Below are 72,089 nucleotides of genomic sequence, written 5' to 3'. Positions count from 1 at the left end.
GACACAAGCGTGAATCCCCCGGAACAAGTGGAAGGCCCCGCGGGCCCTCGGACCCGGGCCCGAGTCGTCCAGAACAGCTGGTCTACCCACGAGCCCTCGGACCCTGGCCAGATTTGCCCGGGACAGCTGGTCGACCCTGCGGGCCTGGGACCCGACCTGGAGTCGCCCTGGAGAGATGGTCGACCCCGCAGGCCCTCGGACCTGGGCCTGAGTCACCCACGGCAGCTGGTCGACATCACGGGCCCTCAGACCTGGACCCAGGTCACCCGGCAGAGCTGGTCAACACTGCGGGCCCACCGGCACGAGCCCGATTCTGCCGGTACAGCTGGTCGACCCCGCGGGCCATCGGAGCTGGTCCCAAGTTGCCCCGGAAAGTTGGTCGACACTGCGGGCCCTCATTCAAGGGCCTGTGTCTCCCGGGAGAGCTGGTCGACCCCGCGGGCCCTCGGACTCAAGGGCGAGTCGCCCGGGAAGGCTGTTCGAAACCGCGGGCCCTCTGACATGGGTCCGATTCGCCCGGGAAGGCTGTTCGAAACTGTGGGCCCTCTGACACGGGCCCGATTTGCCCGGGACAGCTGGTCGAAACCGCGGGCCCTCCGCCATGGGCCCGATTCACCCGGGAGTGCTGGTCGACCCTGCGGGCCTTGGGATCCAGGCCCTAGTCACCCGGGACTGCTGGTCGACCCCGCGGGCCATCGGACCAAGGCCGGAGTCTTAGGGGACCGCTGGAAGACACCGCGTGCCCTCGGAAACGTGCCCAGGTCACGTGGGAAAGCTGTTCGAAACTGTGGAACCTTGGACCCGGGCAGGAGTCGCCTGGGACAGCTGGTCAACACCGCGGGCCTTCGGATCTGATCACAAGTAGTACGGGAGAGCTATTCGACCCCGCGGGAACTACAGCCCGGGTCCAAGTCGCCCGGGACAGCTGGTCGACACCGTGGGCCATGGACCCTGGCCTGAATTGCCCGGGACAGCTGGTCGACACCGTGGGGCCTCAGAAATGAGCTCAAGTCGACCGGGACAGCAAGTTGACCACGTGGGCCTCGGACCCGAGCCCGAGTTGCCCCGGAAAGTTGGTCGACACCGCAGGCCCTCGTACCCTGGGACATATCTCTAGGTAGAGCTTGCCGAGCCCACGGGACCTCGGGCATGGACCTTAGACGCCCGGGACAACTGGTCGACGTTGTGGGCCATTGGAATTGAGCCCGAGTCACTCAGGAGAGCTGGTCAACCCCACGGGCCCCTGGATAAGAGTGCGAGATGCCCTGGAGAGCTGGTCGACCCCGTGGGACCTCAGACTGGGGCCCGAGTCACCGGGGAGAGATGGTCGAAACTGCCGGCCCTCAAAACCGGGCCCGAGTCACCAGGACAGCAGATGGACTCTGCAGGGACTCGGAACAGGACTCGAGTCGACCGGGAGAGCTGGTCAACACCGCCGGCTGTCGGACCCGGGCGTGAGTCTTCTGGGACTGCTGGTCGACCCCGTGGGAACTCGGAGCTGGGCCCAGCTCGCCCGGGACATTTGGTCGATCCCGCGCAACCTGGGACACAGGCCCGAGTCTCCCGCGACAGCTGGTCGAATCTGTGGGCCTTCGGACCTGGGCCCGAATCGCCCTGGACAGCTGGTCGGCACCGCAGGCAATCAGAGCCGGGCGCGAGTGCTTTGGGAGAGCTGGTTGACGCCCTGGGACCTTGGAGCCGGGCGCGAGTCAACGGGAAAGCTGGTCGAACCCACGGGCCATCGGACCCGAGGCCGAGTTCCTGGGGAGTGCTGGGTTGACACCGCGGGCCTGAGTTGCCCAGGAGAGCTGGTCAACCCTGCAGGCATTCGGACCCTGGCCCAAGTCACCCGGGAGAGCTGGTTGACACCATGAGCCCTCAGACATGAGCGCGAGTCGCCAGGAGTGTTGGTCGACACCACGGGTCCTCAGGTAAGAGCGCGAGTCACCCGGGAGAGCTGGTCGACACAGCAGGCCTTCGGACTCGGGTGCTAGTCGTGCGGGACAGCTGGTCGACCCCGAGGGCCATCGGACCCGAGCCCAAGTCCCCCGGGAGATCTGGTCGACCCCGTGGTCCCTTGGACCCGGGCCTGAGTCGCCCAGGACAGCTGGTCAAACACGTGGGCCATCAAGCCGGGCACAAGTCATCAGGGACAGCAGGTCGACCATGTGAGCCATCGGAACCAAGCCTGAGTCACCTGGGAGTGCTGCTAAACCCCACAGGCCCTCGCATAAGAGCCTGAGTCGCCCGGGAGAGCTGGTCGACCCCGTGGGACCTCGGACCCGGGCCCGAATTGCCCGGGACAGATGACCAACACCGCAGGACCTTGGGCACAGGCGCGAGTTGTCCAAGACAGCTGGTCGACCATGCGGGCCCCTGGGCACAGACCCGAGTCACCCGGGAGAGCTGGTTGAAAACGTGGGAACACGGACCCGGGCCCGAATCGCCCGGGAGAGCTGGTCTATTCCGCGTGCCTTCGGACCCTTGCACCAGTCACCCGGGACAGCTGTTCGAGACCACGGAACCAGGGACACGGGCCCGAGTAGCCCGGGAGACCTGGTCAACTCTGCGGATCTTTGGACCCTTGCCTGAGTCACTCGGGACAGCTGGTCGACACCGAGGGCCATAGGAGCCAGGCGCGAGTCATCTGGGACAGCTGGTCAACCACGTAAGCCATCGGAACCGAGCCCAAGTAACCCGGGAGAGCTGGTCGAAACCACGGGCCCTCGGATAAGAGTGCGAGTTGCCCAGGAGAGCTGGTCGACCCCGTGGGACCTCGGACACTGGCCCGAGTCTTGCAGGACAACTGGTCGACCCCTAGGACCGTTGGAGCCGGGCACAAGTCACCAGGAAATCTGGTCGAAGCCACGGGCAAATGGACCCGAGGCTGAGGCGCCTGGGAGTGCTGGTCGATAGCATGGGCCCTCGGAACCAAGCCCGAGTCACCCGGGAGAGCTGGTTGACACCGCGGGCCCTCCTACCCGGGCCCGTGTTGCCCGGGAGTGTTGGTCATCCCTCCGTGCCCTCAGACCACGGCCCGAGACGGACGGGACTGATGGTCGACCCCGCGGACCCTCGCAACAGATTTCGAATCGTCCGGGAGAGCTGGTCGACCCCGCGTTCCCTTGGACCCGGGCCCATGTCCGCCAGGACAGCTGGTCAAGCACACGGGACCTTGGGCACGGCCCCGAGTTACCTGGGACAGCTGGTCGACGCCACGGGCCCTCAGACCCGAGCTCGAGTCGCCCAGGAAAGCTAGTCGACACCGTGGGCCCTCAGAACCGGGCACTAGTCGTCCGGGACAGCTGGTCGACTCGCAGGAAATCGGACCCGGGCCTGAGTCACCCGGGAGAGCTGGTCGACACTGCGTGCCATTGGAGCCGGGCGCGAGTCGTCCGGGACAGCTGGTTGACCACGCGGGCCATCAAAATCGATCCCGAGTCACCCAAGAGAGCTGGTCAACCCCACGGGCCCCGGGATAAGAGCGTGAGTCACCCGGGAGAGCTGGTCGACCCCGTGGGACATCGTACTCGGGCCTGAGTTGCCCGGGACAGATGGTCGACCCCGCCAGCCCTCGGACACTGGCCTGAGTTTTCCGGGACAACTGGTCAACCCACCGGGCCCTCGGACCCGGGCGCGAGTCTTCCGGGACAGCTGGTCGACCCCGCGGGAACTCGGAGCTGGGTCCAGGTCGCCCGGGACATTTGGTCTATCCCGCGCAACCTGGGACACAGGCCTGAGTCGCCCATGACAGCTGGTCAACTCCGCAGGCCTTCAGACCCGGGCTCAAGTTGCCCGGGACAGCTGGTTGACACCGTGGGACCTAGGACCTGGGCGTGAGTTGTCCGGGACAGCTGTTCAACCACGCGAGCCATCGGAATCGAGCCCGAGTCACCCAGGAGAGCTGGTCAAACCCACGGGCCCCAGATAAGAGTGCGAGACACCCGGGAGAGCTGGTCGACCCCACAGGACCTCGGACTTGGGCCCAAGTCGCTTGGGACAGATGGTCGACACCGCCAGCCCTAGGACACTGGCCCGAGTCATTCGGGAAAACTGGTCAACACCCCGTGCCCTCAGAGCCGGGCACGAATCACCGGGAAAGCTGGTTGAACCCGCGGGCCATCGGACCCGAGGCCGAGTCACCCGGGACTGCTGGTCGACACCATGGGCCCTTGCACCCGATTGCGTTATGCCCGGGAGAGTTGGTCGACCCTGCGGGCCCTCAGACCCGTGCCCATGTCGCCTGGGACATCTGGTTGAGCCTGCGGAATTCGGGACAGGATCCCGAGTCGACTGTGACAGCTGGTCGACTCCGCGGGCCTTCGGACACATGCCCAAGTCGCCCAGGACCGCTGGTCGACACCAAGGGCCATAGGAGCCAGGCGCGAGTCATCTGGGACAGCTGGTCAACCACGTAAGCCATCGGAACCAAGCCTGAGTAACCCGGGAGAGCTGGTCGAAACCACGGGCCCTCGGATAAGAGTGCGAGTTGCCCAAGAGAGCTGGTCGACCCCGTGGGACCTCGGACACTGGCCCGAGTCTTGCAGGACAACTGGTCGACCCCTAGGACCGTTGGAGCCGGGCACAACTCACCGGGAAATCTGGTCGAAGCCACGGGCAAACGGACCCGAGGCCGAGGCACCCGGGAGTGCTGGTCGATAGCACGGGCCCTTGGAACCAGGCCCGAGTCACCCAGGAGAGCTGGTTGATACCGCGGGCCCTCAGACCCGAGCTCGAGTGGCCCAGGAAAGCTAGTCGACACCGTGGGCCCTCAGAACCAGGCACTAGTCATCCGGGACAGCTGGTCAACTCATGGGAACTCGGACCCAGGCCCGAGTCACCCGGGAGAGCTGGTCAATACTGCGTGCCATTGGAGCCGGGCGCGAGTCGTCTGGGACAGCTGATCGACCACGCAGTCCATCAAAATCAATCCCGAGTCACCCAGGAGAGCTGGTCAACCCCACAGGCCCCGGGATAAGAGCATGAGACACCCAGGAGAGCTGGTCGACCCCGTGGGACATCGGACTCGGGCCTGAGTTGCCCGGGACAGATGGTCGACCCCGCCAGCCCTCAGACACTGGCCTGAGTTTTCCGGGACAACTGGTCAACCCACCAGGCCCTCGGACCCGGGCGTGAGTCTTCCGGGACAGCTGGTCGACCCCGCGGGAAATCGGACACGGGCCCGAGTGGTCCAGGACATCTGGTCGACACTGCGGGCCCTCGGACCCGGGCCCATGTTGCCCGGGACAGCTGTTTGTCCCCACGGGACCTCGGACCCATGCCCGAAGTGCCCGGGAGAGCTGGTCGAACTCAAGGATACTTGCACCCAATTGCGTATCGGCGTATCGCCCGGGAGAGTTGGTCGAGCCAGCGGTCCCTCGGACCTGGGCCCGAGTCGCCCGGGACAGCTGGTCGACCCCGTGGACACAGGAATCTGAGCCCAGGACGCCTGGGAGAGCTGGTCGAAACTGCGGGAACTCGGACCCGGGCCCGAGTCGCCGGGGAGAGCTGGTCAACACCGCGGGCCATCAGAGCCGGGTGTGAGTCATGCGGGACAGCTGGTCGACCACGCAGTCCATCAGAATCAAGCCCGAGACACCCAGGAGAGCTGGTTAACCCCACAGGCTCCGGGATAAGAGCGTGAGTCACCCGGGAGAGCTGGTCGACCCTGCGGGACATCGCACTCGGGCCTGAGTCGCCCGGGACAGATGGTCAACCCCGCCAGCCCTCGGACACTGGCCTGAGTTTTCCGGGACAACTGGTCAACCCACTGGGCCCTCAGAGCCGGGTGCAAGTCGTCCGGGACAGCTGGTTGACCCATGGGAACTCGGACACGGTCCCGAGTCACCTGGGACATCTGGTCGAAACCGCGGGCCCTTGGACCCGGGCCCAAGTTGCCTGGGACAGCTGTTCATCCCCGCAGGCCCTCGGACCCAGGACCGAACCGACCGGGACAGCTGGTTGAACGTGAGGACACTCGCACCCGATCGCGAAGCGCCCGGGAGATTTGGTCGACCCCGCGGTCCCTCGGACCCGGGCCCATATACCCCAGGACAGCTGGTCGAGCCCACGGGAACTTGGGCACGGGCCCGAGTTACCCGGGACAGCTGGTCGAAGCCGAGGGCCCTCCGACCCGAGCGCAAGTTGCCCGGGAAAGCTGGTTAATGCCGTGGGCACAGGAATCCGGGACCAGGTCTCCCGGGACTGCTGGTCGACACCACGGGCCCTTGCACCAGATCACGTTATGCCACGTGATCACTCGCGCTCTTGTCCAAGTGTCCATAGTGTCGACCAGCTGTCCCAGGCAACTCGGGCCAGGGTCCGATGGGCCTCCGTGTCGACCAGCGGTCCCGGGTGACTCGGGCAAGGGTCCGAAGGCCCGCGCAGTCGACCAGCTGTCCCAGGCGACTCGGGCCCGTGTCCCAGGTTCTGCGGGATCGACCAGATGTCCCGGGCGGACAAGAGCACGAATGGCCAGGAGAGTTGGTCGACCCCACAGGCCCTCGGACCCGGGCCCATGTTGCCCGGGACATCTGGTTGAGCCCGCGGAACCTGGGACAGGGGCCCAAGTCGCCCATGAGAGCTGGTCACCTCCGCGGGCCTTCAGACACATTCCTGAGTCGCCAGGGACAGCTGGTCGGCACCGCAGGCCATAGGACCCGAGGCTGAGTCGCCCGGGAGTTCTGATCGACACCACGGGCCTTCAGAACCTGGCCCGAGTCACCCCGGAGAGCTGGTCGACACCACAGGAACTCGGACCTGGGCCCGAGTCGCTCGGGACAGCTGGTTGAATCAGCGGGCCTTCGGACCCTTGCCCAAGTCACCCCGGATATCTGGTCGACACCCCGGGCCCTCGGAGCAGGGCGCAGGTCACAGGGAAAGCTGGTCGAAACCTCCGGGCCATCGGACCAGCGGCCGAGTCGCGCAGAGTGCTGGTCGATACTGCGGGTCTTCGGACCCCTGCCCGAGTCACCCGGGACAGCTGGTCGACACTGCGGGGACTCGAAACCGTGCCCAAGTCACCCGGGAGAGCTGGTCGACCCCGCGGACACTGGAACCTGGGCCCAGGTCGCCCGAGATATTTGATCGATCCTCCGCAACCTGGGACACAGGCCAGAGTCGCCCGCGATAGCTGGTCGACTCTGCGGGCCTTCGGACCCGGGCCCGAGTCGCCCTGGACAGCTGGTAGAACATGTGGGCCATCGGATCCGGGCGCAAATGGTTCGGGACAGCAGGTCGACCATGCAAGCCATCACAACCAAGCCAGAGTCACCCGGGAGTGCTGCTAGACCCCATGGGCCTTAGCATAAGAGCTCGAGTCACCCGGGAGAGCTGGTCGACCCCGCGGGACCTCGGACCCAGGCCAGAATCGCCTGGGACAGATGACCGACACTGCAGGTCCTCAGAAATGGGCATGAGTTGTACGGGACAGCTGGTCGACCACTCGGGCCCCCGGGCACGGGCCTGAGTCACCCGGGAGAGCTGGTCGACACCGTGGGCCCTGGGCCACGGATCCATGTTGTGCGCGTCAGCTCGTCGACTCCGCTGGCATTCGGACCAGTGCCCAAGTCGCCTGGGACAGCTGGTCGACACCAGGGGCCATCTGATCACGGCGTGAGTTGTCCGGAACAGTTGGTCGACCTCCCGGGCCCTCAGAGCCGGGCGCGAGTCACAGGGAAAGCTGGTCGAAACTGCGGGCCATCAGACCCGCAGACGAGTCGTGCGGAGTGCTGGTCGACACTGCGGGCCTTCGGACAATTGCCCGAGTCGCCCAGGACAGCTGGTCGACAACGTGGGAACTCGGAACCGTGCCTGAGTCACCCGGGACAGCTGGTCAACACCGTGGACACAGGAACCCGGGCCCAGAACACCCGGGAGAGCTGGTTGAAACTGCAGGAACTCGGACCCGGGCCAGAGTTGCCTGGGAGAGCTGGTTGACTCCACGGGCCTTCAAACATGTGCCCAAGTTGCCCAGGACCGCTGGTCGTCACCGAGGGCCATGGAGCCAGGCGCGAGCCGTCCAGGAGAGTGGTTGACCATGTGGGCCAATGGAACCGAGCCCGAGTAACCTGGGAGAGCTCCTCGACACCACGGGCCCTCGGATAAGAGTGCAAGATGCCCAGGAGAGCTGGTCGACCCCGTGGGAACTCGGACACTGGCTCGAGTGTTCCCGGACAACTGGTCGACCCCCCAGGCCCTCGGAGCCAGGCGCGAGGCACCAGGAACATGCCGTAATGATCGGCAGGTCTATATGGATGAAGGATGCACGGGCATGAAGGGCTCCCAGCCTGTGGGAGTTGCAACCCCCAGGCCAGAGGCAGAGGTCAACCTACCGCTGGATGTGCAGGCCGTGCTGGAGGAATCCATGCTTGGAGGTCCGAGAAGCGAGAAGAAGCGACAGGCTAACCAGGAGAATGCTGGCCCACTGTGCTCTCCCTGGAGACAGGGGTCTGGTAGAGGCTGAGGTGGCCATGCCCTGATGTATGGAAATCAGCGGAGCTGCTGGAAATTCCCCATGGCCCAAAACTCAAGGGCCCTCCTGAATTACGTGTAGAGCCTGCGCACAGGGGTGTCCATCACCCGGAGAGCTGGGTCGTCCCTGGCACCCAAGGGGTCATCTGGGCCAAGGACCCCGTGGACTGCACTTCACGCAAGGGCGGAGATCTAACAGTCATTTAGAATTCCCCTCAAGTTTGAGGACCTGGGAGGAAGGAGAACAACCTAAGGCCCTTTCAAATTGCAGCCCAGCTCCGAGTCTCCCAGACCTTTGGAGTGCAGGCCATATGGTCTTCACGGTAAGCCATGTAAGACTGACCCTCTGGTTCAGACCTTGCCGCATTCCAGACCTACTCTGCCGGGCTCTGTCGGATTCATGCATTTCCACATGCCAACCTGTTGTTTTCCCCGTTTTCCATATGCGGCACTACTTGTTGCACACCTGTCTGCATTCCACACCTTCTTCTGCTCTGCTTTACATTCCCTCCAGGGGTGTGATTTTCTCAAGGTTCTTTAACCCTTCTTTGGGATTGGGTTGTTTTGGGTGGCTTTGGTTTCGTCTGCTTTGCTTTGAACCGTTCAAAGACATCTTCATGTAGGGGGGCACGATGATTCCTCAGGCTCTCCTGCTCCACTGGACAACGGGTGCCTAAAGACTTTTCCCCATTGTAAACACACGTGCTAGTGTTTCCGATGTGAATATTATTACGGATCGAGGAGGACACCCAGTACATAAAGTAGCCAAAAACCCTGCGCATTGCCTGAGAGAGGACCCAAAATCGCATTTTCCACCCCGGATAAAACCACGGTCCAGGATTCCTGCTGAGTCTCCAGAAGTCCCAAAACATTCCCGATTTTCTTGACTTTCATCCCAAAAATAAACCCTGGAGAGAGAATTATCAATTGATGAGGAGGTAGAGGACATTGATGATAAGAGCTAGAGAGTGTGAAAGCTACACTGCTGTAGAGGAGATGCAGGAGGTGAGCAGCAAAGCTTGCATTGTGGAGGAGGGGTTTCTTGGGAGGAAGGTCCGGATGGAGAAAGGGGTTAAGGCGAATGGAAGACAGAAAGTGGGAAGGAAGGCAGAGAGGCAAACCAAGGGGTGGAAGCATGCCTCTCTTCACACACCACGTCTGACTTTTCAGGAGGTACATCGACATCGAGACACCGAACACCCAGTGATGTCTGCATTTTGAGAAAAGCATTGCAACGTAGCAGAGGTTCCTAGTGGCCTGCAGCAGATGGTGCACCCTGACAGGTCACTGCAGGTCAAGGACCACCAGGATTCCCAAGGACCTATGGGGGAGAGCTCAGGGATGTGTCAGCAGGGATGCTGATCCCTCGTGTCCTCAGGGCCTTGCTGGGCTGCTTCAACCATGGAGAAGGTCCCCGAGGCAAGGGCTGTCTCTGCTCAAAGGGGGTGCCAAGACATCTGTACAAGCGGAAGCCCAGCGGAATGGGGAACGTGGGGGAACCAAGGATGCCTACGAGAAGTAAAGTGAAGTCCATCTGAAGGGGCCCAATTCCCCCCAATTCCCAAGGCCATGCCGGCCAAGAAATGGATGGAAGAGCCTAGTGTGTAGGGATATCGGAGTCTTGGGAGAAACCCGACTTCCGCCTACCGGTGCTGTCGAGTGTGCTGATGGGTTGATGCACGATGTCTCTGGCAGTGTGGCCTTTCGGCAAATCACATCAGCCTCTCACTTCTAAGTCCAGGGCATATCAGCTGAAAGCATCGGTACATGAGTGGCAGAAACAAAAATGTAAATATAACCATGCAAACCACCACCAAATACTGACTGTGTTTCTGGGGGGTAGAGAAGGAAATCTTCTCGGCTTTGCCGACACCACTGCACCCGTTCGGAAGGAAGCCCTGCAGGTACGCCTCGCAATATGGCTCACCAGCTCGAGACACCCTGATTATGCTGCCTCGTGCTGTGGCTGGGTCACAGTGAGTCCAGAGGGGCCTGCCTGCACACAAAGGACCCCGGGCTGATCTGGGTTCTGGCCCTAGTTTTGGTGGACAAGAATGGAAGAAAGGGCCGCGGGTTCACACCACCCCAAGGGAAAAGTCTGTGAGGGCCAGCGGATGTGTGGATTCCTGCACATCATTGCATCCAAGAAATCCATAGCCTCCTGAGTTATGCCACGCTCTAGGCCACCAGGAGCCTCTCCTCCTGAAATGCCCATTACAAACACGTTGCCTGCTCTCAGCCACATGGCCTCAATGGGGGCTCTCCTAGTCAAGACCTGTCAAAGCACAGAGAAGCAGAGGAATCCCCCCTGGAGTGGTCTCCCTTCTTTCCGGTCGGCCCCCAGGAATACTTCCTTGGTGATTCGCATGCAACTGACTGCCCCATGGCGGGCCCCCTTGTGAAGCTCTTACCCCACAGCCCCCAAAGCAAAGGCCATCGAAGACCACTTCCTGTGTTCCTGGATGCTGTGTCTCCCAGGAATTTGCTTCCGCATACACGCAAAGCCAACTTCTCTTCAGGTGAGCTTCCAAAGTCCCAGATATTTATGATATTTCAGGACAAAGAGACATCCAGCAGATCGACTTGAATATCCAACTCAACCGGGCAAGTGTCCATCAGGACGCACCTCAGCACATGCAGTGATGACAACTTCAACACCAACCACAAGTCTGCATATTACACTGTCAAGGCCAGAGTGTACAAAGTCAAGGGTGCCATTCATGTAGACGTAAGTGGCCAAAGAGGAGAAGAAATTGAGACCATAAGGCTGAGTTGGGAGGGAACCAAGGAGTAATAGAAAGTGAGACCCACAGGCTCACAGCAGAGAAATGGAGAGAGAGAGAGAGACTGAGAGAGAGATGGAGAGACTGAGAGAGAGAAATGGAGTCGGGATTATGTGTGGGGAAACTCCAAGGGAGCTTGAAACCCTTGAAAGAGAGAAATAATCTCCACAATTTTCCGTCAGTACTGGGATCTAAATTCTTTGACGTCCCTGGGTTATACAAAGGCCAGGCGTGCAGAGTTTGGACATGCAGAAAGGCCTGTCTTTGGAGAAGAGTTCCCAGGAATGTGCTGACGACTCAAGATGACCTGGGTTTAAAAAGCTCCCAACATCCCCAAGAATCCAAAGGACACCCTCCCCAAGAACAAAAGAGAAAGAAAGAGGGGAGTAAACCCGCCGGGGTGTATCTCCATACCTGTTGTTGGGAAGCCAGGCCAAGAGACCACAATTCAATAGCTACTCGGACTCCAAATCCACAAAAGTGTCCACTGCAAGCATGAATATACATTCAGTTGGATGGAAAGGTTAGCCAGCAACAGTGGAGAGTATGGGCCCTGAGAAATCCTGTTAGGACCTTTGGTCCGGTGATGTGTGATCTGCGTGGGCACCTCTCTTGGAAGAGACAACATCAACTCCCACCCCAGAGCGAAAATCCCATGGGTATGGAGAAAGGGTGTCATTCTGAGGCGAGTCTGCTTCCTTGAGGCCCAATGAGCGCCGGCACAAGGCCAGCACAATCTCTGAACATGCCCTAATGAACGGCATGGCCCTATCGATGCAGGATGCACAGGTATGAAGGGCTCCCAGCCTGTGGGATTTGCAACCCCTAGCCCAGAAGCAGAGGTCAACCTACTGCTGGATGTGCAAGACGTGCTGGAGGAATCCATGCTTCGAGGTCTGAGAAGCGAGAAGAAGCGAACGGCTGGCCGGGAGAATGCTGGCCACTGTGCTCTCCCTGGAGACAGGGGTCTGGTAGAGGCTGAGGTGGCCACGCCCTGATTTCTGGAAATCAGCGGAGCTGCTGGAAACTCCCCACGCCCCAAAACTCAAGGGCCCTCCTGAAGTATGTGTAGAGCCTGCCCACAGGGGTGTCCATTACCTGGACGGCTGGGTCGACCCTGGCACCCAAGGGGTCATCTATGCCAAGGACAACACGGACCGCACTTCACGCAAGGCCGGAGATCTAACAGTCATTTAGAATTCCCCTCAACTTTGAGGATCTGGGAGGAATGAGGACAACCTAAGGCCCTTTCAAGTGGCAGCCCAGCTCCGAGTCTCCCAGACCTTTGGAGTGCAGGCCATATGGTCTTCACGGCAAGCCATGTAAGACTGACCCTCTGGTTCAGACCTGGCCACATTCCAGACCTACTCTGCCCGGCTCTGTCGGATTCATGCATTTCCACATGCCAACCTGTTGTTTTCCCCGTTTTCCAAATGCGGCACTAATTGTTCCACCCCTGTCTGCATTCCACACATTCCTCTGCTCTGCTTTACATTCCTTCCAGGGGTGTGGTTTTCGCATGCATTTCCACATGCCAACCTGTTGTTTTCCCCGTTTTCCATATGGGGCAGTAATTGTTTCACCCCTGTCTGCATTCCACACCTTCTTCTGCTCTGCTTTACATTCCCTCCAGGGGTGTGATTTTCTCAAGGTTCTTTAACCCTTCTTTGGGATTGGGTTGTTTTGGGTGGCTATGATTTCATCTGCTTTGCTTTGAACCGTTCAAAGACATCTTCATGTAGGGGGGCACGATGATTCCTCAGGCTCTCCTGCTCCACTGGACAATGGATACCTAAATACTTTTCCCCTTTGTCAATACACGTGCTAGTGTTTCCGATGTGAATATTATTACGGATCGAGGAGGACACCCGGTAAAAAAAGTAGCCAACAACCCTGTGCATTTCCTGAGAGAGGACCCAAAATCGCATTTTCCACCCCGGAAAAATCCACGGTCCAGGATTCCTGCTGAGTCTCCAGAAGTCACAAAAACGTTCCCGATTTTCTTGACTTTCATCCCAAATATAAACCCTGGAGAGAATTATCAATTGATGAGGAGGTAGAGGACATTGATGATAAGAGCTAGAGAGTGTGAAAGCTACACTGCTGTAGAGGAGATGCAGGAGGTGAGCAGCAAAGCTTGCATTGTGGAGGAGGGATTTCTTGGGAGGAAGGTACGGGTGGAGAAATGTTTAAGGCGAATGGAAGACAGAAATTGGGAAGGAAGGCAGAGTTGCAAACCAAGGGGTGGAAGCATGGCTCTCTTCAAACACCACGTCTGACTTTCAGGAGTCTATATTGAAATCGAGTCACTAAACACCCAGTGATATATGCACATTGAGAAAAGCATTGCAATGTGGCAGAGGTTGCTAATGTCATGCAATGCATGGTGACCCTGACAGGTCACCGCAGGTCAAGGACCACCATGATTCCCAAGGACCTATGGGGGAGAGCTCAGGGATGCATCAGCAGGGATGCTGCTCCCTGGTGTCCTCAGGGCCTTGCTGGGCTGCTTCAACCATGGAGAAGGTCCCCGAGGCAAGGGCTGTCTCTGCACAAAGGGGGTGCCAAGACATCTGTACAAGCGGAAGCCCAGCGGAATGGGGAACGTGGGGGCACCAAGGATGCCTATGAGAGGGGACGTGAAGTCCATCTCCTGGGGACCAATTCCCTCCACTTCCCAAGGCCATGCTGCCAAAGGAAATGGATGGAAGACCCTAATGTGAAGGGACATTGGAGTCTTGGTTGAAACCCGCCATCCGCCTACCGGTGCTGTAGAGTGAACTGATGGGTTTATGCATGATGTCTCTGGCAGTTGGCCTTTCAGCAAATCACCTCAACCTCTCTCTCCTACGTCCAGGGCATATCAGCTCAAAGCCTCGGCATATGAGTGGCAGGAACCCAAACACAAATAGAACCATGCAAACTACCACCAAACACTGACTGCGCGTCTGGGGGGTAGAGAAGGAAAGCTTCTCGGTGGTGCCGACACCACCGCACCCGTTCGGAAAGAAGCCCTGCAGGTACGCCTCGCAATATGGCTCACCAGCTCGAGACACCCTGATTATGCTGCCTCGTGCTGTGCCTGGGCCACAGTGAGTCCAGGGGGGCCTGCCTGCACACAAAGGACCCCGGGCCGATCTGGGTTCTGGCCCTAGTTTTGGTGGACAAGAATGGAAGAAAGGGCCGCGGGTTCACACCACCCCAAGGGAAAAGTCTGTGAGGTCCAGCGGATGTGTGGATTCCAGCACATCGTTGCATCCACGAAATCCAAAGCTTCCTGAGTTAAGCCACGCTCTATGCAACCAGGAGCCTCTCCTCCCGAAATGCCCACTAGCAACACGTTGCCTGTTCTCAGCCACATGGCCTCAGTGTGGGCTCTCCTGATCGAGACCGGTCAAAGCACACAGAAGCAGAGGAATTCCCCCTGGAGTGGTCTCCCTTCTGTCCGGCCGGCACCCAGGAATACTTCCTTGGTGATTCGCATGCAACTGATTGCCCCATGGCGGGTCCACTTGCGAAGCTCTTACCCCACAGCCCCCAAAGCAAAGGATGTCAAAGACCATTTCCAGTGTTCCTGGATGCTGGAAAATATATTTTACCTACAGTGATACAAACTTTTATATGTGTAGATGTGTGTGTGTGTTTGTGTGTGTGTCTGTGTGTGTGTGTGTGAGAGTGTTAATGTGTTGAAGAAAAATGATTTTGGAAATGTTGTTAGTAAAATTCAGATCCTACATTTTGTTTTTCAGTCTGTGATTCTTTACTTCCATCACTCATTTTACAAATATTTATTGAGCTCTTACTATACACCTGGCTCCTTCTTTTGTTTTCTTTGCTTCGGTGGGCTTTTGTTTTCTTTTGTTTCTTTGCAAGGGATTTCTGTGACCGAGGCAATTTGGAAACAATGAGATGGTTGCAGAATGCTGGGGTTAGAATAACCTTCAATTTTTCTTTTCTTCTGTCTCCAGACAGAACATCCAATGCATTCAAGTTAATCCAAAATCTGTTGTAGTTTAAAAGATTTCCAGTGAAATACTTCAGTGCCCTTTTTGCTATCACCTGCTCATCTCTGTTATTTGAAGGAGATGATCTTTATAACAGATAATAAATGATGCAGGATAGTGGACCTGGGTCATGGGAATAAAACATGGCTACATGTTGAATTCAAGAGATGTGTTAGGACAAAAATGTCTGGTCCCAATAGTAGCTGAATCCTCTTTGGAAGACTTGTAACTTTGCTATAGGGGACATTTAGCTCCTTTGAAGCTTCATTTTCAAAAGAGTTAGTTCTAACATCTAGTGTGTAGAGGGGAAAAAAATCAAGTATGATCAAAAATTACCCTAGAACATGCTTCTGTTATCCTGATGGTAAAGACAGGAACCAGACAGGGACCAGGCACATCTCAGCACCAGGGAACAAATGCCCACTTCATCTCTTCCCTGAAATAGCGTACATGATTTTCTTGGTAACTTTAATCTCTCTCTCTCCCTTCCTCCTTCCTTTCTTCCCACACACATATATAGTAGAATTCATGAAGGTTAAATGAGAGATGACTGCACTCACTAATAGTAACTACCCTGTTTGGTTTTCTGATGATTAAAAATATAATTAATGTAAGGAGTTCCTGTTGTGGTACAGTGATATCAAATCTGTCTAGGAACCATGAGCTTGTGGGTTTGGTCCCTGGCCTCACTCCATCAGTTAAGGATCTGGTGTTGCCATGATCTGTGGTGTAGGTTGCAGATGCAGCTTGGATCCTGCATTGCTGTAGCCATGGCATAAGTTGGCAGCTGCAGCTCTGATTCGATCCCTAGCCTGAGAACTTCCACGTGCTGCTAGAGTGGCCCAAAAAGAAAAGAAGAAACAAACAATATAATTCATGTAAAGCAACTTGTTCAGGGCCTGGCACATGGTAAACATTAAACAAATTTTACCTCTCATCATTATTCCCACTATTACTTCTCTACTGAAAAAATACTATCCTTTTTGGGGGGGCACTCTTACAGCACAGGCAATTTCTTGGGCCAGGAATCAAACCCATGCCACTGCAGTGTAATATCAGAACTTTAACCTGCCATCCCCAAAGGAACTCCAAATTGTCCTTCCTTTGAAGGACAGGATACAAATATATATCAAGCCAGATTTTACGTTTCATTTATTGAAGCCAGGTTTTCTTTTCTTGAAGTTTCATTTCTTGAAGCCAGACTTTACATTTCATTCTGTCTTAGTCATGCAAGCCCACTGCCAGCAAAATAACAGACAAATAATATGGTCTTCATCTCATGAGTGGTTTCATGGCACAGTCACTGGTGAATAAGTGATTGGTAAACCCTTGTTGAATGAATTACAGAATCTGTGGTTCAAAAGTAATAAGGGGAGTTCCCATAGTGGCCCAGCTGTTTAAGAACCCAACATAGTGTCCTTGAGGATGTGAGTTCAATCCCTGGCCTCACTCAGTGGGGTAGAGGCCTGGCATTACTACAAGCTGCATGACAGTTTGTGGATGAAGCTTGGATCTGGTGCTGCTTTTGTTTTGGTGTAGGCTGGCAGCTGCAGCTCTGATTCAAGCCCTTGCCTGGGAAATTCCATATGCTACAGGTGAACCTCCATATGCCTAAAAAGAAAAGGTGATAAAGGCAAAATAAAGGAGGAAGATGATCTTATAACTGCACTTGCCTAATATCATCAGGATTTTTAAAAAATAAGTCCAACATTTAGTAAATATCTAAATTGGATTTGGCTTTTAAAAAAGCAATCTACTCTTTCCTTTATTCTCTAAGTACATTTTGCATTCCTATTCTGTGCCAGGCTCTGAGCCAGGCCCAGGGATCTGGTGATGACAGATTAAGAGTCCTTGTAAACCCATGGAGGAAAATCCATGAAACGGAAAGTCCAAAATTTGTTTCAGATTCCAGTCCTTCATGCAGGAAATAACGGAGTGATGGGATATATAGTGACTGATGAGGAAACCACACTCTACAGGGATTCAGGGAAGGCTTCCCAGGGGAGGGGGTGGATCATGTGAGCTGAGATCTAGAGTGATAACAGTGTCAAAATCTAGAAACAGTGTAAAAAAAAAGTTGGAAGATGTGGTATACTCTAAAGTGGAAACGCCATCTGTACTCTCCGCTTGAAAGAGAAATCATGGAGTTCCTGTATGATTCAATGGGCTAGGAACTCAACTACATCCATGAGAATGTGAATTTAATCCCTGGCTGCACTCAATGGGTCAAGGAACTGGCACTGCCAGGTGCTTCAGTGTGGGTAGTGAATGTGGCTCAGACCTTGTGTTTCCATGGGTGTAGACCAGCAGCTCCATCTCCAGTTTTACCCCTAGCCTGGGCACTTCTATGTTCTGCTGTGGGCATGGCCCTAAAAAGACAAAAAAATAAAATTAAATAATTTTAAAATAAAGAGAAACCACGGCAAGCATTTAAAGACTGATAGGGCTCTCAAGTCTCTTGGGATATACTTTATTCTGCCAATAGAATGTGTATCTGTTTCAATAAATCTATTTCTTGTCTATCAAAAATAAATATGAGTTCCCTGGTGGCTCAGTGGATTAAGGATCCAGCATTATTACTGCTGCGGCTATGGTTGCAGGTGTGGCATGTGTTCAATTCCTGGCCTAGGAACTTCTGCATACCATGTGTGTGGCCAAAACAAAGAATAGATCTAGGACCATATATACATACTGCCTTGAAATTTAAAAATAAATAAGTAAGTAAATAAATAAATAAATAAATAAATAAATAAATAAATAAAATAAAAGACTGGTTGTCCCTAGTTCTAGAAAAAATGCAGACAAAGGGGACCTCTTATAAACTGCTATTTGGGAGTGAAAATTGCTACAAATGCAAGCAATTGATGACATCTAGTTAAAGCTGAAGACAAAAATTCCCTATGACCTAAAAATTCAATAACTAGTTATTTTCTTTTGATTAAACCCTTAAAAGTCTGTCCTCTTAGAGAAGCAAGGGAATTTTCTTTTAAAGTCATTCTCTAAGGCAAAATCATTAACTCAACAAATACTTATAGACTACCTGTATGTGCCAGGTACTAGTCAAGGCTGTAAGAAAACAACATGGTGAAGGAACTCATCAAAGACTGTGGTCTCATGGACAGTAGGTGGAAGACACACCAGAAACAAATAAAAAGCCCCAGTCCTCACTGCATCTTTAATGCATATACCCAGTTTGGGAGGATCATGTTACTCAAGAGGAAACTGAGCCCCAGAGAAATTGGCATTTGCCAGGAGGGTGTCCTCGCCCAGCACCATAGCCCCTGGACTCCCCTTGGGTGTCTACCCTCCCCACTGGACCCCCTGGGAAGACAGGGGTGAATTTTCATTTATTACACTGGGTGCCCATTGCCTGGCTCATAAATAAATATGAAGGCTGGGGGTGAGAGTAGGAAGATGGGAGAACTGTCCAGAACCAACACCTGCAGAAAAACCTGGGAGAAGTGGTTTCAGAATGAGCTACTCAGACATGGAATCAGAATCCATAGAGATGGTAAAAAGGAGGATCCTTTTCTCCATGCCTCTCTCTGCTTGAGCACCTTACCTGCCTTCTCACCTTTCATTCTGGAAGAAAATCCCACTGCTAGTCCTTGGCAGCACCAGATTTGGAAACCCAGCTGTCTCCAGAATGTGCTCCACACTGAAATAACAAAATCAGACAAAACTTCTGACAGATGCCTTCCCTAATGGGGCAGTGGGAAGAGAAGTCAAGGCAGGAGGAGGAAAACCACCCTCAGGTGCTCCCTGGTTAATTTTTATTCTCTGAAGAGGAAGCCCTCTTTGGAAGGCAGCAGCCCACAGGAGAGAGAAAGGAGCTGAGGTTATGCCTCCTGCTGCTGGAAGTGAAGGACCCTCATGAGGAAACTGTACTGAGCTTGTCTTTTCATATATTGTTTTCCTAACAAGAAAGTTTACAAATAAGAATGGAGTTCCCTGGTGGTGCAGCAGGCTAAGGATCCAGTGATGTTGTTGCTATGGCTCAGGTCACAGCTATGGCTCAGGTTCAATTCATGGCCTGGGAAGAGCTGCAGGCAGTGGGGGTGGCCAGCAATGTAAAGAGAGAAAAAATAAAAATACAGAAAAGTAGAAGAAATAATATAGTGAGCGTTCCATTATCCTTCACCCACAAGAAACTACAGTTAACATCACATATAAGCTTTAAGATATTTCTAATTTTAAAAATTGCAGATAGAGTGATTTCCTTTTATTCCATCTTTCTTTGCATTTACCTTGTTTTTCTTTCTTCTAAATTCCTAATTTAAACATTGCCTTATGTATTCTGAACCTTTGTTTCCTTAAAAAATACATTGAAATATCTATATTTTTCTTCCATCACATTAGGTGAATTTCCCATTAAAAAAAAAGCATTTCTTGGCCTGGGAATATCTGCATGCAATGGGGGTGGCCAGAAATTTTATATACATGCATTCATAATTATGCTTCATAAATATGATTTTTACTATTACAGTTATCTTATTTTCTTCACTTTATTTCTTGATTTCTCCCAACATTCTGTCTCTTTCCCCTAAGGCTCTTGCATCCCACTCAGCCCCCACACAGAACCAGTCTTCACAGTGAAGTTCTTTTTTCCTATTTTAATCCAGGATCAAGTAATCCTAAACAGTGATAGTTTATCATCATTTGTTTTACTGAAATGGAGTACTATTTGCACTTTCCTTCATCTTATTCTTGTCACTCAACAATACTTCATGGAAATTCATCTGACACAATTCTTAACAGATTTATTTCTTTATACTTACAGATTGTTTTACTTTATTATCTGCACAGCCATTGCTCAGTAACCCCTGGAGAATTGGTTCCAGGACTCCCACCCGCAATGCCCAAATCCATGTCCCTTCTGTCAAATAACAATAGAGTCAGCCTCCATCACTGTGTGTTCCCTGTGCACATATCCAAAAAGCCGATGGTATAATATTCCACAATATGGATGTGCCAGTATTTATTCCTTTTGTTTCCAGGTTTTTGGTAACACAAACAAAGCTACAATGCACATCTTTCAGTATTAAAAAAAAAAAACATGGCTAAGCAATTAAGTCCTACCATACAGCACAGGGAACTATATCCAGTCTCTTGGGATAAACCATGATGGAAGATAATAAAAGGAATGTGTATATATGTATGATGAGGTCACTTTGCTGTACAGCAGAAATTGGCACAACACTGTAAATCAACTATAATTTAAAAAGACAAAAGCAAAAACAATAATGCCACATGTCCTAGGAATAGAAAGTGGCTTCAGCAGACCTGAGCTGAGAGGCTCAACTGTGAGAAACTGTCTCAGGTCTGCCTTCCAGCGTCTGTACAATAAGGAGGTCAAAGTGGAAGAGGACTGGGGTGCGTCCCTTCTTTCTGATAGTATTTATAGTCAAATCATGCCATCACCCACCACAAACTAATTGAGTCCCCAAGACGGGCAGGCACCAACCAGGGCACTGTGGCTTGACCAGGAAGACGGCAGAGCTACCATCCTTGCTGGGGAAAAACATATAATAAACATGAAAGTAAATACCACCAGCTTTATGCATTGAAAACAGCTGGGGGTTTCAGGATGATGGAGGTGGCTTCTCTGTAATGCAGTGGTATTTACATAGATGTGACTTGGTCAGTAATCCAAGTGATTCTAAAGACATTAAATCCATGTGTATCTTGATGTGTCCACAACTCTTTTTGATCCTCAACACTCAAATGAGAGTCCTCTTAGGATTAGTCTAGTTTCTAGAGCTTCAGCGTCTTGTCTTGTAGGTTGGAAGCAAAGCCTGAGAAAGCCTCATTTTTGGAACACTAAGCAGGTGACTCAATATACAGTCAAATTTAGGAACAACTTCATCAGAGAATTGTCAGGAAGCAGGTTTGAGCCCCAAACATCCAGTGAAAAGACTAGGGAGTAAGGAAAGTTGAGATTTGAATTGAAAGGGTGGCTCAGAGACTTTACTCTCCCCACTCCAGAAAGTTTTGCCTTTCAAAATCTTAAACTGCAAAGAGAAATCCCAAAGGGACCTCCACCCCACCCCCTTCCCCAGGATACATCCTAGGACCGTTTCTAGGTCTTGGTTCATTTGATGTGCAATTAGAGATATTAATAATAATAATAATAATAATAATAATAATAATAACCTGCAGTGGGCTGCCAGAAACCCAGCCAAAAGAAAATTCTAGAATTGCAAATGTAAAACGTTCACCCTCTGATAAAGATTATGCTGTTGGGACTGAAAGTCAAAAATAGAAGCAGAAATGACCTGATACTGGAACATCTGAGAAATGAAAGTCCAGGGGGCAAGTCTTGATATCATTCCTAACCCCATTTTTTTTCTGGGAATAAGAACACCCTCTCAAAGGGATGTCATGAGGATTTAAAAATAAGACCTTCATCATGTCAATCATTGAACAGCCCTGAGTTCTTCATACAGGCTTGACCTACACTGGGATCATTCCTGGCAGCATCACTTCCTCCAGTGATTCCAGTGTGTCCAAGAAATTCCTGTGGTTACTGTGGCCAGTTTTGGGACTTAGCCAGTGGGTTACCCAGGTGGCACATTGTGCATTTACTCCATCAATTTGGAAGAGCAAACAGATATTCTGATGTTTTGATTTCTTTGGCTTCTGTATCCCCCCAACCTCCCCACCAAGCCTGCATGTTGGTTATGATCTTATTAAATATGTTGAAGATGCTCCATAACACACATGCACAAATGAGGAAGGGCTCCAATCAACATGTTCTTTTTGTTTTTCTGCCTTCATTTCCCAACTATGCTGACAAAAGATGTAGGTGGGCCCTCTTTTGTTAGTGTACTGCTGATTTTCTCCTGTCTTTGGGCTAAAATTCACTGTGAAAATTTCTTTCTTTTTTTTTATTTTCCCACTGTACAGCAAGGCGATCATGTTATCCTTATGTGTATATATTATAATTACATTTTTCCCCCACCCTTTGTTCTGTTGCAACATCAGTATCTAGACAAAGTTCTCAATGCTATTCAGCAGGATCTCCTTGTAAATCCATTCTAAGTTGTGTCTGATAAGCCCAAGCTGCCGATCCCTCCCACTCCCTCCCCTTCCCATCAGGCAGCCACAAGTCTTTTCTCCAAGTCCATGAGTTTCTCTTCTGAGGAGATGTTCATTTGTGCTGGATATTAGATTCCAGTTATAAGTGATATCATATGGTATTTGTCTTTGTCTTTCTGGCTCATTTCACTCAGTATGAGAGTCTCTAGTTCCATCCATGTTGCTGCAAATGGCATTATGTCATTCTTTTTTATGGATGAGTAGTATTCCATTGTGTATATAGACCACATCTTCCGAATCCAATCATCTGTCGATGGACATTTGGGTTGTTTCCATGTCCTGGCTATTGTGAATAGTGCTGCAATGAACATGCGGGTGCATGTGTCTCTTTTAAGTAGAGTTTTGTCTGGATAGGACAAGAGTAGGATTGTGGGGTCATATGGAAGTTCTATGTACAGATTTCTAAGGTATCTCCAAACTGTTCTCCATAGTGGCTGTACCGGTTTCCATTCCCACCAGCAGTGCAGGAGGGTTCCCTTTTCTCCACAGCCCCTCCCACACTTGTTATTTGTGGATTTATTAATGATGGCCATTTTGACTGGTGTGAGATGGTATCTCATGGTAGTTTTGATTTGCATTTCTCTTATGATCAGCGATGTTGAGCATTTTTTCATGTGTTTGCTGGCCATCTGTATATGTTCCTTGGAGAAATGTATATTCAGGTCTTTTGCCCATTTTTCCATTGATTGATTGGCTTTTTTGCTGTTGGGTTGTATAAGTTGCTTATATATTCTAGAGATTAAGCCCTTGTCAGTTGCTTCATTTGAAACTATTTTCTCCCATTCTGTAAGTTGTCTTTTTGTTTTCTTTTCGATTTCCTTTGCTGTGCAAAAGCTTTTCAGTTTGATGAGGTCCCATGGGTTTATTTTTGCTCTAATTTCTATTGCTTTGGGAGACTGACCTGAGAAAATATTCATGAGGTTGATGTCAGAGAGTGTTTTGCCTATGTTTTCTTCTAGGAATTTGATGGTGTCCTGTCATATATTTAAGTCTTTCAGCCATTTGGAGTTTATTTGTGTGCATGGTGTGAGGGTGCGTTCTCGTTTCATTGCTTTGCATGCAGCTGTCCAGGTTTCCCAGCCATGCTTGCTGAATAGATTTTCTTTTTCCCATTTTATATTCTTGCCTCCCTTGTCAAAGATTAATTAACCATAGGTGTCAGGGTTTATTTCCGGGTTCTCTATTCTGTTCCATTGGTCTGTCTGTCTGATTTGATACCAGTACCACACTCTTTTGATGACTGCAGCTTTGTAGTATTTCTTGAAGTCTGGGAGAGTTATGCCTCCTGCTTGGTTTTTGTTTCTCAGGATTGCTTTGGCAATTCTGGGTCTTTTGTGGATTTTTTGTTCTAGTTCTGTGAAAAATGTCATGGGTAATTTGATAGGGATTGCATTGAATCTGTAGATTGCTTTGGGTAGTATGGCCATTTTTACAATATTGATTTTTTCCAACCCTGGAGCATGGAATATCTTTCCATTTCTTTACATCTTCTTTGATTTCTTTGATCAAAGTTTTATAGTTCTCGGCATATAGGTCCTTTACCTCCTTGGTCAGGTGTATCTCAACGTATTTGATTTTGTGAGGTGCAATTTTGAAAGATATCATATTTTTCTATTCCTTTTCTAATATTTCATTGCCGGTATACAGAAATGGACCTGACTTCTGAATGTTAATCTTATATCCTGCTACTTTGCTGAATTGATTAATCAGTTCAAGTAGTTTTGGGGTTGAGTCCTTAGGGTTTTCTATGTATAGTATCATGTCATCTGCACACAGTGACAGTTTTATCTCTTCTCTTCCTATATGGATGCATTTTATTTCATTTGTTTGTCTAATTGCTGTGGCTAGGACTTCCAAAACTATGTTGAAGAGCAGTGGTGAGAGTGGACATCCCTGTCTTGTTTCAGATTTGAGTGAGAAGGCTTTCAGTTTTTCCCCATTGAGTATTATATTTGCTATGGGTTTATCATAAATGGCTTTGATTATATTCAGGAATGTTCCCTCTATACCCACTTTGGCGAGGGTCTTGGTCATGAATGGATGTTGGACTTTGTCAAATGCTTTTTCTGCATCTATTGAGATGATCATATGATTTTTGACTTTTTTTTTGTTAATGTGGTGTATGATGCTGATTGATTTGCGTATGTTGAACCATCCTTGTGAACCTGGGATGAACCCAACCTGGTCATGGTGTATAATTTTTTTGTTATGTTGTTGGATTCGGTTGGCTAAGATTTTGTTGAGAATTTTTGCATCTATATTCATCAATGATATTGGCCGATAGTTTTCTTTTTTGGTGGTATCTCTGTCTGGTTTTGGCATTAGGGTGATGGTGGCATCATAGAATGTCTTTGGGAATATTCCTTCTTCTTCAATCTTTTGAAAGAGTTTAAGGAGGTTGGGCACCAATTCCTCTTTATATGTTTGATAGAATTCACCTGTGAAGCCATCTGGTCCTGGACTTTTATTCGTAGGGATTGAATTTATGACCTCTTCAATTTCATTTCTAGTGATCGGTCTGTTCAGTTGGTCTGTTTCTTCTTGATTCAGTTTTGGCAGGCTGTAAGATTCTAGAAAATTGTCCATTTCTTCCAGATTGTCAAACTTGTTGCCGTATAGTTGTTCATAGAATTCTCTTATGGTTTTTTGTATTTCTTCTGTATCCGTTGTAATTTCTTCTTTTTCATTTATAATTTTGGTTATTTGGGTTCTTTCTCTCCTCTTTTTAGTGAGTCTGGCCAGGAGTTTGTCAATTTTGTTGACCTTTTCAAAGAACCAGCTCTTGGTTTTATTCATTTTCTCTATTGTTTTTGAGTCTCTATTTTATTGATTTCTTCTTTGATCTTTATAATTTCCTTCCTTCTGCTGACTTTAGGACATTTTTGTTCTTCTTTTTCTAATTCGTTTAGGTGGAGGGTTAAGTTGTCAATTTGGGATCTTTCTTCTTTTTTGAGAAAGGCCTGTATTGCTATAAATTTCCCTCTGAGCACTGCTTTCGCAGCATCCCATAGATTTTGAGAGGTCGTGTCTTCAGTATCATTTGTTTCAAGGTATTTTTTAATTTCCTTCTTGATTTGCTCATTGACCCATTGGTTTTTTAGTAGCATGTTGTTTAGTCTCCATGTAGTAGGTTTTTTCTCTTTCCTTTTCCCATGGTTAATTTCTAATTTCATGGCCTTGTGGTCAGAGAAGATACTTGAGCTAATTTCTATGCTCCTAAATTTGTTGAGGTTAGCTTTGTGTCCCAATATGTGGTCGATTCTTGAGAATGTTCCATGAGCATTTGAGAAGAATGTGTATTCTGATTTTTTTGGATGTAGTGTCCTGAAGATATCAATGAAGTCTAACTTTTCTATTGTTTCCTTTAGGAGCTCTGTTGCTTTATTGGTTTTCTGTCTAGAGGGTCTGTCCATTGATGTGAGGGGGGTATTAAGGTCTACTATGATTGTATTCTCATCAATATCTCCCTTTATGTCTGTGAATATTTGTTGTATGTATCTGGGTGCTCCTATATTTGGGGCATATATGTTGACGATAGTAATATCCTCTCTTTGGATGGATCCCTTAATCATTAAGTATTGTCCTTCTTTGTCTTTCTTTATGTCTTTTGTTTTAAAGTCTATTTTGTCTGATATGAGTGTTGCGACTCCTGCTTTTCTGTCGTGTCTATTGGCGTGAAATATTTTTCCCCACCCTTTCACTTTCAATCTATATGTACCCTTGGTCCTAAGGTGAGTTTCTTGTAGGCAGCATATTGAAGGTTTTTGCCTTTTTATCCACTCAGCCAGTCTGTGTCTTTTGATTGGGGCATTCAGTGCATTGACATTTAAGGTGATAATTGATAGACGATTGTTTATTGCCATTTTAAACCTCGTGTTCCAGTTGATTCTATGGTTCTCCATTCTTCCTTTCTTTTTTTTTTTTTTTTTTTAGTTGGATGGTCTCCTGTTATTATCTGCTTGAGTGTACTTTTTTCATTTTTTGCAAATGCAATATTTGGTTTTGGCTTGTGGTTGCCCTGGTTTTTAAGTATGCTAACCCCTTCCCATAATTGTGTGTTTTAGCCTGATGGTCCTGTAAGTTCAAACACTTCATTACTCTATTAAATTTAAGAAGAGAAACATACAAACAAACAAAAAGGGTTATTTATTTCCTAACATGCCTTGCCCACAGTTTATGGTTTTGATGACTCTTTTTTATTTCTTTCTTTTTAATTTTATTTTGTTTGAAGCATGTTCATGATTAAATCTGTATGCTGGCTTATTTGAGTGACTGTTCTCTGATTGTGGTTTCCTCAGTCCTACTTCTTCCTCTTCTCCTTTTTTTTCTTTTCTTTTTTCTTCCCTTTCCTTCCTTTCTTTTTGGTTTAGAGAAGCCCTTTCAATATTTCCTTTAACCTGGGTTTTGTGTTGCTGTATTCTTTAAGTTTTTGTTTGTTGGAAAATATTTTCATTTCCCCTTCCATTTTAAGTGATATTCTTGCTGGATAGAGTAGTCTACGTTGCATATTTTTTTTCCTTTTAGCACTTTAAATATCTCTTGCCATTCCCTCCTGGCCTGTAGTGTTTCTGTAGAGAAATCAGCTGATAATCTTATGGGGGTTCCCTTGTAGGTAGCATTCTGCTTTTCTCTTGCTGCCTTTAGGATCCTCTCTTTATTACTAACTTTTGCCATTTTTATTATGATGTGTCTTGGTGTGGGTCTGTTTGGGTTCAGTTTGTTTGGAGCCCTCTGTTCTTGTTGTATCTTGAACCCAGTATCCTTTAGATTGGGGAAGTTTCCAGCGATAATTGCTTCAAATATATTTTCCATCCCCTTATCTTTTTCTACTCCTTCTGGAATTCCTATTATGCGTAGATTGGCCCACTATATATTATTCCATAGGTCCCTTATATTGCTTTCCTGTTTTTTGATTCGGTTTTCTGTCTGCTGACCGGATTGAGTGATTTCCATTATTCTATCTTCCATATCACTGATTCGTTCTTCTGCATTATTCATTCTGGTTTTTACTGCCCTTAGTTCGGTTTGCATCTCTACAAATGAATGTTCTAGTTTTTCTTGGCTCCTCCTTATATTTTCTAGTTCCTTTCTGAGGGTATCTGCACTACTGTTCCTATCTTCTCTTAATTCCTTCAGTATTTTCACTATTTCTCTTTTGAACTCCAGGTCTGTCAGACTGCAGAGATCTGTTTCATTGTTGACTGTTTTAGGTGAGTTCTCCTGTTGGTTTGACTGGGGGTGGTTTCTCAGCTTCTTCATCTTGCTTGTTGTTTTCTTTCTCCTGAGGGAGTTGTACTCTCCTTGACTGGGCAGTGTTTGCCTTGTCACTGCCATGGAATATTTCCTGATTGCTGGCATTGTTGGTCAATCTTTTTTGAGGCAGTGTGGCTCTTCTGGAGTGTTTATGGGGCTAAACCCTTTGCTTCAAAGGGTTTCGTTGAAGCAAAGGAGGACTTCCTGAGGGCAGACAGGACTGGAAGGTCCACACCACGATGGTAGCAGAGTTCACTTGGTCATGCAGAGCCTGCTCTGGTGTTTTTAGGCTGTGGGGTTCTTGCAGGGGTTTGGCGGTGTTGGGCAGCTGTTCCTCAGGAGTGCAGCACCCCCATGGGGTTGGAGCAGCTATCTGGGTCACTGAGAACCTAAGAGGCTCTTCCCTAGGGCAGCCAAACTCAGAAGGACGGCCTGCGAATGTAGGCGGATATTTTCACAGTCTGGCCAAACTTGGTGCAGCTTTTCTGGGCTGCAGGGCGTCCTCCAGGGGGCTGGTGGTGCTGAGCAGCTATTCCACGGGAGTGGGGCACCCCCTGAAGTCTTGGGTGGCTAGCAGGGCCGCTGAAAACCCAAGAGGCTCCTCCCCAGGGCAGCCCAACTCAGAAAGATCGTCTGAGATCTTTTCATGGCTCAGCCAGGCTTGTTGCCATTTTTCTGGGCGTCAGGGGGGCCTGCCTGGAGCTGGCAGTCCTATGCAGCTGATCTGCTAGGGCCTGGCACCCCCTGGGGGCTTGGGCAGGTAGCAGGGCCGCTGAAAACCCAAGAGGCTCCTCCCTGGGGCAGCCGGAATCAGAAAAACCATCCAAGAATTAGGCAGATGTATTCACGGCCTGGCTAGGCTTGTTCTAGCTTTTCTGGGCTGCAGGCCTTTTCTCAGGGGCTGGAGGTGTTTGGTGCTGCTCTGCGGAAGTGTAGTCCTTCCAAAGGGCAAGCAGGCCTGTGCAGGGACAACCCCTGTGGTGGTAGGCTTCAGGCAATTGTTGAGGCCATTCCTCCCAGATGGCAGGCAGCCCCAGGTCCGGCGACAGTGTAGGGGGTGGCAGGTGTGAGGGGGAGGGGATGCACTGGGAAGCACAGCTTTCAGCTAGCTAGCAGGCCTGTAAGCTTGCTGTGGCATGGGGAGTATTCTATGGGGACCCACCCCTTCTTCTCTCACCTCCCCAGCACAGGCACAGACCAAGCTCTTCTCCCAGGTTCCCTCTGATGCAGCTTTCCACTTCCCCACCCCTAGAGTATTGCTCCCTTCCTCTGCAACAGCTTTGTTTTCTAGTCTCCCAGGCAGTCTCTGCCCCGTCAAACTTGACAGACCGGTTTCTAGACCTCCCAAACAGTCTCCACACCGCCCCACACCCCCAGTCCTTTCTCGGGGACTAACCTTCAGAGCTGAGGTCTCGGTGCCCAGCCCCCACCCAGGCGTCTCAATTTTTGATGACTGTGCCCGTAGTTCAGATGGTCCGTTCGGTTCTTGATCAGCTTTTCAGTTCTCCAACTTACCGCTACACTCTTCTCTGCATCTGGAGATTCCTACGGTTCGTTTGATCTTTCCCCCGAGTAAGTGATTTTCCAGGGCGGAATCCCTTTCTCCTCCTCAGTTCCCTTTCGCGAGCACCCGTCCCGCTTGCATTCACCTTCTCTCACTCTCCTCTCTTCTCCCATTCTGCCCAGTAAGATCACGAACTTCTTGCCATTATTGGAGTTTAGGTTCCTCTGCCAGCGATTGGTTGCTGTTCTGTGTGAGTCATTTATTCTGTAGATGTGCTTTTTTTGTTGTGTTTGTGGGAGAGGGCGAGCGTGTCCCCCTATTCCTCCGCCATCTTGTCCTCCCCTCGGTAAAATATTTAAAGGTGTTTTACAAGCCTTTGTTTTTTGTTTTTTGTGCTTCACCCAGAGCATATGGAGGTTCCCAGGCTAGGGATTGAATTGGAGCTACAGCTGCCAGCCTATACCACAGACACAGCAATGCAGGATTCAAGATGTCTCTGTGCCCTTACCACAGATCACAGTAACACCATATCCTTAACCCACTGAGCAATGCCCTCATCCTCATGGATTCTAATCAGATTCATTTCTGCTGTGCCACAATGGGATCTCCACAAGCCATTTAAAGAAGTCCTCTTTGGGAGTTCCCTTGTGGCACAGTGACTAAGGATCTGGCATTATCACTGCAGTGGCTTGGGTCACTGCTGTGGCATGGGTGTGGGATCCATCCCAGACCTGGGAACTTGTGCATGTCATGGGTTTGGCTCCCCCCCCAAAAAATAGTCCTTTTTGGGGAGAGAGAAATTGTCTTTGCTCTTAAGGTGCTTGAATTTTTGATAATTTAATAATAAAAACCCAATAGTTTTAATAGTTACTTTTAGTCATTTGAAAATAAGGGCTAATCAATTTGTAATTTTAATGATGGAGTAAAAATAATTTGAACAATTCAAAAAATCAGATGTTGGGTGCATGATGTTCTTTTTTCTATAACTACAGGCCACTGATTTTCACTTACTAAATTAAATTTGAGAAGTATTCATCAAGGCCTAGAGCCAGACATTCACAGGACAATGAAGCCCATGCCCTGCCCTGGAGGTACTCATGATTTGGCTGAGGACATGTTATTCCTTGTGAAAACTGAACCAGATGAGATTGAAATTGTAGCTCAAGATGACATCATAAAGGAAATCCAATTACTGACAGGAATGGTGTGGGGGGAAAGGCATCCAGGTGGTGTGCAGAGAGAGGTCCCTAAGGCCTGTGGGGGAGATAGGGTCCAAAGAGGCTGAGTCCAATAATCCAAGAGAAAAATGAGCAAAGGTTCCTTGAAAATCCCTTAGACATACGAAAATATGCCCAGCCTCACCACCAGAGGAAGACAAATGGCAACCTTGAGCCTGTGGTGTCTCCTGCTATCACACTGGCAGAGGAAAAACAAATTTGAGGTTCACTGTCAGGGAAAAGGAACCACTCCCACACCACAAGTGCAACTGGCAATGTTGGGCTCTTCCAGGAAGATAATTCAGCCATGAAACCCACCCTGCACATGCTGCAACTCCCAGACCAAAAATTCCAGTTCTGGGAAGGAACCTCCAGTGTGTCTGCACATCAAGCAATGACATATGTGTAAGATTACTCACTGAGGCATTCCTTGTTAGAAAAAGATATTGAGGAGAAAAGCAACTAAAAGTCAATGAACGGGGCCATCTTCCATCATTTAGACTAGACCCATGAAATGGACTACTCTGTGGCTCCTAAAAAAAAAAGGCAAATATTTATTGATTGTGCCAGGAATTATTCTAAGTCTTTTCTTTTTTTTTTTTTTCTTTTTTAAGGCTGCACCTGCAGCATATGGAAGTTCACAGGCTGAGGGTAGAATTGGAGCTGCAGTTGTAGTCCATACCACAGCATGGCAACACTGGATCTGAGCATCATCTGCAACTTATGCCATGGCTCATGACAGTGCCAAATCCTTAACCCACTGAGTGAAGTCAGGGATCACACCTTGCATCCCCACAGACACTATGTTGCATTCCTAACACATTGATCCACCATGGGAACTCCTAATCTAAGTCCTAAGTGCTTCTTTACTTAATCCTGTTAATAACCTTCTGGAGTGTTTTAGTATAGTCCCCTCCACTTCTCAGAGGAGGAAACTGAGGCACAGAGAGATTTAGTAACTCACCTAGTGTTATGCAACTAGTAAGCAGCATGATTAGTGTTAAGTGAAAAAGATCAAGGTACAAACAATGCACAGAGAATGCTCATGTTTGTGTAGAAAAGAGAGTAAAAAATAATAAATGCATATATTTATGCATTTATGTAGACACATGTGGGTATGGATATGTATGTTAACATCTGTTTTAGAGTTTAGAACATCTCTGGAAAGGGGCAGGGGAGTCAGAATCTATTAACTGTGGCTGCCTCTGGGGCTGGAAACTTTGTTTCTGAAAGACAGAGGAGAAGGTGAGATTTACTTTTCACTGTATAGATATTTTTTGCCTTTTAGAGGGCTGAACCCATGGCATTTGGAGGTTCCCAGCCTAGGGGTTGAATCAGAACTGTAGCTGCTGGCCCATGCCCTAGCCACAGCAATGCCAGATCTGAGCTGCATCTGTGAACTACACCAGAGCTCATGGCAAAACCAGATCCTTAACCCACTGAACATGGCCAGGGATTGAACGTGAACCCTCATGGATACTAGTCAGATTCACTTCCACTGAGCCATGATGGAACTCCTACACTGTATATAATTTTCCACCCACTAAACTTTTGTATCACATATGTGAAATGCCTGTTCATTAATTTTACAAGTTTGATTAAAACAATTTTTTGAGTAGATAGAAGAGGAAGGAACTGGAGGTCATTCTTTCAAACTCTCTCTTCTTTTATGGAGTGCGCAAGTTCCTAGGCCAGGGATGGAACCTATGCCACACCAGTGGTAATGCTGGATCCTTAACTAAGAGGCCACCAGGAAACTCCATGAAAAGCTGTCTGTTGGTGTGTATAGTCCAATACAGTAGCCACTGGCACATGAGGCTCCTGGGCAATTGAGATGTAGCTGGTCTGGGCTGACATGTCCCCTAAGTGTAAAAGACACACCTGATTTCAAAGACTTAGTATGAAAAAAGTATAATATTGAATTAAATTTTGTATCAATGATGTGTTAAATGATATGTTAGATATATTTAGTTAAATAAGATATATTGTGAAAATTAATTTTACCTTTTTGCTTTTTGTTTGTTTTTGCATTTTAAAGAAAGCTAATAGAAAATTTACAATTATGGATTTATATGTGTCATGCCTCAGTGGTAATGAACCTGACTAGTATCTACAAGGATACAGTTTCAATCTCTGGCCTTGCCCAATGGGTTAAGGATCTGGCATTGCCATGAGCTGTGGTGTAGGTCACAGATGATATTTGCATCTGGAATTGCTGTGGTAATGGTGTATGCCAGCAGCTGAAGATCTGCTTCTATTCCTAGTCTGCGAACCTTCATATGGCATGGGTATGGACATAAAAAAGCAAAAAAAAATTACACATGTGGGTCACACCCAACATGACCATTAGGAGACAGGGCCCATAAGGACTTGAAGTCATAAGGGTGGAGTCCTGAAGTTCCCATTGTGGCTCAGTGAAACAAACCTGACTTGTATCCATGAGGACATGGGTTCAGTCCTTGGCCCCACCAGTGGGTTAAGGATCTGGGTTGCCACAAGCTGTTGTGTAGGTTGAAGATGACACTCGGATCTGGTGTTGCTGTGGCTGTGGCATAGGCTGGCAGCTGCAGCTCTGATTCAACCTGGGAATTTTCATAGGCCACAAGTGTGACCGTAAAAAGAAAAAAAAAAAAATAAGTGTTGGGCCCTAATGAAATAAGACAGATGACTTTATAAGAAGAGAAAGATACACCAGAGATCTCTTTCTTCCCTTGAATGTACAGAGAAAAGGCCATGTGAGGTCACAGCAAAAAGGCCGCATCTACAAGCTGAGGACAAAGGCCTCACCAGAAACCAACCTTGATCTTGGGCTTGCAGCCTCCAATGTAAGAAAATACATTTGTGTTGTTAAACCACCAAGTCTGTGGTTTTCTATGATGCAAACCCAAGCTGACAGAAAGAAAGAAAGAAAGAAAGAAAGAAAGAAAGAAAGAAAGAAAGAAAGAAAGAAAGAAAGAAAGGAAGGAAGGAAGGAAGAAAGGAAGAAAGAGAAATGAAATGAAATGAAATGAAAGCACCATGTGCTGGAGGAGACCACTTTCTCTACAGAAAGCAATGTGACTCTCCCCCCTCTATTTCACAGGTAGAGTCTCAGTTGCACAGCTGAGTGGGGCTTTGAGCCCAGCACAGGTGTATTCCAAAGCCTGTGTCTTTAACCATCAGGTGGATGTGAATCTCATGCATTTTTTGGACTACTCTACAATATGCCTTATTTAAAGTGTGAGGAAGTTCCATTTCTCACTGTGTCAAGAGAGACAGGACAGGTAAACACTACGAACATCCATTTATAAGGATGTTTTCAGCTGCAGGTAGTGATAGAGGGATGAAATTTGGATGAACAGTGAGTCCATCTTTTACTTCACTTTACAGGAACCCAGAGGTTGGCTGTTCCAGGACCTTTTCAGATTACCAGCACCATTAAGAAATCAGCCCTCCTCTTTTGTTGAAGCCAGTGACATGCCATCCAGACGAAGGAAGACTTGGAAACTTGGGGGCCACATGAGCCATGGCCATGGCTGCATCAGCAAACACCAGAAGCACCCAGGAGTCTGGGGTAATGCTGGAGGTATGTATTGCTGAAGGTTCAACCTCAACAAAAATCACTCTGGATACCTTGGGAAAGTTGGTATGAGGCAGTACCACTTAGAGAGGAACCAGAGCTTTTGTGAGCTGTCAACCGTGACACATTGTGGACCTTTGTCAGTAAGCAGACATGGGTAAATGCTGCAAAGAAAAAGAGTGGAACTGCCCCCTATCACTGATGGTGTACCATCAGGCTACTACAAAGTTCTAGGAAAGGGAAAACTCCCAAAACAGGGTGTCGTCCTGAAGGTCAAATCCTTCAGCAGAAGAGCTAAGGATAAGATTATGGGTGTGAGTGAGTCCTGTGTCTTTGTAGCTTGAAACCACATGGTGTGAAATTCATTAAATGTTAACAAGTGGAAAAAAAAAGAGGAGGAGGAGAGTGGGCAGGAGGAGGGAGAGGAGGAATTGGAGGGGGAGGAGGGAGAGGGGCTTCAGTAGTATAAAACTCTCTCAGAATGTGTTCTCCTTTATGGAGAAGTCTGATTTGGTATGAAAAAGCCTTCTTTTCACAAGCAGAAAAAAGCAGAACCTAGTGAAACCATGTGATAATCTCCTGATCGCAATCTCACCAACACCACAAAACCAAATACTAGAAGCTTCCTACGTGCAAAGTATATTGTACTCAGTGAACAAACAGCAGTCATAACGGTTGTTTACTTTGGAAATTGACCCTCACCTTTTTCCCACTTAGACCTGTGTTATGCCAATGGCAAATCAGCCTCCCACCACTGACAAATGCCCTATGTGCACTACTTGCTTACAGGGGGTTTCAGTAGCTTAACACACACTCAAAACCTGTTCTCATTTATGGAGAAGTCTGATTTGTTAAGAAACTGCCTTCTTTTATCAAGCAGAGAAAAAGGAGAACACAGAGAGCCTGGGTGATATTCTCCTGATGGCAGCCTCAACAAGTCCACAAATCCAAATGCCAGAAGCATCTTACTTGCAAAGTATATTGTACTCAGTGAACAAACATCAGCCCCAATGGTGGTGTGCTTAGGAGACACAGCCTCGATTTTTCCCATCAAGGCCTGTGTTATACCAAAGGTGAATGAGACCAAACACTGCCAAATGAACTGTGAGCACTGCTTGGATGCAATGGGATTCAGTAGCTTAAAACCTACTCAAACACATTCTCAGATATGGAGAATTTGATTTGGTATGAAATTGCCTTCTTTTCACAAGCAGGGAAAAGCAGCCCCTAGCGAGCCAGGCAGATAATCTCCTGATGGTAATGCTCCGAACTTTACTAAACAGGAGGGTCAAAGCTTCTTACTTGCAAAGTATATTGTACCCTGTGAATGAACACCAGCCCCAATGATGGTTTGCTTCAGAAAGCAAACCTTGCCTTTTTCCCACCTAGGCCTCTGGTTTACCAAGGACAAATGAGCCCCAACACTGTCAAATATCCCGTGTGCACTGCTTGTTTACCTGGGGCCTCAGTAGCTTAAACCCACACAGAACACTTTCTCACATATGGAGGTTTTGTGCAAAAAATGCCTTCTGTCACATGCAGAGAAAAGCAGAACCTACTGAGCCAGGGTGATAATTGCCTGATAGCAATCTCACAACTCCGCAAACAAGAATCTGGAAGCTTCTGACTTATGAAGTACATTATCCTCAGTAAACACACATCAGCCCCAATGGTGGTTTTCTTTGGAAAGCAACCCTTGCTTCCCCCCCCCCCTTAGAACTTTGTAATACCAAGGGCAACTGAACAGCAAGAGTGTCAAATGCACTGCTTGTTTGCAGGAGGATTCATTATCTTAAAACACACTCAAATCATGTTATATTGTGTGCAGAAGTTTCACTAGTTATGACAAGGCCTTCTTTTCACAAGTGGAGAAAAGCAGCACCTAGCAAGCTAGGGTGATAATCCCCTGATGGCAATCTCACCAACTACATATAACAAGAAGCTTCTTCCTTGCAAAGTATATTATACTCAGTGAACAAACAGCAACCCCAATGGTGGTTTGCTTTGGAAACCAACTCTTGACTTTTTCCCACAAGACCTGTGACCTGTGTTATACCAACGGCGAATAAGCACCACCACTTAAAAAAGCTCTGTGGGCACTGCTTCTTTACAGGGGGGCTCAGTAGCTTCAAACCCACTGAGAAAGCATTCTCCATTGTGGAGAGGTCAGATATGGGATGAAGATGCCTTCTTTTCTACAAGCTGGGAAAAGCAGCACCTAGCGAGCTAGGGTGATAATTGTCTAATGGCAATATTATGAACTCCACAAAACAAGACACTGGAAGCTTCCTATTTGCAAAGTATATTGTGCTCAGTGAACGAACATCTGTGACAATTGTGGTTTGCTTTGGAAACTAAGCCTTGCATTTTTCCCACGTACACTTATGCTATAAAAAGGACAAATGAGTCCAACAACTGCCAAGAGAACTGTGAGCACTGCTTGTATGCAGGGGGCTTCAGTAGCTTAAAACTCACTCAAAATGCATTCTCAATTGCAGAGGAGTCTGTTTTGGTAGGAAAGTGACTTCTTCACAGGCATGGAGAAGTAGCACCCAGCGAGTTAGGGAGATATTCTCCTGATGGCCATGTCCCCAACTCCACAAAACAGGATGCTTGAAGCTTCCTACTTGCAAAGTACATTGTCCTCTGTGAACACACATGAGCCTGAGTGGTGGTTTTGTTCCAAAAGGAACCCTTCCCCTATTCCCGCCTAGGCCAGTGTTATGCCAAGGGAAAATGAGCCTCAAAAATGCCAAATGCCCTTTGTGCACTGCTTGTTTCAGGGGGCTTCAGTAGATTAAAACCCACTCAAAAAGTGTTCTTCTCTATGGAGAAGTCTGATATGGTAGGAGGTGTCTTCCTTTCAACAAGAGGGGAAAAGTAGCATGAAGCCAGATAGAAGATAAATGGCCTGATGGCAATATCACCAACTCCACAAAACAAGACACTGCAAGCTTCCTAGTTGTGAAGTCTATTGTACTCAGTGAACACACACCAAACCAAATGGTGGTATGCCTCAGAAACCAATCCTTGCCTTTTTCCCACCTATGCCTCTGTTATACTAAGGGCAAGTGAGCCCAACCAGTTCCATATGCCCTGTGTGCACTGCTAGTTTACAGCAGGGTTCAGGAGCTTAAACACACTCAAAATGTGTTCTCACATATGGAGAAGTCTGATTTTGTGTGAAAATGCCTTCTTTCCTCAAGCAGATAAAAGAACATAAGGAGCATGGGTGATAGTCGCCTGATGGCAATCTCACCAAGTCCACAAAACCAGATGCTGGAAGGGAGGCTATGACGGGAAACCATGGGGCACAAGCAGGGCCAGGGACCAAAACATGGGTGATGGGGATGGAGATAGGGAGAGAGAAAGCCAAACGGAGAAGAGACCCGAGGCTTGGAGGGCACAGGGAGAGATCCCCCTGGGGAAAGTGGCAGCAGGATCAGAGCAGTGGAGTGGAGGCACAGAGGACCAACAACTGGGAGAAAACCTGGTCCAGAGCTGGCAGCCAGAGGCGAAGCCCATTCCACGGTGGGCCGAACATGCCTCAGGCAGTTGGGCCTCATGATCCAGAGGCACTCAGGTGACAGGTCATGGCCCCCCAAAAAACCCGGGATCAACCCTCGGACCTGCCTTCGGGGACACAGCAGGAAGGTCAGGTGGAAGGGAAATGCCAGAGTGCAGGCAAGCACTACACAGTGAGTGAGGGGGGTTCACCAGAGAAGAATGTGGGTAGCAGCCAGGTTTGTGGGGGAGGAGGAGGCACAGGGTTGGGAGCAGGCCAGGGAAGGAACAGCAGAACCTCCCGACCCGGGTCCATTGGATGCCTTCCATGCTCCCCCCCCAGCATCTCTTGCCTTCCTTCCTTCCCCTTGGGTGACATGACAAGGGCACCATCTGCTTCTGGGTCATGCCCCCCTCTTCTCCCACTGTGCAACACATGCCTCTGGATGCCGTCCTCTGGCTCTTGCATCCTGCACACACTAGTGGAGGGGGCCAGCAAGCTGGAGGGCAGACAGAGGGCACCACCACAGTCCGTGTTCTCACAAAAGTTAATGATCCTTGCACCTGCAGAAAGCTTGTTATGACTTTCACTTCCTCTAGGTAGTCAAGTTCAACCATCTTCTCAGCAGTCTGCCAGGGCTGTGTGCCAACCCTGGTGGGGTGTATCTGAGAGCCTCACTAAACCATCCCAATGGTAGTAGCGATGGGCGGTGTGTACAAATGGCAGGGACTTAATCAACACAAGCTTATGATTCACACTTACTGGGAATTCCTCGTTCATGGGGAATAATTGCAATCCCTGATCCCCATCATGAGCAGGGTTCAGCGGGTTACCAGTGCCTGCCAGTCAGTGTAGTGCACGTGCAGCCCCAGACACCTAAGGGCATCACAGACCTGTTATTGCTCAATCTTAGGGGGCTGAATGCCACTTGTCTCTCTAAGAAGTTGGGGGATGCTGACCGCTTGGAGGTCACATAACTAGTTAGCATGCCAGTGCCAGAGTCTCACTAGTTATCAGAATTAACCAGACAAATGGCTCCACCAACAAAGAATGGCCATGCACCAGCACCCATGGAACTGAGAAAGAGCTATCAATCTGTCAATCCTGTCCATGTCCAGGTGGGGAGAGGTTTCCCATGTTGAGTCAATATAAGCTGCAGGCTCCACTCCTGGTGGTGCCCTTCCATCAATTCCTTTAAGTTTCACCTTTTCAACCATACTCCCCCCAGAATCCAAAGACTTTGGTTTCCCGGAAGCTGCCTGGTGGGTCACGGGAATAACATCACCACATCTCCAGTTGGTATCGTTTATGGTTGGAACTATGACAGCATCTGATTGTCTTCAAACTTCTGATTTTTGTTCTTGATTGATGAAAACATTCTTGGCAAATGCTTTTGCTCTGGTCCATCTTGTACTGGTCCAAGAATTTCACCTCTAGTGGTGCAATATGAATGTCCCTGGCTGTCCTTAATCATGGTCTCAGTTCTGAAAACCAACAAAGTAGAACCATGGTCCTATTCCATTATTCTTAGCTGTGGTATCCAGGAGGCTTGGGCCTGCTTCGAATACTCTAATTTTTTTCAAAGTAAATGCTTAGGGCCCCATGGGGCACCTAAGCTAAGAGCATCAAGAGGGTGCTGAGAGGCAAGGTGTAGGACCGGTGGTGGCTCGCCTTGTTGCAGACAGCCTGCCCACTCCCAAGATCCAACTATGAGCTTTTTAACTGCAGCAACTGTAATATATGCCATTGGAGGTAGAATTACAATGGCTGCTGACATCAGACTTGCCCTCCAATGGATCCTCATGGAAGGATTTAAAGTGGACTCATTCCAATTACAGGGCCTCGAAAGAGTTCTGTAGTGTTATTTTTCATCACTACCTCACTGGGAACGGAGTGGGTAATTTGCATGCCTGCTGCCTTCCTTGGTTGTGGAGGCCATTTCTCAGACTCCCTCTCCAGATTTGAACCCTGACTCCCCATCACTCATGGTCACCATGGTAGGCACAGTGACTACCATTGAAAGTTGATAGGGCAGGCATTCGAAGGAGTTGTTGCTGCCACAGGGCCATGTGATTGGCCTGAGATTATCTAGGGTCTCCAAAGCCAACCCCCTCCCCCTGCCAACTGGGGCCAGGGAGTGAGGGGAGGAGGCTGACTAGGTTGGTTTTGGCCTGATAAATTCATGGATTTCCCCCACCACACATCACGCAAAGAGAGTCAGTGCCCAATAGGCATGGATTATCGCTAAGATTATCAGTTATTCAAGTAGAAGAGGAGCAAGCAACCAAAGGAACCGTAACTGATTTAATGAGCCATTTGCAGTTTCACTGTACCTGCTCTGCATACTTAGATATGCATGCCTTAATCTTTGAGACAAACATATGCTACTGGCAGGATCAACCAAGTAGGAGATGAGGGGACAGTGGGCCAGGTGGACCACAGTGTGAGGTGTGTGGGGGCAGCACGTGTGGGGGTGGGGAGCATCTGCAGGGCAGGGGGCAGAGGTGCATATCCCTGGAGGGAAGGCCTGCTATTCCACAGGCGAGGACATAGGACGGGCCACCCACTACTCGACTGAGGGTGCAAGCAGGACAGGGCTGCACAGCAGCCTCATGGAGGGGTGGGGGAAGCACTAAGCTCCCCACCACCCCCCTGATGTGGACCTCCCTCTCTGGTAGCCTAGGGAGCAGGGCCAGGGCACTGGGCCTCTGGTTTGGGGCCGATCTACATGCTCACTCAGACATGGTGGGTGGCAAAATGGCCCAGGCCCAAGGTACCCCTCCAACACCGCCCCACCTGGGAATGGTGCAGCTATGGTGGCCAGGCCACCATGGCTAGCCACGTCCTGACTGGTGCTCAGGTGAGATCAGAGGAGAGGGGACACATGGAGGGTGAGTCAAAGGCTGCCCTTTCACTGCAGGCAATGACACCAGTGGACATACAACAGCAAGCAGTGGCAGGAATGGAGCGGGACTGCAGCAGGCCCAGGGAAGCAAGACACACAAGGATGCAGCCTGGGGATCAGCAGATGGGAACAGATGGGTGGTTGGACAGGGGAGTGGGAGTGAGGAGGATGAATGTGGGAGCAGCCAGCATTAAGAGAGATGCCACAAATAGATGGTGGTGGAGGGGGGTGGCCACAGGCCTCCACGAGGTGGGCATGGGGATTGTCCAAAGAAACCAGATGCGAATTGGCTGTCAGGGAAGGACATGGGGTCTCACCACCAGAGATATCCAGCACAAGGGCAGTCCTGCTGCAACACCCAGGACTTCGAATGACCTTTCCTTGGCCCCCAGGTCCCCCCCTCCTGGTGACCCTATGACTGCAACTTATGCCACTGAAGAGCCACAACCTGCCCCATGGAAACCGTCTCCTGAGACACCTACTGATGTCCACCGTGCCCCACATGCACACTCTGAGACCAATTCTCTTTCCCCCCTTCCCACACACAAGGGGAACTCAAGAACCACATCACCTAGGGACACCCTTCTGGCTGTGGCGGCCAGAGGGTGACACCCACATGAGGTGGAGCCATTTCAGGTCCCAGGTTGGCTGGGAGAGAGACACATGGCATGGGGAGGCAGGGTGGTCACCTGTTTGGGGCAGGGGAAGGGCTAGCAGCATTGGGGAAGGGTAGCAATGCACATGGGGCAAGAGCTGCGATGGAAGGACACAGGTGCCTGCCCAGGGAAAGGAAAAAGGACCCAGACACACCAGGCCACCAGGAAAACGAGCATGGGATCACACCACCACACCATGATGGCAGTCCCAGGACACCTGGGCTACCAGGCAGCCTCACTCATCCCAGAGCACCCCACAACCCAGCCCTGCCACTGGGACCCATATGCAACCCCCCCAGCCATGTGGGGGGGGTTCATCTGCCTAATCACCCATCCACCTATCCTTCCGTCCTCCTCCTATCCATCCTTTACTTGGTCGGCACCCACAGGGCCTGACCCCTCAGGGAAATTCTTCCAAGTCAGGTGGTGGGAACACTGCTTGCTCACCACCACCACCCACCAGCTTCAACTGCAGGTGAGTGTGGGCAGAACCGACATTGGCTGGAAGTGGAGGGGATGGAGGGTATGCTTGGGGTGGGGCATGCATCGCCCCCCTCTGCTTCCCCTCCGAGGGAGGCCACCACGTGCTCACCCCCTATGCAGAGCCCAACGATGGATGCCAACACAGCCTGGCTCAGTGTGACCCTCCCCCATCTCAGAGGGAGGAGGTGCGGGCCATGTTAGGCAAAAGAGCAATGCTGGACCCCACTGCGGGGCCAGCACACCCCTCACGGGAGGGCAGCTTTTGCCCACAAGCTGTGGCAAGTAGCCCCAGCAGCTACTGCTTGAAAACTTCACAGGGGCAGTGGCTGGGGCACCATCTGGTACCACAAGGTACCCTCTCACATCACTAGAGAACGCTTTTTCACTGAGGGGGCCTCGTGTCCCACACACCATCTCTTTTCCCCTTAGGGACCCAAGGGGTGGGGGGGTTGGGAACACACTCTCAAAGAGTGGAAGTCACAGGGGGATCTGCAGTATGTGTAAAGTACACGGCCAATGTGAGTGTCCATGGTCAGAGCCATGAGGACAAGAGCCTGTGCTGCCACCAGGCTTGCCTTTCAGACTTTTACGTGGCTGGAGGGACACATTTCAGAAAAGCCAGACAGGACCATTCTTCACATCTACTGGCCCTCCACAGTCACTCTCAAGACTGCATGCAGCCTTCCTGGTCAAGGGAGAAGCATGCTGAGTGTGCTCAAGGGCCAAGGTCTGTCCCCACTGGAACATAGAGAAGGAGACCTATGACAATGCGCCCACCTGAATCCCCCCAGAGGGAACAAAGACTTCATCTGCCTTACTGTCTTGACCTCCTCCATGAGGAAGCTGCTCATGGGACCCACCACCACAGTGGGGACCCTAGGGGACTCACTGCTGGGAGAGAAAAACAACACCAGTGCTAGACACATGACAGACAATCTGGAGCATTCCAGGGGCAGCACAGAGGGCCAGGCCAGGCATGCTCATGCACCCCCGGGGATGAGCAGCATGGCAGCAAAGGAGGCTTCCCCTACTTTGGGGAGGGAACACTCAAGAGGGACAGGCCAAAGAGGAGAAGCAAGAGTGTCTGCTGTGTCAAAGAACCCAAGACCCCCCAGTGACACCATAAGGCACAAGGTGGGAGATCAAGTGTTGGGCTGGAGGCTGCACCCCTGCCTTCCCCCACACCACCAGCAGGTTGGGAGGAGCAGTGAGGGGCCCAAAGACAGAAATAGAAGAGTGGCTCAGTTCACCATGAACAGCCATCTCTCATCTGGTGTGGCTTAGGCCTGCCCAAGGAGAGTGACATATCACCACATTGATCAGTCCTGGCAGAGCCAGGGAAAGACGAGTAGTGGGGAGGGAGAGCCAGCAGAGCCTGCCTCAGGCTCAACAGCACAGCACCACCTGTGCCATTTTCTCTCAGGCAAGAGTGGCTCACAACCCAGGAGGGAGGATGCCTGACATGTGGTATGGATCCAACAGGGTGGGGTTGTTCCAGCTAAGCCACTGGGTACCCACTGCAGGGAGGCATACAGGGTAGAAGATCCTACAGCCTCATGCCCCACAGCCCTTGGGTAAGAGAGACCAGAGGGGAAAACACAGTGTCATAAAGGGCATTTATATATCTATGTAAGCTGCACATGCATGGGAATTTCAACCCCCAGCCCAGAGGCAGATGTTGTCATACTGCTGGATGTGCAGCATGTGCTGGAGGAATCCATCGCTCAAGAACGAATGGATGACACGAAGAATGCTGGCCCGCTTTGCCCTCCCTGGAGACATGGGTCTTATAAAGGCTGAGGAGGCCCTGCCCCAATTTATGGAAATGAGAGGAGTTGCTGGAACATCCCCTTTCCCCAAAATATAAGGCCTCCCATCAAGAAAGTTTAGAGTCAGCACACATGGTTCTCAAACAGCTGGACAACTCTGTGGGCCCTGGCAACAAAGGGATTATCTAGACCATGGACTCCACAGACCACACTTTATGCAAATGCAGAGATCTATCAGTCATTTAAAATTCCCCTCAAGTTTGCAGACCTGGGAGGAAGTAAAAGAAAGTAAGTCCCTTTAAAATGGCAGCCCAGCTCAGAGTTTCCCAGGCCTTTTGAATGCAGGCACTATGTTCTTCAGGGCAAGCCACATAGACTGACACTCTGGTTCAGACCTTGCCATATTGCAGACCTATTGTGCTCCGTTCCGTCAGATTCATGCATTTTCACATTCCAAACTGTTCTTTTCACAGTTTTCCATATTGGGCACAAATTGTTTCACAGCTTTCTGAATTCCACATATTCTTGTGCTCTGCTTTACTTTTCTTTCAGGAATGTGGGATTCTCTAGTTTTAACACCTGGTTTTTTTTTTTTTTTCTGAAACCTTAAAAGACAGCTTCATTATTTGCACACAAACATTCCTCAGGCTCTCCTGCTCCACTGAGCAATGTGTACTTAAATATTTTTCCTCATATTAATAAAATTGCTAATTTTTCAGATAGGAATATGATCACTGATCTATGATTACACCTGGAAAAAATAAATTCTGCAGATTTCCTAATATATTAAGCTAAAGTATACCTTCAACCATAGAAAAAACCTAATATATTAAGCTAAAGTATACCTTCAACCATAGAAAAAACCAGGGTCCAGTGTTTCCTCTGAGTCTCCAGAAGTAGAAAAGAATTTTTGATTGGTTAACAATCATCCAAAAAATAAAACCCAGATAGAGAATTAAAATTGGTAAATAGGAGAGAAATTGATGATGAGAGAGAGAGATAAAAATGTATATTAATATATAGAAGGTGCAGGAGGCTAGAGCCAAGCCTTGCATTGTAGAGGATAGAAACCTTGAGAGAAATATATAGGTAAAGAAGTTAAGGAGAATGAAAGACGGAAAATTGGAAAGATGACAGGGAGCTAAACGAACTGGGATAAAACTTGGCTCTATTCACACACGACGTCTGAATTTTTAGGAACTTATATCTATATCAAGATATTGTACACCCAGTAATGTATCGATTTTGAGAAAAGCATTGCAACGTGGCAGAGGTGTTTAGTGGTCTGCAGTGAATTGTGGACTTTGCCAGGTCAACCCAGGTCAATTACAACCAGGATTCCCAAGGACCTATGACAGAGATCTCAGGAATGTTTCAGCAGGTTGCAGATCACTGGTGCCCTTTGGGCCTTTCGCGTGTCATTTTAACCTGTAGAGATTCCCAATGTCAAGGGCTGTCTTTGCTCACATGTTCTGAAAAAGATATCTGTACACTGGAAGCCAAGTGGAATGGGGAACTTGGGGGCACCAATGATGCCTACGAGAGGAGGAGTAAAGTCCATTCTCTGGGCCCAATTCACCGAAATTCCCAAGACACCCTGGCAAAGGAAATGGAAAGAAGACCCTAGTGTATACGGATATCAAATTTTTGGAAGAAACCAGCCTTCAGCCTACTGGTGAGTTCTAAATTATTGATGGGAGTAAGCACAATGGCTATAAAAGGGGGTACTTTTTGCAAAACACAGTAGCTTCTCCTACGTCCAGGGCACTTCAGCACAAACCATCAGAAAATAAATGGTAGGGAAACAAACACAAATAGAACAATGCAAAAAAACCACAGACACTGAATGCATTTCTGGAGGGTAGAAAAAGAAAACTTCTAGGAGGTTCTGATGCAACAATACCATTTCTGAAGCAACGCCTGCTGGTATTGCTTGCAAAATGGCTCACCAGCTCGAAACACCCTGATTATGCTCCCTCGTACTATGAATGTGTAACAATTAGTCTAGGGGCCCTGAATAAAAAGGACCCCAGTCCTAGCTTTGTTCAGGCCCTAGTGTTGGTGGAGAAGAATGGAAGAAAGGGCCATGGGTCCACACCACCCCAAGGGAAAAGTTTGTGATGGCCTGAAGACGTGTGGTTCCTTGCATATCTTTGCAACCACGAAATCCATAGCTTCCTGAGTTATGCCACGCTCTATGCCACCAGGAGCCTCTCCTCCCGAAATGCCCACTAGCAACATGTTGCCTGCTCTCAGCCACATGGCCTCATTGTGGGCTCTCCTAGTCAAGACCTGTCAAAGCACACAGAAGCAGAGGAATCCCCCCTGGATCGGGCTCCCTTCTCTCCGGCTGGCACCCAGGAATACGTCCTTGGTGATTCGCATGCAACGGACTGCCCCATGGCGGGTCCTCTTGCGAAGCTCTTACCCCACAGCCCCGAAAGCAAAGGCTGTCGAAGACCATTTCCAGTTTTCCTGGAGGCTGTGTCTCCCAGGCATTTGCTTCCGCATACATGCAAAGCCAACTTCTCTTCAGGTGAGCTTCCAACGTCCCGGATATTTATGATACATCAGGACAAAGAGACATCCAGCAGATCAACTAGAAAATCCAACTCAACCTGGCAACTGTCCATCAGGACGCACCTCAGCAAATGCAGTGATGTCAACTTCAACATCAAGACCAAGACTGCATATTACACTGTCGAGGCCATAGTGTACAAAGTCAACGGTGCCATTCATGTAGACATGACTTGCAAAATAGGGAAATTATTTGGTGATGTAAGTTGGTTTTCAAGGAACAAAGAAAAAAATACAAAGTGAGTAAAACATGGACACAGTGGAAGTGAGAGAGAGAGAAATTGAGCGATTAAAATGCAGCAGGAATTTTCATTGAGAACAACCAAGGGAGATTGAAAACCTTTAATGATGGAAATAAGATCCATAATTTTTCTCAGTTCCTGGATCAGGATTCCTCGACTCCCCAGGATTGCGTTCTGTCATACAAAAATGCCTCAACTTTGGAAGTGAGTACACAAGAATGTGTTGTATACTCATGATGAATTCTATTCAAAGTGCTTCAGAAATTACCAAGAATACAAAGGAAACGATCACCAAAAACAATACAGAAATAAACAAGTGTATATACCCACAGGTGTATATTCATATTTGTTGTTTCATCCAGTGGAAGAGACCACAATTCGAGTGGATGCGCCTATTCTAAATCCTACAATGTATCCTATTCAATGAATACTCCTATTCTAAGTCCTACAATGTGTCAATTGATTTTGTGAAAATAAATTCAGTTGGCCAGAAATGTTGGCCAGGAAAAAATGTTACTGTGCTCTATGAGAAATACCGTCAGGACTTTTGGTCAGGAGGAGTGATATCTGCACGGACAACTCTGGTGGATGATATAACATTAACTTCCAACCTAGAGATAATACACCATGTTTATGGGAAAACTGTTATTCTGAGGTGAGTCTGTTTCCTTTAGGCAAAATGATTGCTGTCAAAAGCCAAGCCAATATCTTAATATGCCATCATCAAGTGCATTTCTATATCTATCCAGGCTGCAGAAGCATGAAGGCATCAGAGCCATTGGGTGATGCAACCCCACGCCCAGATGCAGATGTCAACATACCACTGCATGTGAAGGACTCAGTGGAGTAATCCATGGTTTGAGAACTAGTGGAATTGTAGGGAGAAGCCTGGCCCCATGTGCTCTCCCTTAAGACAGGGCTCTTTAAGGGCTGAGGAAGCCCCATCCCATTTATAGTAATCTGTGGGGCTGCTGAAATTTCACAATTCCCCAAAACACAGGGCTCTCATCAAGAAACCTGCACACACGATTGTCAAACAGCTGGACTGCAGTGCAGTCACTTGAAACCAAGTTCTTCTCTAGGCCAAGGATACCACAGACAAAACCTCAATACCCTTCAGAGATTTCAAGAGGCATTTAAAATCCCCTTCAATTTTGAGGACCTGGAAGGATGTAGAGGAACCTAAGCCACTGTGAAATTACAGGCAAGCTTAAATCTATCCAGGCTATTTGAATGCAGCCACTATGGTCTTCACAAGCCAAGTAGACTGACTATCTAGTCCAGACCTTGCCACATTCCAGACATGCTGTGCTCTGCTCTGTAGGAGTCACACATTTGCACACTCCAAACTTCTTTTTTCACAGTTTTCCATATTGGGCACAGAATGTTTCACACGATTCTGCATTCCAGACAATCATACGCTCTACTTTAATTTTCTTTCAGGAATGTGGGTTTTGCAAGTTCGTTTAACCCGTTTTTTTCCTCAAATCATCAAAGACAACTTCATAATTTGGGGTTGACCATTCCTCAGGCTCTCATTCTCAAGTGGGCAATGGATGCCTAATTATTTTTCCTCGTTGTAAATAAAATTGCTAATATTTCAGATAAGATTAGGACTACTGATCTATTATTACACCTGGTATAAAATAATTCTGCAATTTTCCTAAGATATTATACTATATCACATCTTCAACTACAGATAAAAGCATTGTCCAGTGATTCTTCTGAGTCTCCAGAAATATAAAATGATTTTAGATTCATTCCCAATCCTCCAAAAAATAAAACCCTGGGAGTGAATGGGAAAGTGATAAATAGAAAAATGAATGGTAAGTGATAGATAAATAGAAAAATTAATGAATATATATAATATACATGATGTTAGCACCAAAACTTGCATTGAAGAGAATATAATTCTTGAGAGAAATGCATAGATAAAGAAAGAAGCTCAGGAAATGGATGACAGAAAATATGAAAGAAGAGAAAGAGCTAAACCAAGTGGTCTAAAACTTGGCTCTATTCACACACAAAATCTGAATTTGTTATTAACCTAAATCTATATCAATATATTGTTCTCCCTGTTATGCATCTCTGTTGAGAAATGCATTCCAACATGGCAGAATTGTATAGTGGCCTACTGTGGAATGTGATCCCTGCCAGGGCAATGCAGGTCAAGTACCACAAGGATTCCCCAGTAACTACAGGGGAGATCTCAGGGATGATTCTTCAGGGATGTAGACCAATGGTGCCCTCACAGCCTAGCTGGTGTCTTTGTCTCTGTGGAAATTCCCCCAGACAAGGGATGTCTCTGCTCAAATATTTTCAAATGATATCTGTAAACTGGAAGCCAGGCAGAATGGGGAACTTGGGGGCTCCAAATATGCCTATGAGAGGAGAAGTAAAGTTTATCTTATGGGGCCCAATTCCCCAGCCTTCCTGAGACTCTCTTGCTGAGGAAATGGAAGGAAGACCCTAGTGTATAGGGGCATCAAATTATTGGATGAATCCCATCTTCACCCTGTTGTGGAGTGCTAACCCAATGATGGCTTTATGCATGACTGCTATAGCTCTGTGTATTTTCTGCAAACCACAGGAATCTTTCCTTCATCCTGAGCATATCAGCGCAAACCATTGGAATGTAAGTGTAAAGAAACCAAACACAATATAAGAATGCAAACAAATCACTGCCAAATACTGAATGAATTTCTAGTTGATAGAAAATGAAAACTTCTAAGTGGTGCTAACACAGCTGTACCCTTTCTCTTGGAACTGCTACAAGTACTAATTGCAAAATATGTAACCAATTCTAGACACAATGGTTATACTGCTTCACATGGTTAATGTGTCACAATTAATCCTTTGAGGCCTGCATCACCAGGACACCAGTCCTATCTGTGTTCCTGTCCTTGTGTTATTGAAAAAGGATGGGAAAATGCCTCAAGTCATGCATTCCCAAATGAAAGTGCTGTGATGGCCAGGGGACATGTGGTTCTCTGCACATCCTTGCATCCATTGGATCCTTAGTTTCGTAAATTATACCATGCTCTATAAAACCATGAATCTTTCCTCCAGATATACCCACTAGAAACAGGTTTCCTTCTATCAACCATAAGGCCTCAGTATTGGCTCTCCTGTTTCAGACCTGGCAATTGACACAAAAGCAGACAAATCCCACTAGAATATTCTCCCTTCCTCCTCTCAAGCACTCATGCATAATTCCTTGGAAAGTCACATGGAACTTATTATCCCATGGTGGGGTTCCTTTTGAATATCTTACTTCACAGCCCCCAATCTTAATGCAGACTAAGACAATTTCTAGTGTTCTTGGAATCGTGTTACTCTTGCTTTTTTTTATATACAAATTAAAAAAATACTCCTCTGTACTTCTTACAACTTCTTAAAACTTTCTGCATATTGATGATACACAAGGACAAAGAGACATCCAACAGATCAACTAGAAAACCAAACTAAACAGAGAAAGTGCAAATCAGGACCCACTGCAGCAAAAACAGCATTAAGAACATCAATGCCAAGACAAAATCAGGATATTGCATAGTCGACTATATTGTGGAAAAAGTCGTGGGTGACAAACATATACACCTAACTCCCAAAAATAAGAAAAGAATTTGATAACATAAGGCACAGTTTGGAGGGAGCCAAGGAAAAAATACAAAAAGAGAAATATATGAATACCGGATATAAATGGAGAGTCAGATTGAGAAAGAGAAAGGGGGTAGGGGATTTGAGTGAAAAAAACAAAGGGAGGTGGAAATACTTGAACGATAGAAATAAGATCCACAATCTCGCTCAGTACTAGGATTAAGATTCCTTGACTGCCTTGGGTTATAGGAAATGCCTGGCTTGCTCAGAGATCTCTCATTCAGAAGTGTCTCACCTGTGGAAAACACTTCACAGGAATGGCTTGTATACTCAACATGAAATGATTTCAAATGCTCAAGAAAAAAAAAACAAGTATAAAAGGAAAAAATAACAAAAGAAAGAAAGAAACAAGGAAAAACACACAGGTAGACATCAATATTTGTTGTTTGTAAAGACAATTGAAGAGACAACTATTCAATGGCTACTCCTAATCTAAATTCCAAATTGAGTCAAGTGAAATGATGAAAATAAAGATGTATAATAAAGTTGGCCAGCAGAAAAGGATGGTATATTCTCTGAGAAGTCTTATTAGGATATTTGATCAGTTGATGTGATATCTTCATGGGCATCACTGTTGGAAGAAACAACATCAATTTCCAGCCCAGAGGGGAAATACTACGTTTATGGAGAAACATTGATATTCTAGGGTGAGTCTCTACCATTTAAGCAAAATGCCAAGCCATTTTCTGAACATGCCATCTTGAAGGACATTTCTATGTATATGCAGGCTGAACAATCATAAAGTCATCAATGCCTTTGGGTGATGCAACCCCCATCCCAGATATATATGTCAACATACCGCTGGATGGGCAGGATGTGTTGGAGGAACCCAAGGTTCAAGAACCTACAGGATGGCAGGAAAAAATGCTGGCCAACTGTGCTCTCCCTGGAGACAGGGGTCTTATAAAAGTTAAGGAGGTCTCACTCCGATTTATGGAAATCAGTGGTGTTGCTGGAATTTTCCCATCCCCAAAACACAGGGCTCTCATCAAGAAAGTGTAGAGCCTACACATGTGGTTGTCAAACAGCTGCACAGCAATGTGGTCACTGGAAACCAAGAGCTTATCTAGGCCAAGGACACCAGAGACCATACGTCACACAAATGCAGAGATATAAGGGTCATTTAAAATTCCCATCAAATTTGAAGACCTGGAAGGAAGTAGAGGAACCTAAAGCCCTTTAAGATGATAGGCCAGCTCAGAGTTTCCCAGGCCTTTTGTATACAGCCACTATGGTCTTCAAGCAAACACAGTAGACTGTCTCTTGTTCAGACATTGCCATATTCCAGACCTACTGAACTCTGATCTGTAGGATTCACACATTTCTACATTCCCAACACTTGTTTTCACAGTTTTCCATATTGGGCACATGTTGTTTCACAGCTTTCTGCATTCCACACATTTTTAAGCACCACTCTAAATGTCTCACAGGAATGTGTGTTATTTCAAGTTCTTTTCAGCACTTTCTTTTTTCTGAAACAGTCAAAGACAGCTTTATTTTTGGGGATTGAACTTTCCTCAGGCTCTCCTGCTCCACTGGGCAATGCGTGCCTAAATATTTTTCCTCAGTATAAAAAAATTTCTAATATTTCAGATAGGACTAGGACTACAGATCTATGATTACACCTGGTAAAAAAATATTCTGCAAATTCCCCTAGATATTTTACTATATTATATCTTCAACCACAGATAAACCATGTTCTAAGGTTTCTACTGAGTCTTCAGAAGTAGAAAAGCATTTTTGATGGCTTCACAATCTTCCAAAATGTAAAGCTGAGAGAGAGAAATACAAATTGATAAATAGACAAAATGGTGATAAGAAAATGATGGGTAGCACAAAATATGTGCATATAGAATATACAGAAACTTAGCACCAAGCATTGCATTATAGAGGATAGAATTCTTGAGAGATATATACAGTTAGAGAAAGAAACTAGAGAGAATGAAGACAGAAAATGGTAAAGAAGACAGAGAGCTAAACCTAGTTGTTTAAAACATGGCTCAATTCACACACAATGTCTGAATTTGTTACTAACATATATCTACATCAATAAATTGTACTCCTTGTTATGCACATCTGTTGAGAAAAGCACTCCAACATGGCAGATGGGTATAGATGCCTGCAGTGAATAGTGGACCATGCCAGGGCAACCCAAGTCAAGTACCAGCATGATTACCAAGTGCCTATGGTGGAGATCTCTGGGATGATTCCAAAGGGATGCAGATCAATGGTGCCCTCTCAGCCTGCATGGTTTCCTTTGGCCCTGTGGAATTTCACCCACACAGGGGATGTCTCTGCTCAAAAGTTTTGAAATTATATCTTTAGACTGGAAGACAAGGGGAATGGGGAACTTGGGTTCTCAACATATGCCTAATAGAGGAGTAATAATGATAATCTTCTGGGGCCCAATTCAGCAATTTCCCCAAGATTCCCTTGCAAAGGAAATGGAAGGAAGTGCCTAGTGTATAATGACATCAAATTATTCAATGACACCAGCCTTCAGCCTATCGGTGAGTGCTAACCCAATGATGGATTTATGCATGACTGCTATAGCTGTTTGTATTTTCACAAAACACAGCAGTCTCTCCTACATCATGGGCATATCAGCTCAAACCATCAGAATATAAGTGGAAGGAAACCAAACACAAATATAACAATGCAAACATACCACTGCCAAATGCTGAATGAATTTCTGGTGGGTAGAAAATGATATTTTCAATGTGGTGCTGACACCACCATACCCTTTCTGAGGGAACCCCTGCTGGCACTCCTTGCAAAATGTGTGACCAGTTCTAGACACCAAGGTTATGTGCCTCATGCTGTGAATGTGTCACAATTAGTCCATGGAGGCCTGCATAATGAGGAGCCCAGTCCTATTGGTGTTCATGTCTTGTGTTGTTGAAAAAGAATGAAAATAGCCTCAGGATCCTGCATTCCCTTGTGAAAGCATTGTGATCGCCAGGGGACAGGTGTTTCCCCACACACACTTGCATCCATGGGATCCTTAGTTTCATGAATTATAGCATGTTCTACCACACCAGGAGCATTTGCTCCAGAAACAACCACTAGCAATAGGCTGCCTTCTCTCAACCATATGACCTCAGCATTTTCTCTCCTGTTGTAGTCTTGACAAATGACACAAAAGCAGATAAATCTCCCTAGAAAATTCTCCCTTCCTCTCCCTTCCTCTTCTCCAGCACCCATACACAATTCCTTGGAAATTCACATGGAACTTCCTGTCCCATGGTGGGTTTCTTTTGGAACATATTACCACACAGCCCCCAATTTCAATGCAGATGAAGACAATTTCTAGTGTTCCCAGAATCTGTATCAATCTGGCTTTTGTTCTTGCATACACACAAAGCAAAACACTCTTCTGTCCTTCTTATATCTTTCCACAAATTGATGATACATCAGCACAAAGAGACAGCCAACAGATCAACTAGAAAACCAAACTAAATACAGCAAATGAATATCAGGACCCACAGCAGCAAATTCATTGTTGGCAACATCAATGCCAAGACAAAATTGGGATAATATATAGTTGAATAAATTGTGGAAAAATAAAGGGTGACTATTATGTAGACCTAACTTACCAAAATATGAAAAGTAGTTGGTAACATAAAGCACTGCTTGGAGGGAATCGAGAAAAAAATACAGAGAGAGCAAACTATGGATACAGGATATAAAGGGAGAGAGGGAGAGATTGAGAAGGAGAAAAGGAGTAGGGGATTTGAGTGAGAAAGACAAAGGGGCATGGAAAAACTTGAAAGATAGAAATAAGTCCCACAATTTCCCTCAATACTGGGATCAAGATTCCTTGACTGCCTTGGGTTATAAGACATGCCTGTCTTTCTCAGAGTTCTCTCATTCAGAAAAGCTTCACCCGTGGAAAAATTTTCAGAGGAATGTGTTGTATACTGAAGGTGAAACATTTTCAAATTCTCCAGAAATAACAAAGAGTAAAAATGAAACAACAATCAAAAACAAAACCCAAAAACCAAAAAGAAAGAAACAAGGAAATAACCCCACAGGTATATATCAATATTTGCTGTTGTGTGAAGCCAGGAGCAGAGACCACAACTCAATGGCTATTACTATTCTAAATCCCCAATTGTGTCAACTGACATCCTGAAAATACTTTAAGTTAGATAGAAAGTTTGGCCAGCAAAAGGGGATCATATATTCTCTGAGCAATCCTGTTAGGACTTTGGTCAGGTGGTTATATATCTGCGTGAGCAACTCTGTTGGAACAAACAACATCAATTTCCTGCCCAGAGGTGATATATAATGGTTAGGGAGAAACAGTGTTTTTTTCTAAGGCGAGTCTCTTTCTTTTATGGAAAATGAGTGCTGGTAAAAGGCCAAGCCAATCTCTGAACATGCCACCATGAAGGGCCTTTCTATGTCTACAGATGCTGCACAGTCATTAAGGCAACAAGTCATTTGGGTGATGCAACCCACAGCCCGCATGCAGATGTCAATGTACTGCTGGATATGCAGGATGTGATGGAGGATTCCACGTTGCAAGAACCAAACAGATGGCAGGGAGACTGTGGGGCTAGTTTCCTATCCTGGAGGCAGGGTTCTAATAAAGGACAGAAATGAGTGGGGCTGCTGGATCTACCCCATCCCTCTAAACATAGGGCTTCCCTCAAGAAAGTGGAGAGCCAGACCACATGGTAGTTGAAGACCTGGAGAGCACTGCAGGTCACTGGAACCAAGGGATCATCAAGGCCAAGGACATCGCAGACAAGACTTCGTGAAAATCTGGACCACTCACAGTCATTTAAAATTCCCTTCAAATTTGAGGACCTGGCAGGAAGTAGAGGACTGTAAGTCCTTTTATAAAGGTATGACAGCTCAGAGTCTCTCAGACCTTTTGAATGCATCTACTATGGTCTTCAGGGCAAGCCAAGTAGAATGACTCTTGAGTTCAGACCGTGCCATATTCCAGACATACTGTGCTCTGCTCTGTAGGATTCACACATTTCCACATTCCAAATTGGTGCATTCGTTTCTTTTCACATTGCACACAAATCTCTTCAAACCTTATCCCAAGCTATATATTCTTATGCACTGATCTGTTTACTTTCTTGAATGTCGGTTTTCCAAGTTCTTTTAGACCCTATTTTGTTCCTGAAACCATCAAATACAGCTTTCCTTTTTTGGGCTTGACAATTCCTCAGGTTCTCCTGGTCCACTGGGCAATGGGTGCCTAAATATCTTTCCTCATTGGAAATAAAATTGCTAATTTTTCAGAGGAATAGGACAACAGCTCTATCATTACGCCTGGTAAAAACAAATTCTGCAATCTTCCTACTACTGAATTACTAAATGCATATTTCATACTACTAAATTACTGAATGCATATTTGGCTTGAAAAGATGGAAAACATCTAAGCAGCGCCCACACCACATACCCTTTCTGATTTATCCACTGCTTGTATTCCTTCCAAAATGGGTAATCTGTTCTAGACACCAAGGTTATGTTGCCTCATGCTGTGAATAAGTCACAATTAGTCCATGGACGCCTACATAACCAGGACTCAGTCTTATCTGTGTTCATGTCCTTGTGTTGGTGAAAAAGAATGGATAAAAGAGCCTCAATGTCATGCATCTCCAAGCAAAAACTGTGATGGCCAGGGGACATGTGTTTCCTAGCACAGCCTTGGATCCATGAGATCCATAATTTCCTGAATTATACCATGCTCTGTGACACCAGGAGCTATTCCTCCAGAAACGCCCACTAGCAACAGGCTGCCTGTTATCAACCTTATGTCCTCAGGTTTGGGTCTCATCTTCTAGACATGGAGGATCACACAAAAGCTTCAAAATCTCCCTAGAAATCTCCCCCTTGCTTCTGACCAGCACACATTACTAATACCTTGGTAAGTCTCATGGAATTTCTGTCACATGGTAGTTTACCTTTTGAAGATCTTCCTTCACAGCCCTCAATTTGACTGCAGATGATGACAATTTTTAGTGCTCCTGAAATCTGTATTACTCTGGCTTTTGCTTTTGCATACACACAATGCAAAATACTCTTCAGTACCTCTTACTTCTTTCCAGACATTGATGATATATCAGAACATAGAGACATCCAACAGATTAACTACAAAACCTGAGTAAATAGAGCAAATGAAAATCAGCACCCACAGCAGCAAATACAGCATTGACAACATCAACATCGAACAAAATCAGGATAATTCATAGTCAATTAAATAGTGGAAAAATTCAAGGGTGGTATTCAAGTAGAAGTAACTTGCAAAAATATTAAAAGGATTTCATAACTTAAAGCTGTGTTTGGAAGTAACCAAGGAAAAAAAAAATACCAAGAGAGAAAAATAGGGATACAAGAAAATAGTAAGTGTGTTAGGGAGTGAGAGATTGAGAGAGACCATGGGAATAGTGGTTTTGAGTGGGAAAGATAAATGGAGATGCAGAAACATGAAAAATAGAAAAAAGTTCCACAGTTTCCCTCAATACTGGGATCAAGATTCCTTAACTGCCCTGGATAATACACAATGCCTGTTTGGCTCAGAATTCTCCCATTTTGAAATGTTCTGCCTGTGGAAAACAGTTCACAGAAATGCGTTGTATACTCCAGATGAATTTCTTTCAAAATGCACCAAAAATAACCAAGAATAAAATGGAAAAAAAGAAAGAAAGAAAAAGAAAAATGAGGAAGAGGAAAATAAACCCACAGGAATATATCAATATTTGCTGTTGTGAAGCCAGGGAAAAAGACCACAGTTCGATGGCTACAACTATTCTAAACCCCAAATTGTGCCAATTGAAATTATGAAAATAATTTAACTCGGATAAGTCCGCGTTTCCCAGAAACACATGCTGAAAAGACTGTTTTTTCCCATTTTATGTTGTTGCCTGCTTTGTCAAAGTTTAACTGACCATAGGTGTCTGGGTTGATTACTGGGTTCTCTATGCAATTCCATTGGTCTGCATGTCCCTTTTGGACATGCAGTACCACACTGTCTGGATACCTGTGCCTGTGGAATATTGTCTACAGTCTGGGAGAGTTATAACTCCTTCTTGGTTTCTGTTCCTCAGAATTGTTTTGGCAATTCAGGTCTTCTGTGCTTACCTTTAAAATAATAGGCCAGCTCAGATATTCCCAGGTCTTGTGAATGTAGCCACTCTGGCCTTCTGGACACCAAGTAGACGGACACTCTAGTTCAGACCTTGCCACATTCCAGAAATACTGTGCTCTGGTCTATTGGATTCACACATTTCCAGATTCCAAACAGTTGTTTTCAAATTTTTTAAAATCCTAGATTTATATCAAGGTTTTGTTCTCCCTGTTATGCATCTCTATTGAGAAATATATTCCAAAGTGGCATACGGGTCTAGAGGCCTGCAGTGTCTTGTGACCCCTGGCAGGTCAACACAGTTCACATACAAACAGCATTCCCAAGGACCAACGTGAGAGAACTCAGGCACGATTCCATAGAGATGCAGGACATTGGTGCCCTCACAGCCAACCTGGTGTTCTTTGGCCCTGTGCAGATTCAACCAAACAAATGATGCATCTGCAAGAAATTTTAAAATGATATCAGTACACTGGAAGCCAATGGGAGTGGGGGGCTCGTGGGCCTAACTTATGCCTCTGAGAGGAGAAGAAAAGTTAAGCTTCTGAGTCCCAATTCACACATCTTCCCTAGACTCCCTCGCAAATGAAATGGCAGGAAGACGCTACAGTACAAGGGCAACAAATTACTGTGTGAAACCTGCCTTCAGCCTATTGGTGAGTACTAACCTCTTGATGTCTTTATATGCATTACTTCTATAGAAGTGTGTATTCTCTGCAAAGCACAGTAGTCTTTCCTACATCTAGGGCACATCAGCTCAAACCATCACAATATAAGCGGAAGCCAACCAAACACAATCATGAAATCAAACAAACCACCACCAAATACTGAATGCATAATTGCCTTGAAGAGTTGGAAAACTTCTAGGTGGTGTCAACCCCACTGTATCTATTCTGATGGAACTCTAGCTGGTACTCCTTGCATAATGGGTTAGCAGCTCTAGACACCAAGGTTATGCCACCTCATGCTGTGAATATGTTACAATTACTTCTTGGTAGCTGGCATATCCTGGACCCCAGTTCTATCTCTGATCATGTCCTTGTGTTGTTGAAAAAGAATGGAAAGAAGGGCCTCATGTTCACTCATTCCAAAGGGAAAGCCCTGTGATGGCCAGGGGACACGTGGTTCCCTGTATATACTTGCATCCATGAGATCCCTAGATTCCGGAATTATACCATGCGCTACAATAAGAGGATTCCTTCCGCTGGAAATACCCAGTAGCAAGAGGCTGCCTATTAACCCTATGAACTCAGGGTTGTCTCCTCTTGTTCTTCACCTGGCAAATCTCACGGAACCAGACAAATCCCCCTAGAAAGTTCATCCTTCCTTCTGCCCAGCACCCATGATTAATTCCTTGGAATGTCACATGGAAATTACTGTCCCATGGCAGGTTTCCTTTTGAAGATCTTACTTCACAGCCTCCAATTAGAAATCATATGGAGAATTTCCTTGCATTCCTGAAATCTCTATCGACCTGGCCTTTGTTTTTGGATACACACAAAGCAAAATTCTCTTCAGCTCCTTTGACAACTTTACAGAAATTGATGATCGATCAGGACAAAGAGATATCCAAAACATCAAGTAGAAAATGAAATTAGGAGTTCCCGTTGTGGCGCAGTGGTTAACGAATCTGACTAGGAACCATGAGGTTGCGGGTTCGATCCCTGCCCTTGCTCAGTGGGTTAAGGATCCGGTGTTGCCATGAGCTGTGGTGTAGGTTGCAGACGCGGCTCGGATCCCGCGTTGCTCTGGCTCTGGCGTAGGCTGGTGGCTACAGCTCCGATTCGACCCCTGGCCTGGGAACCTCCATATGCCACGGGTGCGGCCCAAGAAATAGCAACAACAACAACAACAACAACAACAACAAAAGAAAATGAAACTAAAATTGAGAATGTGAAAATCAGGACCCAACGCAGCACATAGAGTGGAGACAACATCAAAACCAGGACAAAATTGGGATATCATACAGTTGATTAAATAATGGAAAAACTCAACGGTGACATACATATAGATGTACTAGAAAAATATGCTAAGTATTTGGAAATTTGAGTCACTGTTGGGCATTTACCCAAAAGCATTACAAAGAAAGAAAAATAGGAATGCAAGCTAGAAATGGGGAGAGTGAGAAAGATCGAGAGAGAAAAAAAGAGTAGGGTTTGATGGAGAAAGACAAAGGGAGGTGGAAAAACTTGAAAGTTAGAAATAAGTTCCACAACTTTCCTCAGTACTGGGATCAAGATTCCTTGACTGTAGAGGGTGTACAAAAAGCCTGGCTTGCTCTGAGTTCTTATTCAGAAAGGCCTCACCTGTAGAAAACAATTCAGAGAAAGGTCTTGTATACTCAAGATGAATTGTTTCCAATGTTATCCAGAAATAACCAAGAATAAAAAGGAAACAAGAACCCCCCCCAAAAGGAAACAAGTACAAAGACCCAGATAAATATCAATATTTGTTGTTGTGGAGCCAGGGGAAGAGACCACAATTCGATTGCTACACCTATTCTAAATTCTAAATTTTGTCAACTGAATTCATGGAAATAATTTAAGTTGGATAAAACGCTTAGCCAACCAAAAATGGTCTTATATTCTCAGAGGAATCATGTCAGGACTTCTGGTCAGGCAACTCTTTTAGATGACACAAGTACCATTTCCAGCACAGAGGGGACATACTATGGTTATGAAGAAAAAGAAGTATTCTGAGGTGAGTATCCTTCATTATAGCAAAATTATTGATGGCAAAAGGCCAAGGCAATCTCTGAACATGCCATCTTGAAGGGCATTTCTATGTCTATTGAGGCTGCACACACATGAAGGCCTCAAGGCATTTGGGTGATGTAACCCCCAGCCAAGAAGCAGATGTCAACATGCCATTGGATGTTCAAGACATGCTGGAGGAATACATGGTGGGAGAACCAACAGGAAGGAAGGGAGACTGCTGGCCATTTCTTTTCTCCCTAGAAGTAGGGATCTTATAATCCTGAGGAGGTCCCACCTCGATTTACGGAACTCAGCAGGGCTACTGGATCTTCCCATCCCCTGAAACTCAGGGCTCTCATCAGGAAAGAGGAGAGCCCACGGTAATATGTGTCAAACAGCTGGACAGCAGTGCAGGTTAATGGAAATAAAGGGCTTATCAATGCCAAGGGCACCAGAGACAAGATTTTGCACAAATCCAGGGAACCCACAATCATTTAGCATTCCCTTTTATTAGTAGTCTTATTTAATAATATTTTAATAGTCTTCCCATTTAATGGTATTTTACAAAGGTTCAGCATCCTCCAAAATATCAAACCCCAGTAGAGAAAATAAAAAAAAAAAACATTTAGATACACAGAATAGTAGACAAGATGCAGATAGATATGAAATTGATCAATAGATGGAAGAATCGCTACGTTAGCACCCCGCATTAAAAATGAAGAGGATAGAATTCTTGAAAGAAAATAAAAACGCAGAGATAGAAACAAAAATATTGGAAGACTAAATATGGCAAAGAAGACAGAGAGCTAATCCAATTGGTCTAAACCTTGGCTATATTCAACAAAAATATCTGAATTTTTAAAAACTTAGATCTATGTCAAAGTCTGTTATTCCCTGTTATGCAGCTCTAATGAGAATGACATTATAATGTGGCAGAAGGGCCTAGTGTCCTGCAGTGACTTGGGGTCCTCTGCCTGGTCAATCCAGGTCATGTACACTCAGGATTCCCAAGGACCAACGTTAGAGAGCTCTGAGATGATTCCACGGAGGTGCAGAACAATGGTGAAATCGCAGCCTGGCTGGTGTCCTTTGGCCCTGTGCATGTTCACCCAGACAAGGGATATCTCTGCTCAAAATCTTGAAATGATATCTGTACCCTAGAAGCCAAGGGGAATGGGAAACTTGGGGGCTCAAACTATGCCTGTGAGAGGGGATTGTAAAGTCAAGGTTTTGGGTTCCAATTCACAAAACTTCCCTAGACTCCCTTGCAGATGAAATGGAAGGAAACCCCTTGTGTATAGGGGCATCGAATTATTGGATGAATCCAGCTTTCAACCCATTGGAGAGTGCTAAATACTGTTTTGTTTTGTTTTTTTTTATTACTCAAATGAATTTATCACATCTGTAGTTTTATAATGATTTGCAAGATTTCTATAGCAGTGTGTATAACCTGGAGAAAACACAGTAGTCTCACCTATGTCCAGGGCTCATCAGCGGAAACCATTGGAATATAAGTGGAAGGAAACCAAACACAAATATAAGAAAGCAAACAAACCACTGCCAAATACTGAATGCATTGTTGGCAGGTACGGATGGAAAATTTATAGGCGGTGCTGACACCACCGTACAATTTCTGATGGAATCCCTGCTGGTACACCTTACTCTCCTTGCAAATGTGTAACCAGTTCTAGTCACCAAGGTTGTGCTGCCTCTTGCTGTGAAGAGTTACTCCATTGAGGCCTGCATCAACATGACCCTACATTATCTGAGTTCATGTCCTTGTGTTGGTGAAAAAGAGTGGAAAAAAGGGCCTCAGGTTCACACATTCACAACAAAACCATGTGATGGGCAGGGGAAGTGTGGTTCCCTGCACATCCTTGAATCCATGAAGTACTGAATTTCCTGTAAGATACTAGAAACAGGTTGCCTGCTATCAAACATATGGCCTCAGGGTTGGTTCTCATGCTCTACACCTGGCAAAACACACATAACATGACAAATCCCCCTAGAGATATCTCCCTTGTTTCTGGTATGAACCCATGGCTAATTCCTTGGATAGTCACAGGGACGTTACTGCCCCTGGTGGGGTTTCCCTTTGAAGATCTTTCTTCATGCCCCCCAAAACTGAATGCAGAGAAAGACAATTTCTAGTGTTCCCAAAATCTATAACTTCCTGGTGTTTGTTTTTGAATACACACAAAGCAAAATTCACTTCCCTACCACTTATAACTTTCTGGATATTGATGGTACCTCAGCACAAAGAGACAGCGAACTGATCAACTAGAAACTCTGACTAAAAAGAGCAAGTGGATATCAGGACCCACCAAAGCGAATACAGTGGGGAGAACATCAACAAGACAAAAATCAGAAAAATACATAGGCGGTGAAATAATGGAAACAGTCAAGGGTGACATACATGTAGAATTAAATCACAAAAACATGAAATCTGTTTGGTAACGTAAGGCATTATTTGGAGGGAATCAAGAAAAAAATGCAAGGAGAGAAATAGTGATACAGGATAGAAAAGGAGAGAGGGAGATTGAGAGAAAAGGAGTAGGGGTTTGAGTGAGAACGACAAAAGGATATGGAAAAATTTGAAAGATAGACATATGCTCCAAAATTCCCCTTAGTACTGGGCTCAAGATTCCTTGTCTGTCCTGGGGTATACAAAATGCCCGTCTTTCTCTGAGTTCTCTCATTCTGAAATGCCTCACGTGGGGAAAACAGTTCACAGGAAGGCATTGTATACTCAAGATGAATTGTTTTCAAAGATATCCAGAAATAACTAGGAATAAAAAGGAAGCAAGAATCACAAATAAAAATGAAAGATACAAGGAAATAAATGCACAGATATATATATATATATATATATATATATATATATATAAATATTCGTTGTTGTGAAGCCAGGGGAGGGGACCACAATTCAATGGCTACACTTATACTACATCCCAAATTGTGCCAACTGAAATCATGAAAATAATGTAAGTTCCATTAAATCGTTGGTCATCCAAAAAGGATCATATACTCTTTGAGGAATCCTGGTAGGACTTTTGGTCAGGTGATGTGATATCTGCGTGAGCCACTCTGTTGGATGAAACAACATTAACTTCCTGTCCAGTGAAGAAATACTATGGTTGTGGAGAAACAATGTTATGCTGAGGTGGGTCTCTTTCATTTAGCCAAAATGATTGCTGGCAAAAGGCCAAGCCAATTTCTGACCATGCCATTTTGAAGGGCATTTCTAGGTCTATCCAGGCTGCAAACTCATGAAGGCATCAAGATATTTGGGTGATACAACCCCAGGCCAGTTGCAGAGGTCAACATACCCCTGGTTATGCAAGCCATGCTGGAGGAAACCATGGTGTGAGAACCAACAGGATGGCAGGGAGACATCTGTCCAACTCTGCTTGCCCAGGAGGCAGGGGTCTTATAAAGGATGAGGAGACCCCACCCCAATTTATGGAAAATAGCAGGGCTGCTGGACCTTCCTCATCCCCTGAAACACATTCATTTCTGAAACAGCTGGAAAGCAGTGTGGCTCACTGGAAACCAAGGGCTTCTCAAGGTCAAGGATACCACAGACAAGATTTCTTGAAAATCCTGAGAACTAACCGTCATTTAAATTTCCCTTCAAATTTGAAGACCTGAAAGGAATTAGGAAAATCTAAGGCCCTTTATAATGACGGGCCAGTTCACACTGTCCCAGGCCTTTGGAATGCTCTTTCCAGTGAGCCAAGTATACTAACACTCTAGTTCAGACCTTGACATTTTCCAGATCTATTGTGCTCTCTTCTGTTGGATTCATACATTTCCACATTCCAAGCAGCTGTTTTCACAGTTTTCCTCATTATGCACAAATGGCTTCACACCTTTCACTGTTCCACACATTCTTTGGCTCCACTTTCCTTTTTTTTTTTCAGGAATATGAGTTTTTCAAGTTTTTTTTGGCCCCTGCTTCTTTCCTGAAACCATCAAAGACAGTTTTCCTTTGTTGGGCTAGACCATTCCACAGGCTGTCCTGATCCACTGGGCATCAGGTGTCTCAATAGTTTTCCTCATTATAAATTATAATTCTAATAATAAAATAGGATTATTACTATTAATCTATAATTACAACTGTTACATAATAATTCTGCACTTTCTCAATATAATGAAACTAATTATATCTTCAACCACAAATACAAGCTTGGTCCAGTGTTTCTACTGATTTTCTATAAAGAAAATATTATTTTTGTGCGGGGAGCTGAGACGATACAAGGAGCTGAGGATGGGAGCTTGCCTGAACGGTGCAGTTCTGAGGACAAGCTCCTAATCAAGAAAAAGGGGCCTGTCTGAACAGTGCAATTCCGAGGGCAGATTCCTAAGCAAGGAGATGTCTGCCTTTATGGCGCAATTCTGAGGACAGGCCCCAGAAGACAATAAGGCTCGCCTGCTGACATTGGTGGGGAACTGAATTTTCCAGGAAACAATCTCCATTTTGCGCTGCTGAGTGGGGATTGTTCCATGGATGACTTAGTCTTTTCTGTTATTCACTTGTTATTCAGTTTTCCTCAGTCTTTCCTGATTATTTACTTATTATTCTTATTTTCCATTCTATTTTCCTGTGGTGACTTGTGATTTAACAAAGTTACAACAATAATATAGTAAAAATTTCATCCTGAAGGACTTTCCCTTATTTAAATCCAACTTAACTAAACCATGGTGTTTATCTACTAACTAGTTATACAGTAAACTTTAAAGTTAGGATTTTAATGGGGCTCATAGAAGTTAAACATATATTATTCTGGATCAAAAGACACCCAGCTATGAGTTATAGAAGCTTTTAAGTGATAGCTAGTTAAGTTGGTTTATATTCTCTTACACTGTCTCCCCGCCATAATGCTTTTTAGATAAGCACTAGTCTAAAAACAAGATTTGTTATGTCTGTGACCTCTTCAACTTGTGGAGATTGACTGGCTATGGGATGATTTGTACTGAGTCTCCTCCTTTCCACATGATGTATTATACCTAATTGCCCTTAAATTTTACTCACTAAATTTAGTTAGGCTAAAGATCTTAAAACATGATGTATCGCTGCTATACCATATAATAAGAGTTAACCAATGTACTTTTAACACTATGATGGAATCTGTAGTTAGAAACTGTCTATATAATCAACCACTTAATGCCAATAAAATTTGAGTAGTCCAGCATTCCTGAAAGAAGGGACAACGAGGCTGTCTCTGTATGTACATTTCACCAATGTTGTCCATCTCCTTTGGGAAAAAGTGTAAGCTCCCTGGCTGAAGGAGCTGGCCTCTGGCATTTTTGAATGGTTCATCCACATCCAAATATTTAAAACCCAGGGAGAGAATAATAAGTTGTTTGAAACATAGACTAATAAATTGGGAGAGATAGGTAGGTAGTAAAATAGATGAATAGATGGAATATTCAGTAAGTTAGAACCAAGCATTACAATGAAGAAGATAGAATACGTGAGAGAGAAAAAAAGGAAAGAGAAATGAACAGAGTAGAATGGAAGACAAATCATGGCAAAGAACAGAGTTCTAGACCAAGTGGCCTAAATCTTGGCTCTATTCATGAAAATATATGAATTAAAAAAAAAACCTAGGTCTATATCAAGGTATTATACTCCCTGCTATGCATCTCTCTGGAGAAAGCCATTACAACATGGCAGAGGGATCTAGTGGCCTGCAGTTACTTGTGGTACCTTCTGGGTCAATACAGGTCAGGTACACACAGGATTCCCAAGGACCAACGTGAAAGAGCTTGGGGATGATTCTGCAGAGATGCAAAACAATCGTGCCCTGCCAGGCTGGCTGGTGTTTTTGGCCCTGTGCAGGTTCACCCAAACAAATGAGTATCTGCTCTAAAGTTTTAAAATGATATCGGTACTTTTGAACCCAAGGGCAATGTGGAACTTGGGGGCTCCTCCTATGCCTATGAGAGGAGAAGTAATGTCAAGGTTCTGGGGCCCAATACCCAACTCCCACCTGGACTCCATTGAAAACAGAATGGAAGGAAGACCCTCAGGAAGAGGGGCATCAAATTATTGGATGAAATAAAGCCTTCAGCATCTTGGTGATGGCTGATGTTTTGATGGGTTCATGCACGACTTCAATAGCCCTGTGTATTTTTTTCAATACACGGTAGTCTGTCCTATATCCAGGTCATATCATCTCAAACCATCTGAATATAAGTGGAAGGAACCCTAACGCAATAAGAAAGCAATCAAACCACCGCAAAATATGGAATGCATTCCTGGCTGCTAGAGAAAGAAGACTTATAGGCTTGCAAACACCACCATAACTTTTCTGATGGCAGCCCTGTTCCAGTACGCCTTGCAAATGTGGAAACCAGTTCTTGGCACAGAGGTTATGCTGCTATGTGCTGTGAGTGTGCTACAATTACTCCATGGAGTCCTGCATAGCGTGGACTCTAGTCCTATGTGTGGTCATGTCCTTGTGTCGGTGACAAAGAATGGAAAGAAAGGCTTCATGTTCATGCATTCCTAAGATAAACCACTGTGATGGCCAGGGGATGTGTAGATCCATGAACATCCCTGAATCCAAGAGATCCCTAGATTTCATAATTATACCCTGCTCCATGACAAGAGGATCCATTTTTCTGGAAATACCCACTAACCACAGGCTGCCTGCTATCAACCTTATGGATTCAGGGATGGCTGTTCTCATCCCTGACCTGGCCAATCTCACAGACCCAGACAAATCCCCCTAGGAAGTCCACGCTTCCTTCTGCCTAACACCCATGGCTAATTCTTTGGAAAGTCCCATGGAACTTACTGCCCCATTGTGGGCTTCCTTTTGTAGATCTAATAATCTAATAATTCACAGCCCCCAAGTAGAATTAAGAGGAAGGCAATTTCTTTTGTTCCTGGAATATGTATCTCCCTGGCCTTTCTTTTTGGATACACAAAAAGCAAAATTCCCTCCTGCTCCTCTTGGAACTTTCCGGATATTGATGATAGATCAGGAAAAAAGATATCCAACCCATCAAATAGAAAGTGAAACTACTATTGAGACAGTGAAAATCAGGACCCAATGCAGCACACGAAGCAGGGAAAACACCAAATCCAAGACACAATCAGAATAATACCTAGTCTATTAAACAGTGGAAAAAGTCCAGCGTGACATAACGCAGAAATAAATTGCTCAAATTGGAAAAGTGTTTGGTAATGTAGGCATAGTTTGGAGGGAACCAAGAAAATATACAAAGAGAGAATTAGGAATACAGGGTAGAATATGAGAGAGGGAGAGACAGAGATTGAGAGAAAGAAAGGGAGTAGAGATTTTGAGGAAGAAAGACAAAATGAGATGGACAATCTCGACAGATAGATAAGTTCCACCATTTTCCACAGTAATTGGATCAATATTCCTTGACTGCCCTGGGTTATTCAAACACCTGGCTTGCTCCGAGTTCTCTCTTCCAGAAATGCCAAACTTGTGGACAACAATTCACAGGAATGCCTCATATACTCAGGATGAATTGTTTTCAAGATTATCCAGACATAAACAATCATAAAAGGAAAAATAATCAAAAAAAAAAAAAAAAAGAGAGAGAAAGAACTGATGACATAAACCCACAAGTATACACCAATATGTGTTGTTGTGAAACCAGGGGAAGAGACCACAATTCCATATCTTCATGTATTGTAAATCCCAAATCGTTTCAATGGAATTCATGATAATAATTTAAGTTGGTTCAAAAGGTTGACTAGCAAAAAAGGATCCTATATTCTCTGAGAAATTATGTTAGGTCTCTTAGTCAGGTGATGTGATATCTGCATGGGCAACTCTGTTGGACAAAACAACAGCATTTTCCAGCTCAGAGCAGAAATGCTACGGTTTTGGAGAAACAGTGTTATTCTGAGGTGAGTCTCTTTCATTTAGGCAAAATGATGCCTTGCAAAAGGCCAAGCCAATCTCTGAACATACCGTCTTGAAGGGCATTTCTACATCTCTCCAGGCTGCACACTCATGAAGGCATCAAGGCATTCATGGGATGCAATCCCCAGCCCAGATACACATGTCAACATACCACTGGATGTTCAAGACATGCTGCAGGAATCCATGGTGTGAGAACCAATGGGGTGGCAGGGAGAATGCTGGCCCAATGTGATCTCCCTGGAGACAGGCATCTTATAAAGGCTGAGGAGGCGCCACCCCAATTTATGGAAATCAGCATGGCTGCTGGACCTTGCCCACTCCCTGCAACACAGGGCTCACATTAAGAAATAGGAGAGCCCACCCACATGGTTGGCAATGAGCTGGAGAGCAGTGCGGGTCACTGGAAACCCAGTGATTGATTATCAAGGCCAAAGACACCACAGACAGCATTTCTTGCAAATCCCAAGAATTAACCGTCATTTAAATTTCCCTTCAAATTTGAGGACCTGGAAGGCATTAGAGGAAATGAAGACCCTTAAAATGACAGGCCAGCTCAGATTTTCTCAGGCCTTTTGTATGCAGCCACTGTGGTCCTCTTGGCAAGCCAAGTGCCTGACTCTCTTATTTCTGACCTTGCCATGTTCCAGACCTAAGGTGCTCTGCTATGTAGGATTGTATTTCCACATTCCAGCCTGTTAATTTCACTGTTTTCCACATTGAACATAAATCGTTTAACACCTCTCATCATTCCACACATTCTTTGTATTGGTTTCCATTTCTTTCAGGAATGTGGGATTTTCACATTCTTTGTGCTCCCACCCTTTTTTTTCCTGAAAACCACAAAGATAGTTTTCTTCATTGGGCTCAACCATTCCACGGCTCTCCAGGTCCACTAGTTATGCTGTGCCTCAATATTTTTCATCACTCTAAGTTAAATTTCTAATCATTGATATAGAATTAGAACTATTGATCTCTATTTACACCTGGTATATTATAATTGAGCATTTTCCTAAGATAATAAATGGAATTCTATCTTCCACGACAAATACAACCATTGTCCAATGTTCCTTCTGTGTTTCCTCAAAGAGAATATTATTTTCTAAAGGTTCGTCCTCATCCAAATATTTAAAACCCAGAGAGAGAATACTACATTTTTAGAAACATAGACTAATAGATGATGAGAGATAGATAGATAGTAAAATAGATCAATAGATAGAATAATCCCCAGGTTAGCATCAAGCATTACAATGAAGAAGAAAGAATTCTTGAGAGAAATGAACATAAAGGAATGGAAGACAAAAATTGGCAAAAAAAAACATTGAGAGCTTAACCAAGTGGACTAAATCTGATTTATATTCATCAAAAATATTGGAATTTTTTTAAAAAAACTAGATCGCTATCAAGGTTATGTACTCCCTGTTATGCATCTCTCTGGAGAAAGACATTCCAACCTGGCAGAGGGGTCTAGTTGCCTGCAGTGACTTGTGGTGCCTGATGGGTCAATCCAGGTCATGTACAAACAGGATTCAAAGGCCCAAGTGAGAGAGCTCGGGGATGATTCTCCAGAGGTGCAAAACATTCATGTCCTCTCATCCTGGCTGGTGGTTTTGGCCCTGTGCATGTTCACCCAGAAAAATGATGTATCTGCTCAAAAGTTAAAAATCCGGAGTTCCCATCATTGCTCAGTGGTTAACAAATCCGAGTGGGAGCCATGAGATTGTGGGTTCAGTCCCTGGCCTCGCTCAGTGGGTAAGGATCTGGTATTGCTGTGAGCTATGGTATAGGTCGCAGAAGTGGCTTGGATCTGGCCTTGCTGTGGTTGTGGTGTAGGCCTGTGGCTACAGCTCCAATTAGACCTCCAGCCTTGGAACCTCCATATGCCATGGGTGCATCCCAAAAAAGAAAAGAAAAGAAAAGAAAAGAAAGGAAAGGAAAGGAAAGGAAAAGAAAAGAAAAGAAAAGAAAAGAAAAGAAAGGAAAAGAAAGGAAAAGAAAGAAAAAAGTTTAAAATGATATCTGTACACTGGAAGCCAGCAGGAATGTGGAACTGGGGAGCTCGTCCTCTGCCTATGAGAAGTGAGTAAAACTCAAAGTTCTGGGGCCCGATTCACCAATCCTACCTAGATTCCCTTGCAAACAAAGTGGAAGGAAGACCCAGGGGAATAGAGGCATCAAATTATTGGATGAAAGCAGCCTTCAGCCTGTTTGTGATTGCTGACATCTTGATGGGGTGAAGCATGGCTTTTATAGCTGTGTGTATTTTCTGAAAAACGCTGTAGTCTGTTCTATACCCAGGGCATATCAGCTCAAGCCACTGGAATATAAATGTATGGGAACCAAACCTAAATATTTGAAAGCAACGAAACCACTGCAAAACACAGAATGAATTCTTGGCTGGTAGAGAAGGAAAAAATATAGGCAGTGCCAATACCTTTTCGGTTGGTATCCATGCCTGTTATCCTTGCAAACTTGGAAACCAGTTCTAGACACCAAGGTTATGCTGCCTGGTGCAGTGAATGTGATCCAATTACTCCACGGTGGCTTACATGGCTTGGACCCCAGTCCTATCTGTGTCAAGTCCTTGTATTGGTGACAAAGAATGGAAAGAAGGGTCTGGTGTTCATGCATTCCTAAAGGAAACCACTGTGATGGCCAGGGGATGTGTGTTTCCATGCACATCTCTGCATCCAAGAGATCCTTAGTTACCTGAATGATACCCTGCTGTACGACAAAAAGAACAATTCTTCCAGAAATACCCACTCTCCACAGGCTGCCTGCTGTCAGCATTATGGACTCATGCATGGCTCCTCTCATCCTGGACCTGGCCAATATCACAGACACAGACAAATCTCCCTAGAAAGTTCCCCCCTTCCTTCTGCCCAGCACCCATGACTAATTCCTTAGAAAGTCACAGGGAATGTAATGTCCCATGGCAGGTTTCCTTTTGAAGATCTTACTTTACAGCCCCCAATTAGAATTCAGAGGAATATCATATCTTGTGTTCCTGGAATCTGGATCTCCCTGGCCTTTGTTTCTGGATACACACACAGCAAAATTATCTTCTGATCCTCTTACAAATTTCAAGATTTGATGATACATCAAGACAAATAGATATCCAAACCATCCAGTAGAAAACAAAACTAAAATTGGAAAAGTGAAAATCATGATCCAAGGCAAAACATAGACCTAGAGTGGAGACAACGTCAACACAAAGACAAAATCAGGGTAAAACAAAGATGATTAAATAATTGAAAATGTCAGAGTTCCCATCGTGGCTCAGTGGTTAACGAATACGACTTGGAACCATGAGTTGCAGGTTTGGTCCCTGGCCTCGCTCAGTGGGTTTAGGGTCCGGCGTTGCCATGAGCTGTGGTATAGGTCACAGACGTGGTTTGGATCCTGCATTGCTGTGGCTCTGGCATAGGCTGGCAGCTACAGCTCCGATTCGACCCCTAGCCTGGGAACCTCCATATGCCATGGGAGTGGCTCAAGAAAAGGCAAAAAGACAAAAAATAATAATAATAATTGAAAATGTCTGGGGGACATATCTGTAGACATAATTCACAAAAATATGATATGATATGTATGTTACTGATGGGTGCCTATCCGAGAAAAAAATACAAGGAGTGAAAAATAGGGAAGCAGGTTAGAAAAGGAGAGAGAGAGAGAGAGAGATTGAAAGAGAGAAAGGAAGTAGATTACTTGAGTGGTAGTCAAAGGAAATGGAAAAACCTGAAAGATAGAAATAAGTTCCACAATTTCTCTCAGTGCTAGGATGGAGATTCCTAGACTGCCCTGGGTTGTACAAATGCCTGGCTTGCTCAGGCTCCTGTCATTCAGAAACACCTCACCTATGGAAAACAGTTCTCAGGAATGCGTTGTGTACTCAAGATTAATTGTTTTCAAAGTTCTCTAGAAATAACAAAAGAATAAAGAGGAAACAAGAAGCGAAAGAAAGAAAGAAAGAAAGAAAGAAAGAAAGAAAGAAAGAAAGAAAGAAAGAAAGAAAGAAAGAAAGAAAGAAAGAAAGAAAGGAAGGAAGAAAGAAAGGAAGGAAAGAAGGAAGAAAGAAAGAAGAAAGAAAGAAAGAAAGAAAGAAAGAAAGAAAGAAAGAAAGAAAGAAAGAAAGAAAGAAAGAAAGAAAGAAAGAAAGAAAGGAAGAAAGAAATGCACAGTTATATATCAATATTTGCTGTTGTGAAGCCAGTGGAAGAGACCACAATTTGATGGCTACTCCAAATTTAAATCCCAAATTGTGTCTGCTGAAGTCATGACTATTCTTTAAGTTGGATGAAACCATTGGCCAAAGAAAAAGGAACCTATATAGTGCCAGAAACCATGTTAGGACATTTGGTCAGGTGATGCGCTATCTATGTGTGCAACACTGTTGGATGAAAGAAACTCAATTTCCAACTCAAAAGGGAAGTACTATTGTTATGGAGAAATGGTGTTATTCTGAGGCAATTGTCTTTCTTTTAGGCAAAGTAATTGATGGCAAAACACAAGCCAATCTCTGAACATGCCATCTTGAAGGGCATTTGTATGTCTATCCAGGCTGCACACACATGAAGGCATGAGGCATTTGGGTGACGCAGATGCAGATGTCAACATACCATTGGATGTGCAGAACGTGCTGGAGAAATCATGGTGCAAGAACAAACCAGATGGCAGGGAGACTCCTGGCAAACTGC

The 72,089-nt window shown here is 46.3% G+C and overlaps 2 pseudogenes; one reads left to right on the top strand and one right to left on the bottom strand.

Moving 5' to 3' along the window:
- Positions 1 to 33,787: 33,787 nt before the first annotated feature.
- LOC110257365 (large ribosomal subunit protein uL15 pseudogene) lies at positions 33,788 to 34,234 on the top strand (annotated as a pseudogene).
- Positions 34,235 to 37,943: 3,709 nt separating this feature from the next.
- Positions 37,944 to 39,802, bottom strand: LOC146399345 (18S ribosomal RNA; annotated as a pseudogene).
- Positions 39,803 to 72,089: the final 32,287 nt, after the last annotated feature.

This window comes from Sus scrofa, chromosome 10, assembly GCF_054392235.1.
Source record: "Sus scrofa isolate SSC_HxYL_T2T_F1_AM1 chromosome 10, Sscrofa_HxYL_maternal_Yorkshire_Landrace_v2.0, whole genome shotgun sequence".
NCBI classification, from domain to species: domain Eukaryota; kingdom Metazoa; phylum Chordata; class Mammalia; order Artiodactyla; family Suidae; genus Sus; species Sus scrofa.
Note: the sequence above shows the minus strand (reverse complement) of the source record. Positions and strands in the feature narration are given on the sequence as shown.